This window comes from Vigna umbellata, chromosome 2, assembly GCF_029865625.1.
Source record: "Vigna umbellata cultivar VRB3 chromosome 2, Vumbellata_1.0, whole genome shotgun sequence".
NCBI lineage: Eukaryota > Viridiplantae > Streptophyta > Magnoliopsida > Fabales > Fabaceae > Vigna > Vigna umbellata.
Window position 1 is genome coordinate 24189239 of NC_142166.1, and position 72089 is coordinate 24261327.

General features: G+C 33.2%; 4 protein-coding genes across 10 annotated transcripts in view; all 4 read left to right on the forward strand.

The window, feature by feature from the left end:
• Nucleotides 1-3535, forward strand: part of LOC124847984 (protein MEI2-like 4) — an 8367-nt gene extending 4832 nt beyond the window's left edge. For 4 of the 5 annotated variants that reach the window (XM_088106464.1, XM_047325582.2, XM_088106466.1 and 1 more), the window contains 7 exons: nt 1-59; nt 139-540; nt 995-1625; nt 1953-2037; nt 2134-2202; nt 2307-2486; nt 2842-3535. The exon at nt 1-59 is cut by the window's left edge and continues 24 nt beyond it. In XM_088106464.1, the coding sequence (XP_087962590.1) occupies nt 1-59; nt 139-540; nt 995-1625; nt 1953-2037; nt 2134-2202; nt 2307-2486; nt 2842-3006 (1591 nt within the window). In that variant the 3' untranslated portion in view covers nt 3007-3535. The remainder of the gene's footprint in view (nt 60-138; nt 541-994; nt 1626-1952; nt 2038-2133; nt 2203-2306; nt 2487-2841) is intronic. The other variant, XM_088106465.1, reaches the window with a different exon arrangement.
• A 12674-nt stretch (nt 3536-16209) lies between these two features.
• LOC124847986 (uncharacterized) lies at nt 16210-22217 on the forward strand. Its single transcript, XM_047325587.2, has 7 exons — nt 16210-16462; nt 17204-17615; nt 17709-17865; nt 19321-19365; nt 19756-19924; nt 20022-20389; nt 21552-22217. The coding sequence occupies exons 1-7, from the start codon at nt 16334-16336 to the stop codon at nt 21871-21873; spliced, it is 1602 nt and encodes a 533-aa protein (XP_047181543.2). The 5' UTR covers nt 16210-16333; the 3' UTR covers nt 21874-22217.
• Nucleotides 22218-45447: 23230 nt separating this feature from the next.
• LOC124828289 (uncharacterized) lies at nt 45448-48725 on the forward strand. 2 transcript variants are annotated; one of them, XM_047301548.2, is made up of 5 exons: nt 45448-45547; nt 46255-46531; nt 47069-47188; nt 47326-48176; nt 48438-48725. In XM_047301548.2, the coding sequence occupies exons 2-5, from the start codon at nt 46262-46264 to the stop codon at nt 48496-48498; spliced, it is 1302 nt and encodes a 433-aa protein (XP_047157504.2). In that variant the 5' UTR covers nt 45448-45547; nt 46255-46261; the 3' UTR covers nt 48499-48725. The 2 variants fall into 2 exon arrangements, with proteins under 2 accessions (XP_047157504.2, XP_047157503.2); XM_047301547.2 differs by lacking the exon at nt 45448-45547 and adding an exon at nt 45596-45939.
• Nucleotides 48726-65479: 16754 nt separating this feature from the next.
• The window catches only part of LOC124828288 (protein BONZAI 1-like), an 8574-nt gene continuing 1964 nt past the window's right edge, over nt 65480-72089 (forward strand). Inside the window, exons 1-11 of one of the 2 annotated variants that reach the window (XM_047301545.2) lie at nt 65480-65615; nt 65726-65942; nt 66051-66098; nt 66951-67099; nt 67194-67242; nt 67978-68034; nt 68332-68517; nt 68596-68730; nt 69086-69147; nt 69246-69348; nt 69500-69614. In XM_047301545.2, the coding sequence (XP_047157501.1) occupies nt 65793-65942; nt 66051-66098; nt 66951-67099; nt 67194-67242; nt 67978-68034; nt 68332-68517; nt 68596-68730; nt 69086-69147; nt 69246-69348; nt 69500-69614 (1054 nt within the window). In that variant the 5' untranslated portion in view covers nt 65480-65615; nt 65726-65792. Of the gene's footprint in view, nt 65616-65645; nt 65943-66050; nt 66099-66950; nt 67100-67193; nt 67243-67977; nt 68035-68331; nt 68518-68595; nt 68731-69085; nt 69148-69245; nt 69349-69499; nt 69615-72089 lie in introns of those variants that run through there. The other variant, XM_047301544.2, reaches the window with a different exon arrangement.

The window sequence follows — 72089 nt, forward strand, 5'->3', positions numbered from 1 at the left end:
ACAAGATGATCCTGATCTTGGTCATAGTCTTAGTGACAACATCTCCTTAAGACATAAGGGTATGATTTTGTCTGAATTCACTTGTCTATTTTTCCTCATAACTAATACGGTCTTGGTCTCACTAGACATAACTTACAGCAGGAGTGTCATCTGGATTTATTGCATCTGCTGGCAGCTTGGAAAATGGATATAATCAAGGATTTCATTCTGCAGCACAGTTACCTGCTTTCATTGATAACTCACTATTTAATATGAATTCTAACATTCACAAGACAGCAAGAGGGGCATCTACTGGAAAAGTATCTGGTGTTTTTGAGGCCAGTAACACTATTGATTCTATGAAATTTGCATCTGTTTCGAGGTTCCATCCTCATTCTTTACCTGAATATCGCGATAGTTTAGCTAATGGAAGTCCTTACAACTATTCAAGTACCATTAACATGGCTGCCAATATTGGAAATGGATCAACGGAATCATCTGAGAGCAGGCACATTCAGGGAATAAACTCAACTGGGAACCTTGCAGAGTTTAATGCAGGAGGTAAGTTTATGTGCTAAGAAAACCTCTTATTAATGCTTCCTTTATTTACAACAGTTTTGAAATATTTCTGTGTGTAGAAAATTGTGATAAGGGACCAATGTGTTGCAAAGGTTGAACTTATTGTTCACATTTGATGGCATCCTAGGAATTTACAACCTTATAACAATGAGCTTGACTGTTAATTCTCGGATTTTCAATATTTTCATTGTTTTAATAGACCCAAAAATAAGACCCAGAAATACTCGAGTCAAAATATTGATCCAGGTGAATTTAGACTTGCCTGAGATTTAAGCAGTCCAATTTGATTATTGATCTTGAAGTCAGTTTTTATATCACCTTGTAAGTGGTAGAAGATGCTGGGAAATTGTACACTGAACCAATATCAAATATGAATTCAATAGTTCTATATTTGAATGGTAGTATGTGAAATCTTTGTTTTATTTTGAATATGCAGGAAATGGAAACCGCTCCAATCATGGACTTTATCATATGTGGAATGGCTCCAACTTGCATCAACAACCTCCTTCAAATGCCATTCTTTGGCAGAAAACATCATCCTTTGTTAATGGTGCTGGTTCTCCATGTCTTCCACAGATACCCAGCTTTCCTAGAACACCTCCCCATGTGCTGAGAGCATCACATATAGACCATCAAGTGGGATCAGCACCCGTTGTTACAGCCTCACCATGGGAAAGACAACATTCTTACTTGGGAGAGTCACCGGATGGTTCTGGTTTTAGATTGGGTTCTGTGGGAAGCCCCGGCTTTCATGGTAGCTGGCAGATGCATCCTCCTGCTTCTCACAGCATATTTTCTCATGTTAGTGGGAATGGTACAGAATTGACATCAAATACTGGGCAGGGCTCTCCTAAGCAGTTATCACATGTTTTACCTGGGAGACTTCCCATGAATTTGGTTTCTAAATTTGATTCTAGCAATGAACGCCTGAGAAACCTCTATCCTCGAAGAAATGAACCAAACACTAACAGCAATGCAGATAAGAAACAATATGAACTTGACCTAGGTCGCATATTGCGTGGGGATGACAGCCGAACAACCCTCATGATAAAGAATATTCCCAACAAGTATGCCAATTATCTCCCTACCTTTTTTAAAATTTTGCTGCTTATGCTGTTATCACTTCTTGCTTATCTTACCAAAGAAAATTATTATTAGTTACATTGGCAATTGCTTATTTGGTTTGTCCCCTTTTAATTTTGGTGCATTAGCCATACAAATGCTGTCCCTCCTTTCGCTTGCTTACTCGTCTTTGATTTTTTGCATGTAGCCTTAATATTGATCAATTGGTTTTCCATACAGATTTAACAAGTTTTACAAAGATTGAAGCATGCCTATTCTTTTGCACTGGTCTTTCTGTTTCTCTTTTTATATTTGTTTAAATATTTTGGCAGGTATACTTCAAAGATGCTTCTTGCTGCCATTGATGAACAATGTCGAGGAACATATGATTTTTTGTATTTGCCAATTGATTTCAAGGCAAGTATTTTCCTGGAGTTGCTAGTTGCTTGACTCCTTCCCTAAATGTAGCAAATCATAAATGTGTTTCTAAGTAAATTCTACTAATGGTTGCAGAACAAATGTAATGTTGGCTATGCATTCATCAATATGATTGATCCTGGTCAAATTATTCCATTCCACAAGGTTATTTGGAAATCCTTATGTAATCCTAATTTGATTTAATTATCTGGGATATGAATTCTATGTTTATCTGTTTATATGTTTAATAGATAAGGAATATTGTGCAGGCCTTTAACGGAAAAAAATGGGAGAAGTTCAACAGTGAAAAGGTAGCAGTACTCGCATATGCCCGAATTCAAGGAAAAGGTGCTCTCATTGCTCATTTTCAGAATTCAAGCCTGATGAATGAAGATAAACGTTGCCGCCCTATTCTTTTCCATACAGATGGCCCAAATGCTGGCGATCCGGTAAATCAGCTTGTTCTTTAGATGTAACTATTTTCCTGATGTTTCCATGAATATATTAGTTGCTGATTCAAGTAAACTGGGTGTTAATTAAGGGCTTTCTCACGTCAAAACTTATGGCCTGATATTTAATGTTAACATGCATTGGGTGTGGCAAGAAAGTTTTTTGAAGGAATACTTCACTGATGACTTTAATGGCTAGTAAATGCAATCTATTGTTTCGACTGTTTCGAGTATTAAATTCATTTAACAAACTGGGATAAGGATATATAGAAGGCTTGCTACCTAATTGTACTAATGTGTTTTATGCTGATATGGTATACCCCAGAGGCAATATTAATCTAATCTGTCGCTGCAGGAGCCTTTCCCATTGGGTAACAATATTAGAGTGAGGCCTGGGAAATCTCGCGCAAATGGTAGCGAGGAGAATCGCAGCCAAGGGAATCCTTCATCTTTTGCAAGTGGTGAAGAGTCTGGGAATGGAATGGAATCATCTTCGATCTCTTCAAAAAACTCTGACTGATTTGCCTAATGCACTAACAGTTCAATGTTGCCTGTCATGTCAACTCCAAGACTGTATATTTACATTTTTCTTTTTGTTCGATTGGGCGAGGAGTTGGAGCTGGTCGGAAAGGGAGGGGGCTCACAATTTTTTCCCATAGAGGAGCCTTGCAAAGAGTTTTTGGATGATGAGGTACATAACCAGAATGAAGCCACTGGTTCTAGTGTTTTCGTTATTTTCCTAAAATTTTGCATGGAGTACTTCTACCATCTCACAAGTTTCGAGAATGGCTAAACTGAAGCTTAAAATTTTGGCTGGCTGTGAATGGACAATGTGACATTTTGCAGTTCCCTTGAGATAATAAGCATTATTGCGGGTTTCTTGGGTACTTGCTGGTTTTGTTTTCACTGTTTAATGTTCATATGTAATTTTGTTTCCCTATATTCCCAGGCATTGGTGTCCTTATGGGATTTTCTGTCCATATGATCATATGATGGATTGTTGAGGGAACACATTTAAATGGAACATTCTTCGATGGTAGTCGTTCGGATATTGCTGTTTCGATTCTTATTTCTGCATTCTTTCGTAAGTGCTCACAAAAATGCTTAACTCAGCCTTAGTTACATATACTAGTAGCAAATTCTTTCATATTAAAGATTCCTCAGTCAGAAAAAAGAAAGTTGAGTATACATAAACTGTTTAAATTCGTTTCTTTTTAAATTAAATCAAGATATACGTTTAACTTTTGAAGAAGTTAAATAAAAGAAAATTCTATACAAGTTAAGTGTATTGATTATGCATATTTTTCGAAGTTTGATGATTATAAGGTCTTATCTAAAAGTTTTTTGATGAAGAAAACTATTTTTACAAATTGTATGTTCAGAATGACATATGTTGGCATTTATTTGTACGGAAGTGACTGGTGGTGAGCTTTATGGTCATGACTTGCAGCAGCACGTTGTCTGCAACAAGACTTGATGAAATGATATATGTTCTGTATATAGATATTTGGCTTTTCTTACCATGACAGTGACTGATCCTTCTTCTGCCAAGTTTAGTTTGGATGGTGAGAAAGTAAAAGATTAAAAATTATTTAGATCAATTAAAAATTATAAAAATAAGTAAAAGATAAGATGATTTAATTTATTATTATATTTTAGTTAATTATTTATTATTATTACTATAAAAAAATATTTTAAAGCGTTAGAATTTGTGCATCAATTAAATATACGATGAATTTAGAACCTTTAATTAGGTGTTGATTTTAGAATATTTAGAGTTTATTTTTTAAAATAGTGAGTCCTCCAAATATTTTTAACAATATTTTTATTTATTGAATATATTTAATTATAACGAATCATTATCAAATCATTAATATATAATCTCATTTTACATCTTTATATAGTCATTAATATATTATCTCATATTGGATAAAATTAAAAATCTCAGTCAAGGGAAAATCTCAGTCAAGGGATGTTTTTGTAAAAAAAATTGGCCATAATAAAAAGAAAAATTTGCAGTTTGGGACTTGTTACTCTCTTAGCACATCACTTATTCCAAATGCACAAGATCAAGTCCTTCTACCTTCATTAAATTCGTTTATAAAGAGGTTTCAAGTATGATCATATATTTTTTATTTTTGTTTTGATATTTTTTTAACACAGATAGAAGTCCGTTCCAAAAGTAGTTAACAAGGATGTGTCAGTGCAGTTCGCACAAACTTTACCGAAACTAGGAGTGATTTTATCTTTTGGTTTCAAGAGGACAACACTTTTAACGATGACACCTTTCAATTCATGCACAAAACGTCACGGACAATTTTTTTTTTTCACTGAGATTTTACAAAAAGAATATTTTAATAAGTTGAAATTAATTTACATACAAATTAGAAAGTAAAAATTTAAATAAAATAATTTTAAAAACTATAAATTAACTTATACATAAACAAAATTTATTTTATAAAAATAATATTTTTAATTTTTTTCTTCTAATATTTTCTTTCAAATATTTATGATAAAGTTCATGTCTTTTGGATTATAGTTCATATGTAAAAGATAATATCTGTCATTTAAATAAGTTTAGATATTATTTCGGCTATATAAAAGTAAAGACTGATATTAAAAAAAATTGGTACAGAAAATGTGGATTGCATAATATTTTGGTATAAAAATCTTAATATTATCAATGAATATTTAAGAACTATAGTGATAAAAGTTAATGAAAGTTTTTAAGTAGTTATCCTAATTAAGGAAGTATAAAATATGATGTAAGATTCGGAAATTCTACTTAGTTTATATTTGGATTTAAGAGAGACTGAAAAAGAAAAAAAAGATATAGTGGAAGAGAAGATGAGAAAATTTTATCTTTACTTTCTATTAAGTGAATTTTTAAGAAAATATTTAAATTTTAAATTTATTGGTATAACATCCTTGGATAATTATAACCTTCAATATATGATTGACTTTTAAATTTAGAGTTTCATTATGGTTTTGTTCTTAAAATATATTTATTGAAAATTATGAGAAGAAGTATATTTATATTAACTTTAATCTCTATTCCTAATGTAACATCCCAATATCTCACATTGGATAATTCATATTATTACATTTACGGTAACATCCCGTAATCTCACACTTAAAAATTCACAGTTGATATACATATTTTAAACTCAGATTTCAACTATAAACTCCTAAGTATAACTTGAATCCTTCTAACTTATCTTCGATCTCTTTCTTCATTGGTATTGCTTCAGACGACATTCCTTCATCTGCTCCCGTATAATATCACGCATTATACGATCATCGCATTCACATGCACACACATGTAAGGGTGAGCTAACAATTCAATACAATAAACATACCTCGATATCAAACCATACTATGCTCACTATACCAGATCAAATTACATAAACAAATATGAGTTACACACTAAACCACATTGCATGCATCAATATATATCAAACACCAAATCAGAATGCATACACCAATATGCATCATGCATACACCAATATGCATCATGCATACACCAATATGCATCATGCATACACCAATATGCATCAAACACCAAATCAGAATGCATACACCAATATGCATCACGTCCATCCATCCCAAAAGTCATACAAATTGAGTATATCGCATACATTCACATACTCTCCACATAAATCACATCATTATAATTCACAATCTTATTCAGATGCATAAATTCAAATCTAATAAAGTCCAATTATTTCAGAAATCATACAAACTGAATATATTCCAACAAGATATATTACACAATAATTTAACAGTACATAATCTGTTCAATAGGATTTAAGTTAAAAACTTGTCGAGTAGACTTCCAGGAAAGAGAGGTGCGTCACAATGGACAACTTAAGTACCAAGTCTTTCCTTAGCCAAAGTGTTCCTCAAATAGTTTTTAACAAATTTCTTATTTACAGATTTAAAACAACAGCATATAATATTAACACCGAAATTTAATATAGATATCAAAAAAATAGAAATTTAAGCAATATTGAGATCTCTGAGAAGATACGAAATTAATATCTCTAAATCGGTAACTCCGATTTCAAATCTGAATGGTCACAAAAATTCACTATTTGTTATAAACTACATATTAAAATTTCAGGTTGATCCAACGGTTAACTAGATAGATATTGAGGTTTTTACCGAGGTAACTCAGGTGCAGAATTTTAAGTGGTTTTCGGTTATACTCAAAATGCGGAACTAATTTCCCTAATCACAGACATTTAATTACAAATCTGAACGGTCAAAATGACTTAATATGTCTTATGAATTACATACTAAATTTTGGGCTCAATCTAACGGTAGATGAAATATATATGAAATTTGTACCATGATAGCTTAAGAACAACAATACAGTGTTCATCCGATTGTTTCACACTTTCGAAATTTCTTTCTCTAAACATAGACCTTCAATTACAAATCCGATCGGTCAAATTGTATTAATATGTCCTAAGAATCATATATCAAATTTTGAGGTTGATCTAACGGTTAAATAGGTCAAAATCTATATTTTTACCGAGACAACTTAGTAACAGAACTACAGGGTGACTAATTTACTCAAACTTGCAGTATTTATTTCTCCAAGTACAGACTTCTATTTTCAAATCTGAACGGTCAAAGTTTAGTAATAGGTCTTAGGATTCACATACTAAAATTTTAGCTAAATCCAACGGTGAAAACAATTAATAGAAAATTTTCACAACAGTAACTCGAAAATAAGAAATTATAATAATGAAAACTATATTTATATAAGTGAATAGATAACTACCATTACCAAAATTTTAACATACTCATAACTCATATTCATTATCATAACATGGATAAAAAAAATCATATACAAGAAGGATTAGCTCCCCTACCTCTATTCCAGACTTAATCTCCTGCTCCGAATTTGTTTCCCCGAAACCCTTCAGAACCTCTACTCTTCTTGCAACTAAAAATTTCTCCCTAACTCTTTCTTCTCTATTTCTCAAGCTCTCACTTGATTCCTCTTTTCTTGGTGCAAAATACCCTTCCCTCCCATGGCTATTTATAGTAAAAAAAATTTACTATTCATTAATATTTTAATATTATTTATTATTTTAATATTATTTAAAAATAATATTTCAATCATTTTCTCACCAAATCTGATCCTAATTTCTACCTACTACTTTCTTCCATGCTAAGGAATCTTAATGCTGAAAATTTATTTTTACTATTTACTTTTTACTATTTACTATTTACTTTTTACTATTCCATTAAAAAAATTTTACTAAATAAGTTACCAAAAATTTGAACCTCTCCTTCTAAAATTACTATAATTTTATATCCAAAATTTACAATTTTATATCCATTAAAATTATTATTACTAATAAAATACTAAAATTTACTACTATAAATATATATATATATATATATATATATATATATATATATATATATATATTTTTTTTTTTTTTATGGGTCTTACACCTAACAACATGAAACTATTAAAATATGGAAACAAAATTCCAATTAGGTCATAGGAAAACAAAAGTTAAGTTTTATAATTACTTTTTTATGTTTTGACCTTAAATAAGTGTTAAAATAACACAGTTTATGTCAATTGTCATATTTAAACTATTGTTGGCTTTGAATCTTCGAATTCTATCACGATTTTGTTTTTAAAATATGCATATAAGAATTAAGAAAAAAATATATTTTTAATTATTCTTAACTTCAACTCTTACTTAAGCTATTAAATACTTTTATTGAAACAAAACAAAATTATTAGTAAGAAGATTATAAAACTTCTACTTTTCTCTATATATATTTCTATATATTTGGTCACTTTTAAAGTAAGTTCTTTTTGTTTTTATAAATTTTTTTAGCTTGTATCGTGAGTGCTTTAAGATTCATAGATTTTTAGTGTGTTATGGTGCTTTGGATTATTTTCCTCTATGTTATTTATTAATCTTTAGGTGTGTTTTAACTTGTTTTCTATTAGATTGTTTTTTCTTATAATTTTGAGCTAAGGGGAATTGAATTCTTTTTAGAAGTATTTAAGTTTGACTTTGAAGTTTGAACTTTTGTTGACTAACGAATTATATAGTTACTCTTATAATTGTTTGTGAATTTTTTTTACATATGAAGGTATTTTATTTATGGTTTTGCATGGACATATTTTGTATTAGTTGGTAATTTGTTGCAATTAGATATCATTTTGAATGAATTGGGAGTTACACATTGATAATGTGACTGAGATTCTATTTGATGAAAGAATTATGTTTTATATATAAAATTGAATGGGATAGATAATTTGAGATTATAAATTTATTTTTGGTAAATTTATGCATATTTTTAGTTTTACATCATTTATTGAACAAGAATTCACTTAATTAATCTTGTTTAAAGAAAAGATGACCAATCTCAAACTTAATTTATTTAACTATGAAGAGTTGTCTAATGAATTTCATAAAATTCACATTGTGAATGAGATTTGAACGAAACTCAACCCAAGAGTAACTGAAAATTAAATCAAATAAATTTAGTCAATGAATTTTAATTCAATGTGAAATTGTCTTAAATATAAAATGAGTCAAGATTAATTTAAAATAATGATATATTAATTATTTTATGAAATGAATTGAATTAAAAACATGTTATGATGAAAAAGAAAATGTAAATATGATTAATAAATTCAAAATTACGTATATTATAATGTGACCAGTTACCACAGTTATGTTTACTATGACAAATTCTACATATGAATAATTATTGTACAAATAATATTGAAACAATGATGTGTAGTAAATATTAAATTGGAATACTTTAAATTTTTAATTACGATACTTAATAAAAAAAATTGTAAAATTTATCATAATTTTGATATTAAAGAGTTAAGACTCACACCACACAAAATATTTATATATCATATGAAATATTAAGAGTGCTACATCTTCTATAAAAATGTTTATCCCACTATTGAACTCCGCTACTACCTTACATCATCGCCTGCTCATAGAAAGCGGTCATAGCAAAGCAAATCAAACATGATAAAATAACATTGTAAGCTAGCAATATTTTATCCCATCATATACTATACAATCATAATATTTAAAAAGAAATATCAATTCATACATTATACATATAACATATATTCTCAATTAATTACATCTTATAATTCTAACATACTCTATCTTAAACTTAATTCCAAAATATTTAAGCATTGAGTTAAACACTCATGAAGTCATGTAACCACAAAGTAAAATATCATGACTGACCCAAATTTACTAGGTCTAAATCTCTCATAACAAGATTAATTCACTTATAGCATCGCTAGAAAAAGAGTCCCTTACCTCAAATTCCGTTGTAGAAATCTTCTTAAACTTTCATCACCTAATACTATATGCATAATATTATACTAACCAATATGGAATTCCTCCTTATGAAAGACCATATCCATACAATGAACAGAACATGTCTATACCAATTAGTTCATTGCTTCAATATACTTTCAACCTCTCAAAACAATAATGATTCCATAACATTGGTAACCCTCATTTAAAATTTACAATCATAGACTCGCTTAGCAAATTCACTTACTTGGTAACGAATTACCTCTAAGGTTCTTCTTTTAGTATATACTTTTGAAACAATGTAATTGTAGTTGGTTTATTTTCTTAGTCATTTTAATTATTTTTAGAATAATGTAATTGGACAAGGCTTTTGAAACTATTATGTTTTGAATAAATTATGCATATCGAAAGGTTAAGGTGTTTTGAAAAATACATTTTCGTACTATGATAAAGTTTTGAAATTTACTGATTGTTGTAAATTCGTGACATCGCAGAAGTAATATGTAAAACAGGTTAAATATGTTTTTAGTCCCTCTTTCAAAATAAGGTACATTTTAGTCCTCCTCCTTAAGGAAACCTTAATTTTTGGTCCTCCAAAACTAACAACGTTAAAAAACAGCTGATGTGGCTAACGGTGATGTGTCACGCCATTATTTTTTTCTGATACTGAGTCAACGTCTCCTTCTTTGCATCTTCACGCTCAACTTCTCTCTCTCCCTCCATCTTCCTCATCAAACCCCCTCTCGACGTCGCAGTCGTACACCTCCCCTCCTTGGCCACCACCACACACATCGCAGCTGCATCACCCATTTTGTCTCCACTTCAGCATAGAACACATCCCTAATTGCCATAACATCATGACTTCTTGTTTATTCATTGCTCCTGATTCTGAATTAGGAAATAGGGCAGAGGAAGAGGGCCAAGTGGAGGCTGAAGATGGATTAAGGGTTTGTCAAACTGAAACCCCAGTTGAAGAGGTGCCAAGAATTCTTCCTAGAAGATGTGTTTCTCTAGCAATAATTCCCTTAGCCGAGCCAATCAATTCATACCAACAATTTTAACGAATAAAAGCTACCGACATTCATCCACAATCACCCTTTCTCTTTTCTTAAATATGTTCATCTTCCATACGGTGAGGGAAAAAGGGAGACAACGGGGTGTCCCTTCTCACACCTCTCTATCGTCTCCCAATTAAAGTTTTTTTTTCCATACAATCACCCTTGGTGGGTCTATCATCTCAAATACAGTCCAAAACATCCATTACCATCATCAAACACCATGGCTTCATCCCATCAGCACCCGCTCCACCATTTGTTTTTCACCTAGATCTGCAAAGAAAAGAAACACTGCAAGTCAGAAACCCTTATACTTTGGCATCATAAATCCCTAAATTGCGTCATCTCCTCCACCCATAAAACCCTAAATCAAACATCATGTTCGCTCCACTTTAGATTAGAATCGGAAACCCAAATCACGAGCTATACAGGCTTGTTCATAATTTCCCCTGCAAAAACTTTCATTCAAACCTGCAAAAAGAAATAAAACAGAAAGTTACAGGCGCCAATGCCCACCACTGTGTCACCGACTTGCTCATCTTCAAGTTTCGGTGCAGCGCCATACCAGTAATCACACTATCCCCACTCGTTAAGAGTCCTAGTTTTTGTCACCGCAAGAAGTTAATGGCGCGCAATTCAGATTCCTTCATTCGATCAGAGACGACGGCTGGTGACGGGATAGAGGTTTGCGGTGGTTCTGGTCGACGAGGTTACGGTAGTGGACGGAGACGAAGATGCAAGGAAGGAGACAGAGGGAGAGGAGAGAAGCCGGAGTGATAGGTTGTCGTTGAAGCTATCAAATTAATACTACTTTTCAAGGCAACTTCAGTATTGCCAAGTAGTATCCAAGAAAGTAGATAGGGCTAAAGTAACCCTGAGTCGTCTCCCTACGAACACGGAATTGCTTTCGAATATCTGACTCTTATGAATGTTATGCAATGCTTATGAATAAAAGTAATCGTTGAAGAATGTTTAAAGAATAAATAAGAAACTTAAAAACAATTATGATTAAATAGGCTAATTCCACTGCTTTTCCAAGATAGATTCATCATCGGTTATTCACGGATAATTGTTCAATTGATTATTGTTTTAGTTTCAAATTAATTAAAGTACATTCTTAATTAATTTGAAGGCGATCATGCATTTAACCAAAGTAAATTCTCAATCAAATGCAAAATCTTTCTAGATTATTCACAATAAATTCAACCAAAGTACATTCTCAATCAAATTCTATTGTGTTTAATCATGTTTATTCTTAAATCTCCTAACCAAGTTAAAAGTTAATCAATCAAAGTAAATTCTCAATTGATTATAATTGAAATTATTACTACCAACCAAAGTACATTTTCAATTGATAGTAAAAACCATTTAATCATATGAAAGTTCCTAAATTAAATCAAAGCAAATTCTCAATTAAACCTAGAAATCCTAGAACTCATATAATCAATATGCATGTAGATTCAAACACATTATGATGCCAAAATTTTTACTTTTAACAAGATAGAGAGATGAAAGACATAGAGAGAACAACTTAAATCAATAATCAAAGTAAACAATTGCATTAACTGAACGTAACCTCAGAATCTGTCATGGAATTACAACAGAATAGCCCTAGATGCTTAGCTCTCCATGAATGGAGTTGAAAACAAGATGAAAGAAAAGTGAGAGGGATATGAGAGAATGAATGAATTGAATGAAGTGAAGTCCCCCCTGGGTCTCTTTATATAGGGCTTGATTAGGCTTGGACTCTGAATATTCAGTTCACAAAATCTTCTATCTTATATCTTCCAAATAACTAAAAGATTTAGATAATTATAACATAATTTGGAAGATATTTTCTGTTGATATTCCCAAATTACATTAATTCAACAACTGAATTTTATCTTTTAGCTTTTCTGACTTTCTAAAATTGCACAAATGCCCTGAAATTTCTTCTATCTACACTTTAGCCCCTTTAGAATTCTCCAAATTTGCACCAGAAGCCCCTGTTGACCAGCTTTGACCAGAGAGGTCGCGCCCAATGGGAGCTCGCCACGTGGCTACCCTCTTCCTTCCCCAATTAGGGTTTCAGATTTAGGGAAAGGGCTTCCCCCTTTTGCCGTCTGCGTGCCGTGAGGAAAAGAGGAGAGGCTCAAGATTGTGGAGCTGCCACGGTGGTTACAGTGGCAATTTCTGTTTTGGGTTTTGCTGTGTGGTTTTTCTGAGTGCAGGTGGTGGTCCGTTGATGGTTGCGTCAATGGTGCGTGAGAAGCGTGGATGAGAAGATGAAGATGGTTGTGCGATGGTGGTCGAGAAGCGACTTTGCAGAGGCGCGATAAAAGGGATCGCGAGAAGCGGTGGCGGGATTTGGTTCCGAGAAGGGAGAAGATGAACGGTGGTGATGGTTGATGGTGGCTATCCGGCGAGAAACTCGTGCAAGGATGGTGATGAGCGTGGTGTGCGACGACACCGGTGTGCGTTGAAGGTTGACAGCGGCCTGGGTTTGGTGGCGGCGTAGTATCTGTGCGTGACGATTTCGAAGGAGACGAACGGGACTCCGACGATGGTGGTCGTGGTGGCGCCATTAGAGTTGAGGTGCGAGTGGCATGGAGGCGCCAGATGGAGTGGTTGCGCGATTTGACGAAGGCGGAGAACTCGCGTCTGGTCTCGCGATGGCGGCAGCTTCACGTTGGCATGGTCCGGTGAAGGCGGTGCAGCATGGTTGTGGATGCGCGAGAATGATGGTGGTTGTCCGGTGATGGAGCGGCGTTGGGGCTTGCGACAGCGACACGATAGTGGCGGCTAGGGTTAGGTTAGGATGATGAAATTAGGGTTTCTGTTTGGAGAAGATGATGATGTGTCAAGGGTGGTGACGTGGCAACAACTGATTGGTTAATTTGGTGTGCTGAGGATTAATGACATGGAAACTTCTTGATGGTCAGATGTGTGGGTATTAGATTGCCATGTGGAATGATCCGGTGGAGTCTAGTTTAGGAGGGGTGTGTATAGGAAACTTAGGGAGGTATAGTGGAAATGACTTAGTGTTTGGGCTTGGTCTTTGGCCTGTTTCAGAAATGGGAGTGTATGAAGGGATTTTAGGGGGTGCAAGGGTAAAGTCTACCTGTTTGGCCCATCTGTACATTATTTTCCAAATAAAACCTGATCTTGGGCCTTGAATTGCCAATTGGACCAATAGAACTTATAATTTCAGCTGCACAAATAAACGTAAGAATTTCCAAGAATAATTTATGCAATTAAAATCACTTTTTAAGTCTCTTTTAATTCCAAACACAATATATCAAATCATCACAAATCCTCTTTAAATCGATCATTCAAGCACATGGATTTCATCAAAAATTTAATTTTAAAGCATAAATGTGGGCATAAATATGCACTCATCACGGAGACGAAGGGAGAGGGAGATAAGCCGGGAAAGATTGACTCTGTCGCAAAAAAAATAACGTGGCATACACCTAGGGATGGCAAAAAAATCCACACCTGCGGATATCTGCGGATAACACCCACGATGGATAGTTACTATCCGCGGGTAACGGGTAGCGGGTATTTTAATACTCGCTTCTAAACGGGTCGGATGCGGGTATTATACTATCCAACCCGCGGATACCCGTTACCCAAAAAAAAAATTAATTAATATTTTTAAAATTAAATGTTTTTATTACTCTTAAAAAAGGAAATTTTAATAACAATGACTTAGGATTCCTTTCAATTACCTTTTTTTAAAAAAAGAAAAAAAATGGTTACATTACTTTTGACCTAACCCTAATAGAGATATCATACATATACATAGAATCCCATTAGAAAATTCTCTCTTAAGGGAGGACTCTTTTCTTCTTCTTTTTGGTTCAGCTTGCGTAGGGAGTAGGCTCCATTCCTTCTTCCCCTCTCTCTCTTGGTTCTGATTAGAGTTTTATTCCGATTTGGGATTTAAAATTAGGGTTTTATTTGTTCTCTGATTTTGGGGGTTTCTTTTGTACATTCGCGTTTTGGGAGTTCGTTTCTTGATTTCTTCCCTGTTGATTGGTGACGCGATTTTGGGGTTATGATTCGAATGAGTGTTTTGAGTTTTTTTGGATTTTAGTTCATTGATGCAGATTGGATTTTTGAAGACCCAGGTGGTTATCGTGGTTTGGAGATTTCTTTGATTGTGTTCGTTTTCGGAATTTGGGTTTAGGGTTCTTGTTTGCGTTCTCTTGGAAATTGTTTATCTCTCTATTTCATACATTGATAGGTATTTGTGGGTTAAACCTGTGACTAAATTGAGACTTGAGTGTTTCTTCCTCATATCTTTTTTTTCAAAAGGTGTTCAATATTTGTTTTCTTTTAACTTGTTTAAAAATTACATTGTATCTTTTTAATATGTAGCAAATATATTAAATTGTTCTCTTTAACTTGTAATTTAATTTAAACCTTATTTAAAAATTCACAAAATACATTTCTTAAATATTTGTGGGTTGAAAACGGGTATCCAACAGGTATCCGCGGGTTGAAAAAAGTCCACGAATGTTTTTTTATGCGGATATCCAGCGGGTAGCGGGTTGAGTTGCATGTACGATTTTTTGCATGCGGGTCGGGTTGCGGGTAGGCACTATCCGTGCCCGACCCGACCCGTTGTCATCCCTACATATACCGTTAGCTACATCAGCTTGTTTTTAATGCTGTTAGTTTAGGAGGACTAAAAATAAATGTTTTCTTAAGGAGAAGACTAAAATGTACCTTAATGGGAGTAAAAAAAAATTCGCTTAATAATTTAGGGGCTAAAAATATATTTAACTAAAACTGATTACAAATATAATCCATTTTCAATTCTTTAGCAAAAATATTTATTTTATATTAAAATTGTTAATAATTTGCAAAAATACATTCCAATTCTTGAGCAACAAATTCAAAAGTTTTATTTATAAATCGTGATTAAAAAAATACAATGTTAACCTCCAGTGATAAAAATACAATTGAAGATCATAATAAATCTTTGGGTTAAATATGTTTTTAGTCCCTAAACTATTGGCAGTTGGTTTTCGTCCCTCTTCCAAACTAAGGTACAATTTGGTCCTCTTCTTTAGAAAAACGTTAGTTTTAGTCCTCAAAATTTTGTTTTTAGTCCTCGATTTAGTCCTCAAAACTTTCGTTTTTTCGACTAAAACGAACGTGTTTTAAAGATTGAGGACCAAATTGTACCTTAGTTTAGAAGAGGGACGAAAACCAGAAACGGTGAATAGTTTAGGGACTAAAAACATATTTAACCCTAAATCTTTTTCGAAAATTATTTTATAGTTTAATAATATGTTTAATAATAAATCTTTTGTTATGATGAGAAAATCTAAAAGGTTCCCAAAGTCTGAAAATAAAACTAACCCAGTGGCAGAGGTAGCGAAGAGAGAGAACACCAAACACAAGACAATTTGGTGGTAGTTTTCTCCGATTCTTAACACATCCGAAGGTACGAGGTGATGTCAAAATGGAACCGAACGAGAACGGAGGCAGCACCAGCAGAGAGGAACAAGAAGAGGCATTGGTCGCTTTGATCGAACACCGAACCCGCGAAGTCAAAAACCTCCGGCACCGTTTCGCTTATTACAAAACCCAGGTTTTCCCTTAACCCTCCGATTTCCATTCCCTGTCGTTTTGCCCTTAGTTTTCGTCGTTTTGCCACTCCCTGCTCATGCACATACTTCTCTTTCAATCTTATGCATCCTTCCACATTTAGGTTTATTATGTGTTCTTTAACTACCAACTCTTCTGATCATAAAACAGCGTCTTCGCTCTGTTTTTTCGTTCCACTTTGACTATTTTTGTTCCTTCTGTAACTGCAATTTAAAACCTTTGTGCCCACTGCTAGTATTGTTTATCTCGTGACAGGTGAACCTTTTAAATTTGAGTCCAGTAACTACTTTGGTGTGCCGTCGTTGTAGTCATGTGGTGAATTAATTTCCAAATTTTCATTCACATTTATCATCAAAGGAACTGGCTTTTTCTTTTGGGAGAAGTTCAATTGTGTGTGCAATCTTTGTTGCTTATTAACGTTTCTCAATGTGATGGCATTGCGTATTTCTTTTATCAATTTGTTATGGAGATTGTATTTTGGTTCTATTTTTCCGTGTAATCTGTCCGGAACCCTAGTTATGAACCTTGGGGAATTTCATTATTCATAGAATGGTTCCTCCTAGCTTAATGTGGTGCCTGATTCCTAGTTGTTGGTGTTCCTGTGAGAAACTTTTATGTCTTTGTTTTTGCTGTATTAGTCAAATATGTAACCTGTACCAAACTTTTCGTGAAATCTTCGCATGGATAACTATAAACTGATTTTATGTTTCGGAAACATGTGAAGCTTCATGATGCGGAGAAAAGGTTGCAAGATTCTGAATCCAAATTGGCTCGCCTTCGAGGTCAGACTAATGCAGTGTCATCCCGAAATACCTTCGATGATGGAATTAAAACAGTGAAGATAGAGCGCAGATCAAATAGTCCCATTGATAGAAATGAAGCTTCTATCAAAAACCTACATCAATCTAAACCAGAACTTCTTATTCCTTCAGTGAATCCAAAAATTTCACAACCTGTATTGTTGCCAAAACCTTCTTCAAAAGCTTCAGTAAGTTCCAATTCTGAGGCCACTCCTGGAATTCATAATTCTCCAATCACAGGTGATAGCTCTAGGGGAAAATATGACAAGTCCCATAGACTTTCTTCTGACCAGCAAAAAACTGAAATCAAGGACAAAGGGACAAAAAGGAAATTTGGTTAGTTATTCATTTCTAGGATAGCGTGTAGATTTTCGTTTCTAGATTGCTTTTGCTCTTAATTAAGCTTCATAAGATTTTTCTGCTTTCCAGAACAAAAAGAACACAAGGAATTGATTCCTTTAATACGCAAGAGTTCTTCACCAAGCTTAGTACACTCTCAAACAAGCAACCACGTCTCAAGTCAACACAAGAGGAAATTGCGGAGTATTGCTTTGTGCCCAGTGAATGATCAGCTTTTTGTGACTAGGTACTAGAATCATTTCATTTTATTCAATAAAAGAACTTGTTTTTAGCATTGTTTCACGTATCAGCATCACTTTTCTTTTCTCAGTTTTTGGCCACAGTAGGCATGGGGTCAAATGTTATCAACTTGTACCCTAAATTTTTAAATTGCAATATGATGGATCATTAACTAGACTTTTAATGTTAGGGGTGTCAGCTTAAAATGTGTATAAATCTACTCTACAAGTGAGGATGGGAGATTTTAGTGGTCTTCTAATTTATGAGATTCAAGTTCGTGTCCCTCTGGCCTTTTACATTTATATTAAAAAACGATGGGGCATTTCCATCAGATTGGATTGGTCAACGGACACCTCTACAGGAAAGATTAGTTTATTAATGATTATAATTATAAAAATAAATTATTTTTTAAAATGCAAGGAATAAATAGTTTGCTGTAGTGGTGCAGCAGCATTCATCAAAATCTCTATCTTTATCTACCATATGGTATCAAAGTAGGTTCAATCTTTATCTACCATACGGTATTGAATAATCTTTTTCATTTTTTTAGTCCCAACCGTTGTTTTCATGAATTCAATGTTTTTTGTGTAACATTCTAAAATGCGAGTTTTATCTTGAGGTGAGTGTTGGAAATGGGTCTTGACTAGTATTTAAAGTCTAGGAGGTTACATGGCTGTCCTGATTCATCAGTTCTGTATTTACTGTTGTTGGAAACTGTTTCTATTACTATTTATAGGAGATTAATGTTTAGGTTAACTGGAGAGGCAGATTTATGTATAGCTTATCATTATCTGTGAGGGTTTCTATTAGCTGTTCTTAAATGCTAGTCATTCTGGATGGTTATAAATAGAGAGCTGCTGAGTACTTCAATCTGTAGAAAATCACCAAATTCTCTATCTTCCACTAGCTTTGTTAGGTTCCTAATTCAAGAACCTAAGGTAAACACACACTAAACACTCTAGAAACTACTGTATAACTCTCGTTGTATGCACGAATACAAGTTCTAGATACAGTTAGAGAGCTTAACCTCCCCCTACAGGATTCACGCTTCCTGTACAACTCACAAAACAACAGCCCCCTCCTCTATTCAATTATTCACTCTCTTATACTACACATCCTGCCTTTCCTAACTGTTATTGCAGTTAGGCTAACTAACTTCTACTTACTTCTCTTTCTCCTCTCATATACACGTAACTTCCTAACAAGCTTTATCTTCCACAGTTGTTGTGGCTATCCCACTATAGCAGTTTTGGAACCAGCAATATTTAAAACATTGGTAAAGGCTGTTCTTTTTCTGACATGATATTTAGCTGTTCAAGACAAGAACATATTGTGTAACTTTGAGTCAGTTTTTGTTGACTTCAGCTTGAATTTCTCTTTTATGTAAGATATGTTCCTGGTGATACAACATTGATATATTCCTTCGAGCCTGAGATATGCTACCTTTTGGTTATTAATGCAGTGCTCTGGATGGAATGGTCAACTTCTGGCAAATTCAGGCTAAGGGGTATGCCCTTATTTATCTTTCTAGTGGTACTTTCGAGAGTTTTTATTCTTTTATTTTGTATAGCAGACGTATATTCGAAAGGTGGAGATTTCCTAATACTTATCTGTTTTTTAAACCAAATCAATCTATGATCCCTATGATGTCTCGTTCCATTTACTGCAGTCTATTACTGTATCAAGTATGTAGTAGAAAACTTATGCTTTGAACTTCTAAATATTTCTTAAATTTCATCATTCTCTTCTATTTTACTGTAAACTTGACCATTTAATGGTTCTTTCTTCTACCATTGGCAATCTCTGCCTCAGTTTCTGTTATATAACTTCAAAATGTTTAATAACATAACCATGTTATCTAATTTAAGTTATCTTCTCCCCATCTTTAATTTTGTAGAGCAGGAGCCTCTCGTCTTAGCACCACAGATTGTGCATCCCAAAAGCAGAGGAGGTGGCCTGAAGATTTAGTTTGGCACCCAGAAGGAAACAGCCTATTTGCAGTATACAGTGCTGATGGTGGCGACTCTCAAGTATCGATTACAAATCTGAATAAAGGACAAGAAGGGGTAAGGTTTTTAACACAAATGTCCTGGCATAAAAGTAAGACTGTGTTTGGGTATCTTTTTTATTGGTATTGATATGCCAAACTTATGTAACTGGCAGGGAGAACGCGTAAAGTTCTTAGAGGACAAGCCTCATGTTAAGGGAATTATCAATGGCATTGTTTTTATGCCATGGGAAAATACATGTTTTGTAACTGGTGGAAGTGACCATGCTGTTGTACTTTGGAGTGAGCAGGAGGGTGAAAAGTGGAAACCAAAGGCGTTGCATAGGAATCTTCACTCATCTGCTGTCATGGGAGTTGCCGGTATGCAGCACAAGCAGATGGTGTTATCTGTTGGTGCAGATAAGAGGATATTTGGGTATGATGTTCGAGTAGGAAGAGCAGATTTCAAGCATCAGGTTGATAGCAAATGCATGAGTGTGCTGCCCAATCCCTGTGACTTCAATTTATTCATGGTTCAAACAGGGTAAATTACTGCTTTTTTGAAGTCCGATTTGTTGACTCTTTTCTTTGGTTTCCACCTGAAGCTTATCTGTACTATGCAGTGTTTAAATATCCCTGAAATTTCAATTTTTTGTCTGTCTTGAGTTCTAAGTTTGGTTTTAGGGAAAATTATGTTAATTTGAAAACAGTGATATAAGGATATGCTCTGAAAGTCTGGATCTCAGATGAATTTGCTTGCATTATTACTTTGTTTGCTAAAGTAAAAGAAAACTACTCTCATTGATTATGTTGTGAATGCACTCTTTACAGAAATAAGATCCAGAAGGATTGAGGTTTGGTTCCCCCAACCTGAAACTCCCACACCACAGAATGTGGTGCACAACCACCATTCTATGATATTGTGCCTTTTTACATCTTTAGTCAATGAAATCTTTATTAAAGACAGATATAGTTACATCATAATATGTACTTGGTTTTATTCATTAAACATCCTGGCATAATGAAATCTTTATTCACATGTGTACTTGGTTCTATTCATTAAATATGCTTGAAATATTAGGATGGAGTCTTTTTTGCACCAACTTATAGGCCTGCCTTCTGCTTTGTGAAAAAGGATAACAGATTAGGATGAATTAGCCCATAATTGTCATAAATGGAAAAGTAAAGGGGGCAGATGAGGGAATTCACAAGGGAGCAGAGGAACGTGTTGATGGCATTGAACAGTGGCAGCAGCTGCGAAAAGGAGAGGGAATGAGCGAATCAAAATTAACTAACTCGCGATTTAGAGATTTTGTCTTGAGTAGGCCCTCGTATATATCTTTTTTGTTGAGGAGATATATTATAGGGATGGATGGAATTATTCTCTTCAAAAAATCCTCTCTGCACTTGTACCCTGGGTAGTCTCTGTTTCTTCTTCTGGTTTTTCTCGGTCCAGTAACAATAATACAGTATACACACGTTGCCTTTGCTTTTACTTTTGTGTTTGTAATGCATCTCTCAGGCTTTTTATCTGGGGAATGATAAATCCACTCAAAGGTTGAATTTTGATTGATATTTGTACTTTGAATTCATTGCAAGAATCTCTGCCTGACAAGATGGAAACATGATAAAACTTCATTTTAGACAAATTTTTTTAATTTATTGCTGTTCCATTCTCTGTATTAACTATTTTTAATTTCTATTAGGACCCATGAGAGGCAGCTTCGGTTGTTTGATATTAGATTGAGGAATACAGAACTTCATGCTTTTGGATGGAAGCAAGAAAGCAGTGATTCTCAATCAGCTCTGATAAATCAGTCTTGGTCTCCTGATGGACTATACATAACATCTGGTTCCGCAGATCCTGTGATTCATATATTTGATATAAGGTATACTGCCCACAAGCCTTCCCAATCTATAAGAGCACATCAGAAACGAGTCTTCAGAGCCATGTGGCTTCAGTCCATTCCTCTTGTCATTTCCATATCATCCGATCTTAACATTGGACTGCACAAAGTTTACGCATGAAACCTCCTGCTAATTATTCTGGCATTACCCTGCTGTGCACACTTTTGTTGATGCGACTATGTAGTCATATTTCATTTGGGATTTTTAGGTGATAAAAGTTATTTTTTGTACGTGGAATTTTGTGGCAACATGCAATGGTCAAAGGAAGGAATATAACTTGAAATCACAAAATCAGGAAAATTTTGACTGGAGAAGTCCTGCTCAGATGTTACTTTTTGTTTCTAAGGTGAAATATACATTTTTTCCCCTTTATTTAACACAGCAGAAGAAAGTATGAACAATTTTGTAGTTTATTATTTTTACGAGGATAAATTTATGAGAGAAGTACTATTCGTGTTTTAAAAGTCCATTTTGTCTGGAATGAGGAAAGTTATTCCCCCGCAATAGAAATAGAATAATTAGCTCCCTTAAATTTTAAAGAAATAGTTCAATTTTTAATTCATCCTAATTAATTTTTCAATTTTACCTTTTTCAAAACTAAGTACTCTGCATTTTAATTGTTTCTATTGATATTTTAGTGTTATCTTTTGTTTTGGAGAAGGGGTTGAGGTTATCTATTTTACCAAGTCGGTTTGTTTTTATGCACTATTTGTTCTTTAAACGGTAGAAGTTACTTTAATGTTAAAGTCAGTAAAGCTATGAAAAGTTCAACCGTTAATGTATAATAAATACAATCATTTATCTTTTTATTTTAAATTTGCATTTATAGATTTTGGAATAAATTTTATATTATTAACCGTCAAATTGTGGTCTAATTGTTGTTAATTATGTTTTGTCATAAGTTAACTTTTATCAAGTCTAATTGTTATTCAAAGATGATAATTTGGTTTATAAATATCACTGTTTGATCTCTTGGATGGTTGTTGTGTATTCATGATTACATGGACTATTCGGTCCAATGTTAATCGAATGATCATTAAGTATATTTTTATTGTTAAGAAATTGTAAGAACTTTAATTATGCTTAATTGATTCTTTAAGGAATAGTTTGTCCCGAGAAGTTAGAACTCAATTACTGGTGGAGAATAAATCTTAACTGATATTCACATTGCTCATTGTTTCATTCTATTTGTTGTAATTCACTTTTCCAAACTAGTGTATTGTTAGTTTTTAGAGAATAAAAACAGATGAATATTGACTGGCTGAAGTGTATAATCTTATTAAATGCAACTTAATTTAAATACATTTAAAAATAACTACCTAAAATATTACATCTCGTGATTCTAGCAACCACTACTAATGACTTGACTGAAAAATAGGAAATAACTAATCCACTAACAACCATTGACTAAATAAAAAAAGAGAGAGTATGAAATCTTCCTAAATTCATGCAACTAACAAGGCAGTTCTCAACACTCCTCCTTGCTGCAAACTCCTAGCTTATTCCTTAGGAATTCGAACCTGTTCAGTGAAAAAGATTTGGTAAATATGTCAATAGCTTGGTCTTTCGAGCAATAGTAAACTAAACATGCCTTGTCACTTTCTTGAACTTCTCTTAAGTGAAACAACTTCACATTAAAATGCTTGGTCTTCCCATGAAATACAGGATTATGTGAGATTGAAATTGTTGCTTGATTATCAACAAAAACTTCTGTACATTTATATTGCTTCATACCCAAATCTATTAAAATATTCCTCAACCAAATAACTTGATTAACAGCTGCTACAACTGAAATGAACTCAACATCTGCTGTTGACTGAGCTACAACCTCTTGCTTCTTGGAGCACCAAGAGAAAACACCTGAACCCATACTAAAACAGTACCCTGAACTACTCTTCATATCATCCAAGCTACCAGCCCAATCACTGTCAGAGAAACCAAATAATTTAAAGTTTTGGACCTTATAGTACTTAACTCCATAATTGACAGTTCCTTTGATGTATCTTACAACTCTCTTTGCTGCCTTCAAGTGTAGTTCACTAGCACAATGCATAAATCTTGACAACAAGCTAACTGGGAATAAGATGTCAGGCCTTGTGGATGTAAGATACATTAGACACCCAATCAAACTTCTAAAATAAGCTTCATCAACTTTATCTGTTCCATCCTCCTTAATAAGCTTCTCTTTTTGATTCATTGGAGTATTCATTAGTTTGCATTCACCAAAATGAAATTTCTTTAGAATCTCCTTTGCATATGTTTTCTGGCAGATAAAAATCCCATTATTCTTTTGAGTGATCTCCATGCCCAGAAAATAAGTCATAAGACCAAGATCTGTCATCTCAAATACCTTTTTCATTTCTTGCTTGAATTCTTCAATTAGTGTTAGGTTTCTTCCTGTCATCAAGAGATCATCAACATATAATGAAATAATTAAAGTATCAGCATCATCAGGTTTGACATAAAGTGTAGTTTCAGATACAATATTTTGAAAGCCCAAGTGTAGTAAATGATCATTAATTCTGCTGTACTACACTCTCGGGGCTTGCTTTAAACCATATAAAGCCTTTTTTTAGCAAGTAGACTTTATCTTCTTGTCCTTTGATAACAAAACCATTTGGTTGTTCAACATAAATCTCCCACTGCAGAAAACCATTAAGGAATGCTGACTTCACATCCATATGAAACACTTGCCACCCCTTTTGTGCTATAATGGCATGTAGTAGCCTAATTGTACCATGTCTTGCTACTGGAGCAAAAGTATCTGAATAATCTATCCCAAATATTTGAGAATAACCTTTTACAACAACCTTTGCTTTGTGCTTGTTTACAGAACCATCAGGGTTGAATTTTGTTATAAACACCCATTTCACCCCAATGACATTTTTGTCATAAGGTCTTGGAACTAGCTTCCAGGTTTGATTTTTCTCAATCATGGACAGCTCCTCCTGCATTATAGCTAACCATTTCTCCTCCATAGCAACTTCTTCTAAACTGACAGGTTCACAAAGAGCTATATTGCACAATGATACATTGCTTTTTTGATAGATATCAGAGAGTAACATTGTTCCTCTAATAGGTGGATCATCTACAATTTCTTCAACCTCCAATTCAGTGTTCTGACTTTTCTTTGAATCACTCCAGCACCAGTTTTATGAAATGCACATCTCTGCTTATTAGAATTTTTCCAGCTTGAGGTTGAAAAATCCTATAAGCTTTAGAAATTATGTTGTAGCCAATAAATAATCTCGCGTCAACCCTTTTATCAAGCTTATCACATTTAATCTAAGGTATATGTGAGTAACACAAGCAACCAAATACTTTAAGAAAGTCCAAAGAAGGTTTAAAACCAAACCAAGCTTGAAAAGGAGTTTGATTTTGCAAGGCTCGTGTCGGAAGCCTATTCTGGATGAACACAACTGTATTTGCAGCTTCGCCCGAAAACTTCTTTGGTAATTCCTTTTGATGAAGCATGCACCTGGCCATCTCCATGATTGATCTATTTTTCCTTTCACTCACTCCATTTTGTTGAGGAGTGTAAGGAGCCGTTAATTGATGCTCAATCCCAGCTTCATCACAAAATTGTTGAAATTGATTTGTTATATACTTTTTTCCATTGTCTGACCTAAAGATCTAAATATGGCAATTGCTTTGATTTTCAACAAATGCTTTGAATTTCCAGAACACTACAACTACTTTTGATTTGTATTTAAGAAAGAAAATCTAGCACATTCTTGTTAGGTCATCAATAAAAATAATATAATAAAGACTTCCTTTTATGGATGAAGTTCTTTGTGGTCCAGCAACATCAGTGTGAACTAGCTGCAATTTTTTACTAGCTCTCCAACTACTTTTAGGAAATGGTTTCCTTATTTGCTTCCTGATTAGTGCATATTTATGCCCACATTTATGTTTTAAAATTTAAATTTTTTATGAGATTCTTGTGCTTAAATGATTGATTTAAAATGAATTTGATATGATTGAATTTATTGGATTTGAGAGTTAAAGATGCTTAAAAGGTGATTCTTAGTAGCATAAATTATTTTGGATGTTCTAATATTTATTTGTGCAGCTGAAGTTAGAATTTTATTCATTTAAAGCAAGATATTGAATGGTCAAAGCTGGTCCAATATGGTCAACTCAAGGCTCCTATGCAATTTTGAAAAGAAAGAAATGGTTAAAGTGCAATTAGAGGAAAATTCTGAACTTTTTGTGTAGTTTTAAATAAAATAAAAAGGGTTGGAATGTAATTTTTGGGAAAGTTTAAATCTGTTAGGTATTTTAAAAGATAATTTGGAGAAAATATATCTTAAGATATTTTATTTGATATTATTAAATAATTACCTTATTTAAATATATTAATAAATATTAAAAGATAATATTTGCCAAATCTTTTTGAATCTTGGAAAGATATTATCAAATATTCTCAAAAGTTGATTAAATCTGTTGAATATTTGGAAGATATTAGATATAAGATAAAATATCTTATTAACAGAATATTCAAAGTTCAAGCCTAATCAAGCCCTATATAAAGAGACTTAGGAGAGGCTGAAATCATAACTCATTCATTCTCAGTCTCCTCCACTGGAAGCAAGCATCCACCACTCCTCTCACTTTTATTTTATCATGTGTTTCACTCCATTCATGAAGGGCTAAGCTTCTAGGGCTATTCCACTGTAATTTCATTATGGATTTTGAGGTTAAGTTGAATTAATGTAATTGTTTCTTTTGATTATTGATTTGAGTTGCTTTCTTTCTATGTCTTGAGTCTCTCAATCATATTAAAAGCAATTATTTTTGCATCATAACGTGTTTAAATCTACATGCATATTAATCATATGAGTCCAAGGGTTTCTAGGTTGAGAATCTACTTTGATTGAGAATCTACTTTGATTAAATTTAGAAACTTTCATATGATTAAACAAGTTTTTGCTATCAATTGAGAATATACTTTGATTGGTAGTAATAATTTCAACTATAATTAATTGAGAATTTACTTTGATTAATTAACTTTTAATTTGGTTAGGAGATTTAAGAATAGACATGATTAAACACAATAGAATTTGATTGAGAATGTACTTTGGTTGAATTCATTGTGAATAATCTAGAAAGATCTTGCATTTGATTGGGAATCTACTTTGGTTAACTGCATGATCGCCCTCAAATTAATTAAGAATATACTTTAGTTAATTTGAAACTTGAACAATAATCAATTGAACAATTATCTGTGGATAACCGATGATGAACCTATCTTGGAAAAGCAGTGGAATTAGCCTATTTCATCATAATTGTTTCTAAGTTTCCTCTTTCTTCTTCAAACATTCTTCAAACATTAATTCCATTAGCATAGTTTCTCACTTTCATTCTTGAGCATTGCATAACATTCATAAGATCCAAATATTGAAAAGCAATTCCGTATTCGTTGGGACGACACAGAGTTACTTTAACCCTATCTACTTTCTTGACAATACTGAAGTTGCCTTGAAAATTAGTATTAATTTGATAGCTTCAACGACAACGTATCACTTTCAAAATCTACAAGCCTCACATTCAGCTGGTTTCTCTGTCAAAGAAGGAACTCCACAAACTAATTAATTTTTCAGCATGTAGTTCATTCCCAAATGATGGAAATGACCCATCCTTTTGTGCCAAAGATTGACTAAGCTTGTTGTTACTGGAAATGCAATATGCTCCTCCTTCATTGGATTAAATGAGAAACTCTTGCTCCTCATCTTGACTTTAAACATTTCAAGGCCTGTTGGATCTTTAATTATGCAGACTTTATCTTCAAAGATAACTTTGAACCCTTTCTCTAGTAACTGTCCAACACTAAGCAAGTTTTGATTAATTTTAGGTACATATAAGACATCAGGGAGAGTTTTTGTACCTGTGTAAGTTGTTATAGCTATTGAACCCTTGCCTTTTACTGGAATTTGTTCACCGTTTCCAATTCTGACCCATTTGACTTCGATCATGTCCAAACACTTGAACAATTCTTTGTCATAGGTCATGTGGTTTGTGCAGCCGCAATCCATCAACCAAGATTCATTTGAACTGCTATTGGAGAAGCAGGTAGCAACAAAGAGTTGGTCTTCATTTTTTTGTGCATTTTTTGCATCACCTTCAGCTTGTTGGAAATTTGCTTTGCAAATTACAGCTTCATGACCGATCCTATTGCACTTAGTACACTTTGCATAAGGTATTTTGCAGCAGCGAAATCATGGATGACCCATTTTTCCACAATGTTGACAAGGTGGATAATTATTCTTTTTACCCTTACCTTGTTTTTGATTAAATACACCATTTTCACTACTTGCTGCTTGAAACCTTTTGAAAATTTTCTTTTTATTGGTTCCAACATCATGATGCTTGACAGGGAATGCACCTTCAACCGAAGTAATCTTGGATAGATTCTTTGTATTTTCCAATGAGGCATAGACGCTTCGTACCTTTCTAGCACTGTCACAAGGATTTTCTCGACAATTCTAGAGTCCGCAAAGTCGTTGCCCAACAACTTTATTTTGTTGGCAAACCCAATAAAATGTTTGAGTACTCATTGATTGTCTTTGACTCTTTCATCCTTTGCAGCTCAAGTCCTTAGGTTCAAGACTTGCATGCTTCTTATTCTGTCATCTCCTTCATATTCTTCCTTCAAAAAATCCCAATTTTTTTTTGGTGATTTAGGAGTCATAATTCTGGTGAAGATTAATGTTGTAACACCAGAAAACAAGGATGACTTTGCCTTTTCCTTCTTTGTTTATTGTTCCTTGTGATTTTTGATTTGGGCCATGGTAGGATTCTCCAACAGCGGTTGAACAGAGTAATCCTCTTTCACAACTTCCCATAAATTTAGTCCTTCTAGATAGGACTGCATTTTTACAACCCACATATCATAGTCTTCCCCCTTAAAGATGGGAAGTGCTACTGGAAAGGAAGTTGACTCTCCTTCCATTCTACAGGTCCCTTAAGAAAAAAGAGCTCTGATACAAATTGTTGGTTTTTAGAGAATAAAAACAGATTAATATTGGTTGGTTGAAGTGTATAATCTTATTAAATGCAACTTAATTTAAATACATTTAGAAAAATAAGACAAGTTAATTTAAATGCATTTAGAATAAAAACAGATTAATATTGGCTGGTTGAAGTGCATAATCTTATTAAATGCAACCATTGCTAATGACTTGGTTGAAAAATAAGAAATAACTAACCCACTAACAAACATTTACTAATTTAAAAAAAAATTTGAAATCTTTCTAAATTCATGCAACTAACAAGGCAACTCTCAACAAATATCTTTGGAGGACTTTACATGTTTTTTTTACAAGGCACGTGTGTGTAAAATTTTATTCTAATAAATTAAAATCAGTATGTTTTAAAATATACTAAATATGCATTATTTGAAATATTTTTAATAGTTGCTTAATTTTGCTTAAATTTCATATTAATATTTGTTATAACAAAATTTCAATATAATAGTTAGAGTGAGAATGTTTTATTCATATTTAGTACATTAGTATAATTTAATATTTTGCATTTTGGAATATCAGTCCTTTTAAGTAAAAGAAAAAAAGTCAATTACTCATATATTTTTCATTTCTACCTTTACATATATATATATATATATATATATATATATATATATATATATATATATATATTGTTTTCCTTTTTCATTTGAAAATATTCATTTAGATGATCGTTGAGAGACATAAAATCACCCACAATTAGATTAGAACATTAAGAGAATGAGAATGTGTTAGACCTTCTATATGATAAATTGGAAATAATGTTTTCTAGTAAATAGGATAGTTATTATAGTAATTGTTACCCTTTTTTAATCATTTTAGTAGTTTAATGTTTAATTAAAGTATAACATAGTTGTCTTTAGGAAGTTACAAGTAGGAAAGAGGAGGAAGAACAAAATGGACGATTAGAAAGGAGAGAAATCTAGGAAAGGAATATATTAAACTCTCAATAACTTGGAATGTGGAGTGTTTATGGTTGTATTAGTGTTTTATGTAATTTGGTATTTTTATACTAGCTTTTTATAAAAATAATTCAGCACTTACTTTTATACGAGTTGATATCAAAGTAACCATTTCTAGGGACCATTGATGTTGATGGCATAGAACATATAAGTGAAGGTAGATGTGTTGTAGAAGGAGTTAGAAGGCTTGATAGGAATGTGGGACACCATATTCTTATTATGGAACATTTCGATGACTTGTTGATAAAGACTCATTTTAGTGTTTAGCTTTATATGATGTTTTGGTGATTAAGAAAACTTCATGAAGATTCTCACTAGATATTAAGATAACAATGTGGAGGTGTGCTTCAAGGAGCTTTAGAGAAGAAGAGAAGTTCAATTACCATAAGAACATAAAATAAGAACAAAGAGTAAGTAATGCCAAATTAAAAGTGCATCAAAATAGAAAAGAAGATGAACAAAAGATGGAAGACATGAAAGGCGAGGGGAAGCTCAAAGTTGCACACAACTTAGGGGAGCACTAAGGCTCACCAACTCAAGATAAGTGGGGATGTCGCCGCATGAGTGATGATCTTAAGATAAGACTTGAGGAAGAAGACACTCACAAAGGATAACTTTCTCATAAATGGTCAAATATAGTAATTTTAAAAATATTCAACCAAAAGAGTCAATTATGGTCAACAAATCAACCAAAGTCAAGTCAACTTAAGAAAGTCAACATGAAAAAAATGGAAAATAAAGACAAAGAAGTACGGTTAGAGGCATCCCTTCTAGTCATGTTTCTAGTCATTCTCCTTGGAAGGTCCTCCATAGCTTCATTGTGAGTCATGGACTCCTCATTCTCTCCTTCTTGAGGAGAATTTGACCACGAATTCTTAAACCCTACATCCAAAGGAAAAGTATTACCCACATTAAAAGTGTAATTCATGTAATAGCTAGTGGGTAAATCTAACCTATAAGCATTATTGTTTATTTTCCTAACTACTTGAAAATGGTCATCCCTTCTGATGTGATCATAAATGTGTTAAGACATAAGGAAAATATGAAGAAATAAAAAGAGTAGAATATGTTTGATGACTTGTATTTTGGCTTTTAGTAGCATAGGTTTTCATAGGCTTGTATTTTGCCTTTCTATTTTCTTTCTCTTAGTTTGGTCGTAGAGAAGCTTATATATATCCTTCTTCTTTTTTAAGTGCAAACAATATGGGACTTTACATAGTTTGGATTAAAAGAAAGAAGAATAAATAAGTCTTCCTTCTTTAGATAGCTTCTAACACAAGACAACTCTTGTATAACTTTAGTTTTGATCTTTAGGCAAGTTAGGTAGCTTATATACCTTTAGGGTGATGTAGAATTAAGAGATGTGGGACATAAACCCTGTCTTGAACGTTACTTTTCATATTTAAGGTCTCTAAGTCCCACTTCCCTTAGTTTACTGAACCTACTTCCTCTCCTAGTCCTATATAAACAACATGTGGTCTCCTTTGTAACATACACCTTTCATTAAATGAAAATAAGAGTGATTTTCATTAAATTGAATTTCTTCTTTAAGATAGCATCTATCTCTTAGTTTGAATTTTGGGTCTTATCTTGTGGAAAGCAAGTTGTGATCCTCCTTGCACTTATCTTGGATCCTTTCAAGTGGCATGTCTTCAATCCCTAAGTTTCCTCTCCTTTTCTCCCTTTCGTTTTTAGTCTTTAATTTCTATTTCTATTTGTTCTTGTTTAGTCCTTAGTTTCTTTTTTATCTAGGCATGTTATTCCATATTACCCTTTAGGGTGGAGCTTCGACTTCCTTTGAGTAAGGAGCCTCTCTTTTCTAAAGTGGAGCTAAACCCAATTACCTTCTTTAAAGTCACCTATTTCCTACCTTTATTGGTAAACATTTGGTATTTCCCTACTTCCTTTCTATTTTATCGTTGACTTGAGCATGCAACTCTCGGATAATCTTAGTGCGCTTTTCTCGATCTTAGCAAGTCCATGCCTCATGAGTGGGAAAGGGAAGGAGATTTACAGGTGTTAAAGGATTGAACCCATAGAAAAATTCAAAGGGAGAATGAGAAGTAGTGGAGAGCACCACCGTATTCTTCTTGCACTTCACGTCATTCAGGGTTATTATGTTTGGCTCGATGATGAGTGCATATTTAATGCCTCCTTTAGCCTTTAATCTTAGATTCTTAATTGGTTTTTGTATTTTAAAAGAATATTTTAATTAGTATTTGTTATAATTGGCTTTATTGAGCATGAGATACAAAACATGATAAAAATTAACATTTTAGTTGCATAAATATTCTTTGGATATTTTGATGTGTGTTAGAGCAACTACAACTAAGTATTGAGGTATGGAAATAAATTTGTTAAAGTTTCATGACATTTTAAAGATAAAACCAAGAATAAAAAATAATCAAGACCACAAGGAGTTAAGCCAAACATTGTATTAGGAAGGTAATAAAAGCATGAAAAAGTGAAGAAATTTAGCTAAGCTAAGAAGAGGGAACATCCAGCAAAAATTGGATCTTGTGGTTTTCTTTATTTTTTCTACAGAAAAATGGCTTTGATAATTGATAAATGTTTACGATAAAACATAATTTGGAAAAAATATATCTTAAGATATTTTATTTGATATTGTTAAATAATTATCTTATTTAACTATATTAATAAATATCAAAAGATAATATTTGTCAGATCTTTTTGAATCTAGCAAAGATCTTTTAAAATATTTTTCGATCTCCACAAGGTGTTTCTACTCATGCACTACATGATCCTCTGCTTTCCAAGAAAGCTTGATGTGCCATGTTCTTTCTTTTGGTGCCTTATCTTCTAGTTCCTCTTGCACCCTCTGGATCATACCCCTAAAAATTAATCCATTGGTTGGACCCAAGTCACCAAAAACCTGCCCCAAAACCTATAAATACAAGTTTGAAGTAAGAAGGTGGGTGAAGTACCTGAAAAATACTAGAAAAGGGGGGACGCGGGGGGGTGGGGGGGGGGGGGGGGGGAGTTGAATAGTGTTGATGGAAAAATCGCAACCCTTCTATATAACATGTTTGTTGAGTTTTAGATTTGTTAAATGAATGCTTAAACACACGACTTGTAAATGATAATAAAGAAATAGTTGCTTTCAACGTGCTATTTAGAATGTACAATGCGGTGTTTGTAAGAACTTCCTCTGTTGAAGAGTCTTCGTTTAATGCAGAAGATTTTCGTATTTAGAGATAAAAAAGCAACAACAAGTTTTATAAGAGAAGCACTTAGATAAGAAATAAATAAAAATTTCACAAATATTTTATACTGGTTCACTCCAACTAAGCTACGTCCAGTCTCCTTTGTAGATGGTCCCACTATAATCTTCAACAAGATTACAACTGAATATTCGCACCACTCCTGGTCTTCTTAGTCAACGAATAACCTCCTGTTACCCTAGACTGAATTATTATTCTCACTGCTCTTGGTCTCCTCAGTCAGCAAATAACCTCTTATTACCCTAGACTAGATGAGTATTCACACCACTCTTGGTACTAAGCAACCTTGTCTAGATTTCCTCAACTTAACTAAGTTCAACAAGTATTTTAATTCTCTTCAGAATTACAATCAATGATTGCTTACCAGTTATTCAGATTATTACTCTCGCATAAAGGATGCAATTACAACACAGTGCATTCTAAACACTCGCAAGTGTTTTTCTTTTTTCTTTTTCTATCTTTCTTACAATCAATAAGCAAATATTACAATGAAGCTCAAGAGTATTGCTTTTCTTCTTTTCTCTTCTTCTCTTTTTCTGCTCAGATACTTTTTCTTGAGCTCTTTATGTGCTTTTCTTTTGAATGCTTCTTAAAGGATGAATATTTTCATTTATGTTATCTTCTTTATTTTTCATTTGAATGATCTTCTATTTAAAGGCTCTTGGATAATTGTTCATTAGACTAAGCTTTTGGTCTTGATTCTTGTGTCTTCTCTTTCTCTGTGTACAACATCCGTTGGTTAAAGTCAACTTGTCAGAGCATACTTGCTTTTTCAATACTTTGCTTAAAGTAGGTTTTACTTTCTTTTAGACACAGTTTCAAGTGAAGAACATTTTGTAAATATCTCTTTTGTCTCTTACGTTCACTTATGATATTTTAATTGAGGCTTGTGGATGCATGTAAAGTAGGTTATATGCAAAGAACGGAGTAGATTGTGCATGCAACAAATATGTCGTATCTCTTATCACTTTTGTTGTTTTTGAACTTTGAGCATTTAATGTCATTTAATGCTTGCTTAGAACAACAAAGTGTTTTTCATTTCCTAACATTGAGGTAGCATTTAACAATTAAGTTCTTCTTCTAAAGATATCAAGCGTTGAATATGAACTTCATCGTTGGACGAAGTAACAACTTAGGTCATGATTTAGACTGATACAAACGCTTTTTGTGATTTTGCCTTTTTAGAGCAATGACGTTTAACATGTTATGTTTTCCTTGATGTTTTAGGTTTAGGCTTTTAAGATGTTTTTGTCAAACACATTGTCTTGACACTTTTTTATTTTCCCGAGAGTTCACATGAATACCCTTTTGGGTATAGTAAGCTTATGTGTTTAGCTTAAACTCTCTTATAGGCTTTTAACTTAACAGTCGTTTAGCTTTACGCCACACTTGTTTTGATTTAGATGTTTTTATGATTTCTACAATCCTAAAGATTTTCCTAAGGTTTTTCTATGTTGGGGATCCTTGAGACTAAGTCTTGTGTTTCATACTAATGTATTTTCAGATTCTTATTTTGTTTAATGTTATTTGGTTAAACTTCAAAACATGAAAGCGTATAGACGATTTTGTCTTAACAGTATGTTACGTGCATTTATTACTGCATTAATTATCAACTGTCAAACATTGAACTAACTTTGGTATCAAAGTTTCTACATGTACCCTTCGAACAATTTGGACAAAGAGTTCGATCTAATATTTTAATTTTTAAACACCATTTGAAATTCAAACCACACAACACAATTTAAATTATTAACCTTATTTTTTTTTATCAAAAATAGAAGCCTCGTTTCGTACCGAAAATAGAAGTCATTGAAAATGTACCCATCTTTTAAAATATAAATGTGTTGGTTTATTTTTTATTCAAAACAAAATCATACTATATTGAAACGACTTTAATAATTTTGATTTTATTTTTAAAGTATTCTTATTTAGAATAAATTTTGTGCAAAATGAAAATGAAATGAAGTTGTATCAAGTGACTTCGTTACTTTTTTATATGAAAATTGTTAAATATTATAGCTAATATTTAATTATTTAATTTTTATTCAAAATTTATTAGTATTATATTGAATTTATAGTTGCATTTATAGTAATTTTCAATATCAGTGGCGCCAAATGGTCACCCCCCATTCAACTCTTCCCTCTATGCCCCCTCATCGCCCATCATTTTCCGCCACTCCCTCCTCCATGTGCGTGCCTTCTGGATCTACTGCGTCCCCTTGAAGCCCTCCTTCTATTGCCACAAAACACGCACGATCAATCCTCTTTTTGCAGCAGAGGTGATGGTAGAATAGGAAGCTCGTGGCGTGAAAATACCTTCGGATATGGTGATGCCATATGAATGTTTCACCCATCCACCAGTGTTGATTCACAACAACAGTGCAGGAATATTTCCATTGTGTAGATATATCAAAGTTGTTAGTGTTCTTAATTACTTTTGTGTTGCGCTTTGAAGTCGACCCAAACTCTAAAGTTTTCATAATTAAATCAAATTTCAAGTCCTTCTAATATTGCACGACTTTGATTTCGATAAAAAAATTAGTCTAACATTTGCTTAATTAAAGTAACGTGAATCTTGAAAGACTTTTAACATAAAATTTGATTGAAGTTGTATTTGTAGAACACGACTTTTTCGTATAAATCGTACTACGTTGGTAATAATCTTTTCAGATCTTAGACTAGTTTGATAATTTTAATGTTAAATTATACTACATTAGTAAAAAAACACTGAAAAATCTTTGTCTATAATTGAATAAATAATAATCTTATATCCTTTGATGATAATTTATTAAGATAAAACTTAGATACAAATATTAATATATATATATATATATATATATATATATATATATATATATATATATATATATATATAAATGAAAATTAATTACTTTTTGCACATCATTTTTTATAGAAACTTCTCAAATTTCAATACAATGGGAGAACAACACAAACTATTTATAAGTTTTGTTTATCATTTTAGTACGAAAAAACGGATAAGAAAAACAATACAATGTTAATAATAGAGTTTAGAGTAGAAGTTTTGTCTATGTACATATCTCACTTTTCTTTCTTTTTAGTTATTTATTATTTTGTTTGTTCTATGCAATTTGCAGTTTTTCACTTTTAGTCTTTGCAATTTTTTTTCTTTCTTCTAGTAATAGTAAATATGTCCCATTTTTGCGTTCTTGATTAACAGGTTGTAAGAACTAGAAAAATTATTTTATAGAGGGACAAATGTTTTATGTAAAGACTCAGAGCAGTCAATTTTGGAAGTGAACAAGTGGCACCAGATAATGAGACCAAACATTTAATAATAAAATAATGTTGATATAAACACTGAATTCAAAGTTGGTTTCATTATCTGAAAAACCATTGATAACACTCTAGATTTACATATTTTTCTCTGTTAAAAATCATTTCTTAGATTTCTTTAGTTTTTAATTTCTTAGAATTAGGCTAGTTTTATGTTTTTCTCTTAATTCTTTAGTTTTGTAAAATTTTAGTTAAAAATAGGTTTTTAGATGTAATTTTTAATCTTTGATAACAATTAGGAAATTAGTATGTTTTTGAAATTCTTTTAATAAAAATGTTTGGTTTTAAATAGGTTTTAATCTCATAATATTTTTTTTCTAACTCTTTTATTATTTTAGGATCTGGTTTGGGCTTGAACAGCCAGCAGAAACACTGGGCTCTGATCCATTTTTGGGCTATTTTGTGGCTGAATCTATTGAACATCAGGGAGCAACAATTGGGCCAATTCTCCTTTAATGAAACGTTGCGTTTCAGAGGCTGTCATTGGGGGTCTCAGGTTTGCAAATCATTTTGGCAAAATGAAGAAGTCTTCGTGCATTTGAGTAAAAGAAAAGAACCTTCGAGCTAAGCTAGGGCTCCCATGAGTGAAGAGAGTTGAAGAGAGGAGCACATTACCTGCCCGGAGAAGATGACTGGAGCTGACCAGCGAGCAAATGGAGTTGACCGGAGATGCCACGCGGAGAGCTCGAAGCGCCACAGCAAGGTTCTCCATCTCCCATTTTTCTTTTTCCCCTTTCCTTTTCCCTCTTTCGTTTTCTTTTGTTTTTCTGACCCTATAAAAAGGGCTTTCACCTTGTAAAAAGAATACTTTACACACTTTGAGATACACTCTCTGTTCATAGTTCTAAGCTCTTTAGGTTAGGGTTCCTTTCCGCTTTCGTAGAAGTAGAGTTCTCGACTTTTGGATTTTCTTGAGACGATCGCGAGGGTGACAGGCCGCGAGAGTCTTGGTGATTTCCGGTAGTTTGTAAAATTTTCTTTTCATGTTAATAAAGTTGATTTTGTGTTCTTGTTCTGTTCTTGTTTATGTTTCGATTTTGTTCTTTGTTTTTGATTTCTGTACTTGTTATGTGTTGAGAAAATGATTTGGATTCTGTAACTCTGCACTTCTATGGTTCCGTTTGGAATTAAATGTCTCCGTAGTGAGCATTCTTCATCGAGATGTCTTCTCGAGACAGAGAACAGTCCAATGCATAAAAATTGATTCAAATATGTGTTTCTTGAATTTGTTTGTGCATTTTAGATTGATGAATAGGTTAATGAACATTGATTGGAAAAATTAGTGGAAAGAGTCAATTTAAAGTTCTGAAATATGACTTAGAATATCCTGTATTGGAATTCATATTATCAGGATGTCTTCCTGAGAGCTCTAAGCACTCTTTTATTCAGTTCAATGTGCAATTCACCTATGACTTCAATTCTGTTTTTTTTATTGTGATACTGCTTTTAGAATTTAGGTACTGTTTTTGATTTGTTTCAATTCTAAATTCTGTTATTGATTGATTTCTGGTGATATATAGATTAGGATAGAGTGATCTGTATTGCATTTTAATTTTACTTTGATTTTTGTTTTCCTATGAATAGACTAAGTTTAGTAGATTAGATGTTGAACTGTCTACTCTTAGAATCTTGTTCAGTTTTAGTTTTAGTTTCATTTTGCTGTATTAGGTTAGTTTTAATTGCACTCAGTTCTCATTTTAGTTAGGTTCTGTTTTGTTATGCAGTTATTTTACAAGTTAGATTAGGTTCCAGTTTTGTTTTTATTTCTTTGCATTTTATTTCTTGATTTTTTTCTTTCATACATATTTGATTCCTTTATTCTTTTCTCTTTAATTTCATTGTTTCATATTTCATTTCCCCACCTTGCTTTAGTAGTTATTAGATAGTAAATAAATACAAGATTTAACTCTACACTTTAGACTTAATTTTAGCCGAGTCTTTGGATTGATACCTAGGTTGTCCCTATACTTCATTAGTGGGGAAACTTAGTTTGTTCTGTTTTTGTGCGACGAAAAACAGTTTAACAACCATTATCACTCTTCAAAGCTCTGTTCTCTTTTTTCCTCATTCTCTCTACAAATTCTCTCTAAAAATCTTTCATCTCACCTCATCTAATCTACAATCAGATTGTGCGTAAGCTATCCTAGTGTCAAGGACTTCCATTCTCACCGATCAAACTTGTGTTTTGAACGGGTAAGTTTCATTTCTTGAGTTTTGTTAAAATTTGGAAATATCTGTCACATGCAAGGTAGTCCGACTGCTTGCATGTGTTCTTCAACCTTCTTTTCCCCTTTCTAACTCCATTTTGGTTCATTAGGTGGTCTTTTCTCACCAATCGGTGAACTGTAGGTGTTCATAGGAATTTCTGGTGGTAATCGAGTCTGCAGTTGTTGAGCTCTCGGTTCGGTCATAGAGGTAAGAGAAGCTAGTTAATTTAATTATGATTTATTATGTATGAATATGTTGTTGATGATTATGCATGTGTGTAAAAGTGAATGAATTGGTATTCGACATTGTTGGACGTGTGCATGTGTGGATAATTTGATGTTGGCTTGATTTCTGTGTATTGCCGAGACCTGTGAACTGGTTGAGAAGTTCTGCAAAGTTATGTAGAAAGTCGAGCGCTCGTTGTTGAACGCTCAGTCATGTCAGTTAATTGGGCTTAGCAGTATTCTGTTTCGTAGTGATATTCGGTCTTAGTGTTGTTCCGTTTAATATTGACGTTCAGTTTAAATGTACTCGTTTTTTACCTCGACAGTCTTCGGGTTGGTATTATCATTCGTTCTTAGTCGTACTACATTTAGCATTCGTTATTAGTAGTATTATGTATTAGCGTTCGGTTTTGGTAGTATTCGATGGATTATAGCGTTCGGTCATATACTAGTATTCGGTAGTCATAGCGATCGGGCCGCTCGGTCATATACTGATTGGCCGCTCGGCCATGTTCAAGTACTCAGTCATTAACTGTGTTTGGTCTCTTTAGTCTTACCCGTTCATGACCGTTCGGCCTTAGGTGTGTGGATGGTTTCTTGTTAAGCGCTCGGTCTTATACTGACAGTAATGCTAGTGTTAGCGCTCGGTCTCGTACTAGCGCTTGTTCTTGGTAGTACTCGGTCTCTTACTAGCGCTCGTTCTTGGTAGTGCTCAGTCTCGTACTAGCGCTCGTTCTTGTTAGTGCTCGGTCTCGTACTAGCACTCGTTCTTGGTAGTGCTCGGTCTCGTACTAGCGCTCATTCTTGGTAGTGCTCGGTCTCGTACTAGCGCTCGTTCTTGTTAGTTCTCGGTCTCATACTAGCGATCGTTCTTAGTAGTGCTCGGTATTATACTAGCACTTATGATAGAGTTAGCGTTCGGCCTAAGCTATATGTGTTCGGTATAAGTTCAAGTGTTCGACTCCTGCTTGAGTCTTACTCTCTAAATGACCATTCGATCATGTTCGCATGTAGGGAGAGTTTCTCCCGTTCGGCCTTGTCTATAGGTTGTGTTGATCTTTTCTATTCGGTCGTGCTCAAGGGTGGGGGTTGTTTTACTGTTTTGTGTGATTTTTATTTAAGGATGTTATGGATGAGGAAGTATGATAATTCTAATGTAATGTGAAGGTATGATGAGATATTTATAATATGGATATGAAAGAGAATTCCAAGGAGGAATATCTCATGGATGGTTATGGAATTGTAAAGTATGAATGTGGTTATTGCTTAGCTGGCGTTTATCCTGATATTCTGTGATTACTCATTCTCACGTAGAGAGGAGTAACTCATGTGTGAGAATGACAGAAGGTCCTAGTCCATAAGGGTAACTTGGACGAGGTATAACAGACTAATCCCGAGTGACAACTGTTGAGGGCATCCCAGCTACTACACTATCCGGGTGCACAAACGTCGTAGCTACACAATTTATACTAGTCCGGATAGTCAGAGTAAAGTGGTCGGTTATAACATGCTTGTATGATTTCTGTATATGTATGATTGTATTATATGTTTGTCTGAATTGTATATTAACGTAGTTAATTAAATTACACTAGCTTACCCTTATTTTCCTGTCTTGTCATGTTGTCCGTTCGGTCGTCTGTGTCATTGCAATGATCACCTTGTGGGTGTGAGCAGAGTGCGAAGAGGATTCTTTGGAGCAAGTGCTAAGCGAGGAGTCTTCAACCCCTTATGATAGGACCGTTCAATTGATACACCTCTTGTATGACCGATCAGGCTGTTCTTATGATTTGTATCAGTGTAGGATTTTTGTAAATTTTAAATTTGGGATTATTTTAAGATAACTATAAGTTAGCTTTATTTCCTGTAACTGTTCTATTTTATTGTAAATGTAAGTACTCTTAAGTATAGTTTATAGCTATATTTTTGGAATGATAAAGTAAATGTTAACGTAATCACTATTAACATTCTTGTAACAAATATAGGCAATAAAAAAATAATTCAATTTTAAATATTGAAGACTAAGATCTAAAAAATTTAGTATAAAAAAGCATATTTAATTTCATATATACATTTTTATCTACTGTAAGAGTTATTTTAAAAATTACTATTTAGCTTAAATCTTTTTTTTTTATAATTTTAGTCAATTGGGATTAGAATAACAAAGTAAAGAGTTAGGATGCAACCCCCAATGATTTATATTAGGTTTATATCATTTCAATATTAATCAATATAGAACATTCATTCATAGATAGAGACTATAAATCCGAAAATTAGGTGAATGTACAAGGTGAAAGAGAAATGTTTGTGACATTTACTTGTCTCTTTCAGGTTTTGTAATTGTAAAATTATCATCTTGTTTTGAAGTTGGGTTTCATTTTCAAATATTTATGAAAAAGAAAAAATTATTTCAAGCATTTCCTATACAAATATTTCAAAACAAACTAAAAAATAGGAAATAAGAACGTAAGTAAGACCAACCTAATAATTCACTAACACACCTTAAGCAAGATATCTTATGGTCAACTTTGTAATGAGAATTACTTATTTTATCTGAATAAATAAATTTTTAAAATTTGTATATAGACAAATTTTTTTAATTAAAATCAATTACCCACCCCACTCATCTAGGATCAATTTAGTTTTTATTCATAAGATATTATTTAACAATTTTTATTCCATTTCAATAATAAAATATATAATAATTTTTTTCCATTTAATCTATACTTTATAACGTTAATATTGGTGTTGTCCATTTTTTTAATGTTTAGTTATGTATACAAATTTTTATTTATTTTAATTTTTAAAATTTCATTAACTATCCACAATATTATAAAATCACTTAATGAAAAATACTTAAAATTAAATTATAAATTTATTTATATTTATAAATACTTTTTATGAAAATTTTATAATTTAACAGTATTTTTTATTTTAATAATTAATTTATTATTATAAAAAATATTATTTTCATTTTAATATATTCAAAATATTTATATATATTCTTTTAGTAAATAATTCTTCCGGAATAATAAAAATTGACATATTTTATTTTTATTACAATAAAAAATTATAATTTAATTAAATGTTATAATTTTTTAATTTTGTTAAAACTTTATAAATGGATTCAACACATACTTAATTTTTAATAATTCTTTTATTAAATTTCACATATATTTATTAAATAAAAGTATTAACATTATTATTATAATATTCTTTTATCTTTGTTACTTTATGTAAATTTAAAATTATTATTAATTTTTCAAAATTCACTACAAGTTAATGTTAATTTTTCTTTCTAAAACCTAGAAAATAGAGACTTAAGAGTTATAAAATATTTTCAATAATGAGAACATGTTATTTTAATATTAAAAAAATAAAAAATATAAATAGAAATTTTGTTTAAGTCTCATTACTTAAAAACACCTTTCATTTCTCTAGAACTCATTATTTAAATAATCTCTTTCTTCTCTCTTCAAGTTCTAACCGCTGAGTTATCTCTTTGAAGATTAGTAAGTGGCTATGTGATCAAAGCAACAAGATTTTCCTTTCCATTCAATCAGTTTTCTCAAAAGAATAAGTTAGTTTTTACTCTTTTCTTGAGTTGTAAGTTTCTTCCATGCATGTAGAACTTTTCTGTCACTCTCAATAACTTCCAATCTCAAAAAAAGAAGGATGGTTATGTCGTGGGGAGTAGAAGGAGGTCCTTAGTCTAATGTCATTTATTGGCCATAGATGTTTGACAGATTAACCTCGAGTATGGTAGTCGGTGTGCATGAGTTGTTGTTACACCACCTCAAGGTGTAGGACCCATATAGTTCGATATCAATACATGTATCCAGAGTGTGTGTTTGTTTGATTTAAAGTTGATATGAAGTGGTTTTTGAGTACGAAATTGTATATGATAATACTTTAAGGATTTCAAGGACAAATCCTTTAGATGGTTGTGTATAGTGTATGTATTAATATAGGATGATAGTGATTTGGAGTTATTCTAACACTCTCAATAATTTCTAATCTTAAGAAGAGAAGGATAGTTATGTCCTAGGGAGTAGTAGGAGGTCATTAGTCAGATGGTCATTTCTTGACCATAGATGTTTGACGGATTAACCTCGAAGTGTCGTAGTTGGTGTGGATGAGTGGTTGTTGCACCACCTTCGGGTGTAAGGCCTTTATAACTCGATATCAATACATGTATCCGAATGGTCAGTCTAGAATAAATAGTTGAATGTTTATAAAATTGTTAGTTATTAATGATTTCATTATAATTTGATTTTTGTAAATGATTATGTGTATTCGTTGATAATATTAACTTATCATTTTCTCTATGTTTTGTGTTTTCTTGTTCTCTTGTTGTAATAATCATCTTTATAGTGTAAGCAAATGAAAAGCTCTCTTTGGATCAACTTTTAGAAGATAGAGATGGAGCATAGGTTTAGATTAGGATTCTACTTTAGCTGGTTTTGTATATATGTTTATATGAAAATATATGTATATACTTTTTTGAAAAATTTTTGGTTGCACTCTAGTTCTTAAGTTTAAAAAAATTTGTTGGACTTCCCTTTCTTGTGTATAATTTTATTATTATAGTTATATTTGGATAATTGTAATAATTTTATATATGCTTTTTGTTTAAGGGTTTTAGTTTATTAAATATGTGATGAATGTTATAATAGTGTTACTATTATTGAAAATTTGGGACGTTACAATGATGATAATTATTAAAGATCAATGTATATACCTTTATTATATTAATCACTAATAAGATTTAAAACAATTTTTATATTAATATAGTAACTTTTTATTATACTCGAAATTAATATAAGTTATTGGGTAAAAGAAAAAGGTTGGGGTTGGTGAGGGTCCGTGCAACTTCTTCCCTTTTTTGAGCAAAGTGGTTTTGGGTAGATATAAATGACTTCTTCCTAAGGTTGTTCTTCTTGTTCCAATACATGGTCAGAAAGAATTTCGCATTCCTCACATGATGGTGGTTGAAGGGGAGGTGGGATAATCCCTTGTTGCAAATGTGGTGATTTTGTTGTAAGCAAAGTGGCAAAAACTCCATAGAATGATGAAAGACAATTTTGGGGATGTCGTCATTACAAGGTTTTATGAATACCCTTCTCCCTTAACTTGGAATTTATTTGTTCATAGATTGTTGAGTTAGAACCAATTTTGGTGGCTTATTTGGTGAAGTATCATGGTGGATCTTCAAGAAGGATGTAATGTAACTTTTTCAAGTGGTGTAATGAAGAAAAGATTGACGAAAGAGATGGTGAAATTGTCAAAGAAAGGATAAAATTGTTAGTTGGAGCCGTGTGTGTTGTTATTGCGATGAACATTGTGACATTGTGGGTCTGTTTAGGTTGATGTTCGTAGGTGGGTCAATGTTTACATTAAGGTCTAGGTTAATGTTTATGTTCATGTAATGTGAAGGTGAAACTCAATGTTTACGTTCAAGTGTAGGTGTTCATGTAATGTGAATGTGAAGCTTAATGTTTACGTTCAGGTGTTTATATGTAATGTTAAATTTAGTTTCCCCTTTGGTCAAAAAATGTGAAATGTGGTTCCCTTTTCAATTTAAAACTGTGTACTTTGGTCCCAAATGGATATCAACGAAAAACACTTGAAAGATATCTAGCAATGTTTCCACCATTAGTTTTCACCTTTAGTCCACCATCTCTATCCACCTCCACTCCACCATCCACCTCCTCTCCACCATTAGTTTCCACCTCCACTCCACCATCTCTGTCCACCTCCCTCCACCTCCTCTCCACCATTACTTTCCACCTCCACTCCACCCTCTATAATTCCATCTCAAACCCTAACCCCCAAATCCAATAATAATAACATCAAGTAAGTAGGCTAGGGTTAGCAACACTTTCCTCACGTATGTACGGTATTCAAATTTCACCTTCAAGGAATCACCACACCATAGTGATTGCAAGACCAGTTTCACCAGATTGTTAAACCCAGAAATCACGATAGGATTCTTAGATAAGGGTAATTTGATTTAACCCATTTCGTTAAACCTAGCTGACATTATTATATTTTTTTTAAAATTTACACATTCAAATATATCATATGTGCTATGTATTGCAAAAGCTTTACACGTTATTCAATTTTGGCCATGGAGGCATCTGCACCATTATGTTTTTAACGTAGTAAGCCAAAAGTACCATTTTGAACATTTTTAACAAAATATGAAACCTAACTAAACTTTTTTAAAATGTAGAACGACTTCGAAAAAAAAAAACCTCAAAACTAGAGACTAAATGATGTATTAAATATATATATATATATATATATATATATATATATATATATATATATATATTATTTATTGTACTGTACCAACTCTCCTTTTTAATAATATTTTTAAATTATAATATAAAATTTAAAAAATTTCCCTTTTAAAAAAGTATAATTAAATTATAATGGTTTAAAACGTTTCTCTTGACCTAATTAATTTTTATTACAATATAACTTGAATATAATATACAGTAAATAATATATAAAATCATATAAAATAATATATATATCGTAAAAATACTAACATAGGAGTGTAATATAAAATGTTTCCACCCACACAATGTTAATTTTCCCTTAAAATGTTATATAATTTTTTTAATTTTAACATTTAATAGTAAATGGTATTGTTATTTTAAATTTTAAAAAATGAAAATTCTGATTCAGTACCGCTCGCTTGTTGCAGTAATTATTTTTATACCAGAATGAGTGAAAGCAGAGTTTTAGAAACATGGGTTACCAGTGAGGTAAAGCGTAAGAAGTTCACTCTCAGTTCCTGATTCACCTTTTAGGTTAGTAAACACTGAAAAATGCTACCTTTTATAATTTCTGTGAAAGATGTTAAATTCTATAATTTTTCTGAAAGAAAAGCCCTTTTCATTTTCTCTCCCAAGTTTTCTGTTTGTTTGATATTAACTGTTCTTGCATTATTCTTGATCAAACCCTAACCTTTAAGTTTCCTGCATTTTATTTATTTTATGAATTATAGTTTCAGAGATTCACATCAGGGTTTGTCATATACCTAATTTGTTCTCTCTTTTTTTTTCACCTTTCTGCTTTAAGACACAGAAAACCAGAATTACTCCTTGTTTGGCTGAAACAACTTTGGATAGCTCTGGTTTGATGTAAACTTTATCTTGGTTTTCTAGGAAAACAGTTTTAAGAATCAACATATGCAAACCTAGTGAGTATCTAGATGCAATTTATCAATGCGTCTTTTTACAGTTTCCTAGTCAAATAAATCTTAAGGTTAACTTTTATGTCTATGATCATTAGAGGATATTGATGTCGGACACATTACCTGTTTGGGTTTGTGTTCAAGATAGTTGTGCTACCTTTATTGTGTGATGGAGGAAAAGAAAAGAAGAAAAACTTTGAAGAAAAATGTTCATACAAGGAAGACATTTTTTGAGGCTTGATTTTTCACATTTCTAAGTTTTGGTGTATTCAGGGTGTGCTTAGATCACTTGAAATAACAACTTGATAACTTATGATGCAGTGACTCAATGGAAGCCCAAGAGGATGGTGTTGACGTTCAGGACAAGCTTTCTGGCTTTATTTTCATGTGTAATGGAATTACAAAACCAGAGTGCTACCAATACCGAGTTTTTGGACTTCCTGCTAGGAGAAAGGCTGATGTAGAGAAGATCAATCCTGGTACATATCTTTTTCTGTTTGACACTGATGTGAAGCTTCTCTACGGTATTTATATGGCAACCTCAACCGGGAAACTAGAAATAGAGCCATTAGCTTTTGGGCACAAATTCCCTGCTCAGGTGAGTCTTTACAATCTAAGTAGACTTCTCTTGCTCCCACACATAGACTGACCAATTAGTGAAAATAGCATCCTGTGTCATGATTGGCAGTTTGTGGAAATATTGGTAGCAGTTTGTAGCACCAATCTTGTTGCCTAAGCATTATAATTGTCATTTTGGTTTCTGTTTCTTAATTTGCCTTTGGAGTTGAATACATATGGAGGAATATAATTGGTTGTTGGTGGTTCTTCAGGGGCATTTGGATAATTTATTTGTAACCTTTGACATTTTTGTAGCTTTTGGAATAGACTCATGAACCTTAATCTCTATAATTTTTTGAAGTGGACAAGTATAGTCAAAGTTTTTATGTTGACTTCCTAATTTTTCCTTTTCTTAGTCAAATTTCACGTATTAACTTCAAATCATATAGTATGAGACCAGTAAGTGCTTCTGATTGCTAACTGTACTCGAAACTTTGTTGTTATGTCAAATGCACTATATCTATCGCTTTATTTTTCATTTCCCGTTGTCCTGCTTTCATATTTTTATTTTATCCAGGTGAAATTCAAAATTTACAAAGACTGTTTACCCTTGCCAGAGAGTAGCTTTAAACTTGTCATTCGAGATAATTACCAGAAAGGTTCCAACAAATTTAATCCCGAACTCAATATTAGACAAGTATGTTTCATTTTTATCTCTCGCAAATTGATTTTAAGAGCAATTATTTCATTCTACTTTTCTTTTCTTCTCTGCATCTTTTTGTGTTAAGAAGTGAAAACTACGTTTCTTATTTGGAATATATTGCTATGTTACAGGTAAGAAGTCTAATAGAATTGTTTCGCCCACTACATGAATTGCCAACTTCACCTACACTTCCTTTTTTGAAGAAACCAATGAATAATGTTTATCATCATATATCAGGGCCACCACCACTTTCCAGAATGCTACCCAATCAAGCTCCAATGTTGTTGAACTATCCTGTTCATAATATTATGCCTTATTCACATGCAACACAGTCTGTGCCATCCCAAGCTTCAAGGAATCAGTTTTACTCTCCTGCTAGTACACTTACACCGGAGGGTACTTATGCAACTGGGATCTGCAGCAGTCATAATCAGACTATCCTCAGGGGCTGTGATCATACTCAGACATTGCAATACTCTCACCACGCATATCATAACATCATACATACACAACCTGAATTTCATTCTTCATTGATGCCTGTGGGTAGCAGTCTTACTCAACCTCTGCAAAACTCTCCATATCCATATCAGAGTATCTTAAACCCTCAATCACTGCAAGATCCTCAACATCCATATCAGAGTGTCCCAAACCCTCAATTGCTGCAAGATCCTCAATATCAATATCAGAGTATCTTAAACTCTCAATTGCTGCAAGATCCTCAATATCCATATGAGAGTATAACAAAATCGTCGCATGATTTTCATCCCACAGTCACAAATGCAGGCAGCAGCTGTCTCCAGTTGTCATGGCTTCCAGTCAAACTTACAACAAAACACTTATTCCACCACGCTAAACGTGGGCCACAGTTACAATCAATGCCAGATTATCAATATACACATCAGAAAAATGCCCAAATTCCTCAACAGATTAATCATCCATACTTTCCTCAAGAATTTCCATCTTCTGCATATTCATCTCAAGGGTATTTTATTTCAACTTCATTCTAAACCTTTAATTTAATTCAATAAACTTTGTCCGGCAAAGGGATTTTTATTATATTTAGTAAGTACAACAAGGGGATAATCCATTGACTGAAGCTATGATGCAGATTCTAGAGGAGAAAGCATTGCCCCATTATAAATTTTAAGATTTATAACTGTTTGCTACACAAGCATTTTTAGCCATGGGCTTAATGTATATTTGAAATGAATTTTGACAATATCTAATTGTTATTATGGACCAGGGCTGCAGCCATGCAAGGGGTGATATCAAGTGGTCAACAAACTGGAATGGGAAGCGAGTAGCACGAGCTATCTATGCAGACACAGGAATACCTCTACTCTAGAGAATGTTGCCGAACCACCTGTACTCAAAATATTCAATTTCTAAGTGCTTAATCACATTTCTACTTAAATATTCCATTATGCTGAATTTTTTGTATGTAAAGCCGCGTATATAATTTTAAAACACTGACGCTTACTTGTTGCTTTTTGTGCCAAAGGAATGATATATCAAGAAGGATTGCAACTCAGTCACACAAACCCCTTGAAATAAATTAGGTAGGCGATAAAAGAGAAGAAAAATAGATAATCTTACACTTCACAAATATAATTAGACTAGATAACGAAATCTCGAAACAATTTGGAGCGATCAAAAATTAATATGAAGAGTTATGTCAAGCAAATAATATTAGACAACGATAACGCAAGGAAAAAATTTAAAGCAGATACCATGAAATATTAGCATTATGTCTTTAATAGTGGGCATACAGCAGAAAAGAAAAATACTAACAATATGCCTATCATTGCTTTCCACTCAGCTACTGCTATGCTCCCAGGCCTAAGCTAAATTATTGGAAAGTAGTGCTATGCTCCCAGGCCTAAGCTAAATTATTGGAAAGTAGTGGCTAAGAATATTTAACCAGGCTTTAGAAAACAATTTTAAAATGAAATCTTTAGATGTGTGCTAACAATCCACTACAAAAAAACATTAAATTATCGATGGATAAATACGACGAATCTATATCCATCGATAATGTAGAATTATCAACAAAATTTTTGATGGATTTTTGAAATCCGTTGGTAAAGGCTATGACTCAATATTGATGGTCAGATATGTCAGTAAACACTTGGTAGAACATTTTTAGGGACTTTGGAAATCACTTTTCCCTTACTTGCATATTTTGTATTCTCCTCTATGATTCCTTCATCATTCGTCCTCATTTGTAAAATAACTTTTGTCTTCGTTCAATTCCTCCATCATCGAGATTGATTTCTTCCATTTTGAAATTTTGTCATTCACAAAGCCTCGATCATTGATTCACGGTGTCCGTCATTGGCTTATTCGCAAAGGTACCTTGAGCACGCAAAGGGCTTTTGTGTCATTCACGGAGGTAGAGGCTTGGGTTCTCTCATTTGCGAAGGCAGAGGCGAGTTCACTCATTCACAAAAGGTTTATCTGTCATTTGTACATAGGCATTGACAAGTTGTTCGAGGATTTCTGGTGTAGTGGGTTTGGGTCGTGTTGGTGGATGATTCGTCTTGCATTGACGCTAAGTTTGGGAGGCCGGTGCTGTGACGTGAGGGTTATTGTTGGAGGGTTCGTGGTGCATTAGGTTTGAGCAATCTTCGTCGAGGGTTCTTCCTGCGTTTAGGGGAGCTTGGTTGAGGGATCTTGGGCAAGTTTTTTTGCTCTATTTTTTTCACTACAGTGGTGTAGGGAGGCTACCATCGAGGTAATTTTTTTGGTTGCGGATAAATATGTGGTTGTGAAATCTGAAAAAGTGTAGCCCCTTTTCTTAGTAAAAATTTTATTTTTGATGAATGAGTAAAATTCAGAAAGTAGTTCTTTGAACAACAATGGGAGATGGAATTTGCGTTGACTCAATAATTGAAGTATATAATTTTAGGATGTGTTTTGTAGAAGAAAATTGTGGCCTAATTTTCTTTTATACCTTTCAAAATCGTAATTACTCTTTGAAGTTTGTCACACATACATAGATAAACATATGTCATGAGAGTGAACTGTATAATTTTTGCATTTTTATATGCATTATGGATTGACACACTTGACATTCTTGAGAGAAGAAATGATCCAAGTTTTGTTCAATGCAATGACTGATAGAAAATGGTTGTAAAGACACCTCAAGTCCCCAAGTTAGAGTACTATTCTCCTATCTAACGAATGTTTGAATGTTATATTAAACCCCTTCGCTCATGTAAACCCAACATGCTTTCGATTAACTTAATACCAATTGGTTCATTACATTCTTATTATTTTTATACATGTCATGTTAAATTAATTTTGTGCAATGATACCTATCAATATTTGGTTGTGAATTTTGATTTGGATGTTAAAAATGAGGTGTTAAATCTGATTTTGGTGTTAAAATTTGAGTCCTATTTGATTCTTTTAGCAATTTTGTGGACATCAATTGCCCCTTACTTTTGTTATTTACCCAAACTTGTATCATGTTGAATTGTTGATTTGATTCATTTAACATGTTTGTATTTGTAAATTGTGTTTTATAGTTTAACCAATAAATTCTTTGTCTTTCACATTGATGTTTATTAATAGAGTCTTCGATTTCAAATTTAAAGAAGCTATGGAGTGATATTTGGACGTATGATGTTTCAAGGAAGCAAAACTTCCTTATGAGGGCAACTTTGATGTTGACTATTAATGACTTCTTCACATATTTATCTGGTTGGAGCACACATGGTCGATTAACTTGTCCGCATTGCATGAAGCACACAAAGTTCTTGGTTTGACTATCATCGAAGGTTCTTGCCTACTGATCACTCATTTAGGAGAAACAAAAAGACATTTCACAAAGGGCAAGTTGAAACAAATATGCCTCCACCTAGGCTTACTCTGTCACAAGTTTGGAGAAAAGTCGAACATTTTTCAAAAGTGACTGCAAGTGGTCTGAATAGGATAAAAAAGTATGGGGACTAACATAACTGGAGTAAAAGAGACATTTTTTTGGAATCTTCTCAATTGGAAAGACAACTTGGTAAGACATAACTTCGATATGATGCACATAGAAAAGAATTTCTTTGACAATATATCTTTAACATGGTCATGAATGTCAATGGCAAGACAAAAGATAATGAAAACGCAGGAAAAGATTTACCTTTATATTATGGTCGAAGAAACTTAGAGTTGAAGAAACTTAGAGTTGAAGGCACAAGATGACGAGAAGTTGTTGAAGCCAAAAGCAAATTACACCTTGTCAAAAGACGAGGCTAAAATAGATTGTCGATGGATCAAGGAGCTTAGAATGCCAGATGGTTATTCTTCTAACTTTTCCATATGTGCTAATATTTAAAAAGGTAGTATTGAAGGTTTAAAGAGTCATAATTGTCATGTATTCATGGAGATTTTAATCCCTGTTGCGTTCAATTGTTTACCAATGAACGTGTTAAGTCCACTCACAGAAATCAATAACTTCTTCAAAGATTTGTGCTCCACGACGTTGTAGGAAAATTTGCTAAAAAGGTTAGAAGAAAATATTCCAATTATTCTTTGCAAATTCGAAAGAATATTCCCTCCTACATTCTTTGATTCGATGGAGCATCTTCAGATTCATCTTGCATATGAAACTTGGCTTGATAGACTAGTGTAATATAGGTGGATGTATCCCTTTGAAAGGTTTATGGGAGAATCAAAACGTTATTTGAAAAATAAAGCCAGAGTAGAAGGATCAATTTGTACAGCCTACTTGCGTTGAGAGACAACATACTTTTGTTCACATTATTTCAAGAACTTCATGTTGTCACCCAATAATGTTAGGAATGAAATGCAATAGTAAACTAAAACATGTTATTTAACTTTATCAGTTTTTCGACAAGTTGATCGTCATGCAGGCAAGGAGTACACTCATTGGTTAACTGATGTTGAATTTAACTCTTCTCATGTCCATGTGTTAATCAATTGCAGTGAAATTAAATCGTACCTTAAGTATGTTATCATCTCATTCTTAACTTTCCAATCCTGAAATTGATATACTCACTAATTGTGTTCATATGTAACAACTCATTTCTTGTGGTTGAGTAAGTCACAGAAGGAAGTGCTTCTGCTCGAATAAACTCAGAGTTTTCTAACTAGTTCAGATATCAAGTATGTATGTCTTTGCTATAATTTGAGCAAGGTTTCTAATTATTCTTCCTGTAAAAAATTTTTTGGCATCTTTGTAGGATTTTAACCAACCATTAAGTCCCAAATTCAAAACTTAAAAGATTTGACAAATTGGTCAGTGAGATGTGTGAAAGAGTGTGAAAGAATGACGCACTTACTTCATTAATGGGTATAAACTCCATACTCATGAATGATCCAAAGGAAAGAAAACAACTAATTGTGGTGTGTACGTGAAGGGTCTTACAAAAGGTGTTTATGATGATTTCTACGACATCATTCATAAAATATATGAGCTAGAGTACAACATTAGTACTTCTCCAAAGAGAGTAGTACTTGTTTATTGTGAATGATTTGATCATTCTAGAACTGGTATAAGAAAAAGGCCCATCACATCTTGATAAAGAGAAAGGGATAGCAAAGCCTAAGAAGAAGCAACGACAAACACACTATATACTAAGGGTGCTACTACACTATCTACCATTGTTGCCCCTAGTCCATTGGACATTGGGCCATCAAATGCAACACACCCTCTTTTGTTATCCACACCAAACATTCCTCCTTCCCTCGCAACAAACCCTTCTTCTCCCCTCGCAACAAACCTAACTTCTTCCCCCATAGCAGATCCTACTTCTATATTGTTCTCATCTTCTATACTGCCTTCAGCTATTGTCACACCATCTGGTGATCTTGATTAAGTTGGTGATGGTGTTGACCCCCCTCTCCATGATCAACCAGTGATTGAACCTTATGGTCGAGGGAAATACCTAATAACCTTTGTAACTAATTTTGATGTTTTAAGTTTGCCTTAATTCAAATCACTTTCATTTCTTTATATAAAGGTTTCTTCCATCCAAGATTGCTTCTCAGGCAATCACAAGGTCAATTAAGCAACAATTTCTGAACTCATGTCCTACATAAGGAGTAATACCTGTAGAGGACAGAGAATCATTCTGGCAGCATTTTAAGGTGAAAGTTAATCAAATTAATTATAATTTTTTATTGATGTATGCTAATTCAAGATCAAAAACATAATAAATCAATTCCAATGTTTGTATGATTTATTGTTATAGATGAAGGTGTAGTGGAAACTTGAACATGAAAGTCAAATTCAAAGAAATTTCCACACTAAAGCATCTCATAGGCTGTCAGAGATGTTTAGAGATGCACACAATGTAGGAAAGTGCCCTTACTAGCTTGACAAGCACATATGGAACTGCTTACTGAGTTATTGGAATTCGGTAGAGTTTCGTAATAAATGTTCTATTGCTCAGAGGAATAGAGCTTCAAAAAAGGGTGGGACCCTACATATAGGCGAATCCATTAACGTTCATGAACATGCCATTCGCATGGTAAGCCTTTATTACTTTTTTATCTGTTTCATATAACTTGTGTATTTTATATTTTATGTACATATATAACTTCATATTCTATTACAAGCATAAGAGTTAGGACATGTTATCCATGTTGATGAGGTTTTTACACAAACTCATCTTCGGAAGGGAACTTGTCAGTTCGTTGATGAAAAGTCTTGGAGGACTCATGTAAGCAAACACTGTTAATATTAATTGCTTTAAACTTTAAACTTATTCTACTATATCATTTACTAAAATTATGCATAATGTTTGAACAAGAAGAATTTTCAAGTAGACTCTCATAAGTCAGATCCGACCATGGGTCATGTCCTAATGCATCAAACGAGAATAATGATGACGATGACATCCATAAGACACAATGTTGAGTCGATGTTATTAGTGGGAAGAAGAAGGGAAGAGTCTACGGGACATGACAATTTGCTGCAAATTACACGGTGGGAAAAGGTGCTCTCAAGCACCAACCATCTTCTTCCACCAATGTTGACGAGGTCATTGTCCACCTCACGCAGCGACAAAAACAACGTGACCAAGAATACAACGAATTGAGAGACGAGTTTACCAGTTTCAAACAACTGGTCATGAGATTGTTGCCTAAGACTTCATAGCTTCAGTCCACCGTCCTTCCGACCCAACTCCGACCCTCTCCATCACCTGCCGTCCCAAAGCACCCCACATCAGTCCAACCTACACCAGTCCAATCCAAATTAGTCCAACCCACACCAATCCACCCACCTTCACAACAATAGGATGATGAATAACAACAAGACCATTCTGATAATGACTATATAAATTATTAGTTATTTATTAATGAACATACTTCTTCTATAACTATGATGGTGCTTTTACATAATTCTCATGTTTTACAAACATATAATTTCTTTGTGATAATCAACATGTTTGATTGAAAATGCAAATTGTTAAACTTGAACATCAACATATACTATGTTATTGGATATTGTTTATTACATCACTGATTGGATAATTTGCAATTTGCATATTTATCACAATTTTGATTGTGTCATTGTAGTTTGAATATAAATATTGTGTAGGTTTGACTGTGTAGTTGGATAATTAATCAATACAATTTACACTTGAATCTGTCACGTCATTATTGATGGACTAACCGATGACTTATTCCTTCGATAATTACCGATGGTCTATTTCGTCGATAATTACTGATGATCTGTTTCGTTAGGAATTACCAAAGGAATAGACCATCGATAATTATCAAAGGAATAAGTCATCGGTAGTTACCGAAGGAATAAGTCATCAACAATTACCGAAGGAATAGGTCGTCGATAATTATCAAAGATCAATATTCGTTGGTAATGTTTACCAACAACAAAATTATTGACAAATTAATGTCTGTCGATAATCTATCAAAATAATGTATTATTTATTAATATTGGTAGTTTCCGATGGATAATGTCCGTCAGTAAAACATGTTTTTTTAGTGATCCAAATAATCCTTTCCCATAAATAACAATATGGTGAGAACTAATATGTAAGTTTCCTTTTATATCTGAAATACATCAACAGTCCAAATAAGAAATTTTACACATTGAGTAGTTCTTTTTTTCTTTTTTATTTTGAATATATTTAGATAGAAGAAAAAAATATGGAGTGTAGGGGAGGAGTAAAGTACGACAGAATAGGATAACATATAATAGAGTGAAACTTTCTTTCCTTTGTTTATCCTGTGATAGGATGATATTTTATTGTTCATAAAAGGCTTAATACCAACTTTTGTTAGCTTTATTCGAAATGGTCCTAATTTTTTTTACGTTCAATGTAGTTCTAAAGATCACATTGTGTTCAATTTAGTCCTTTTTGCAAACGTTGTTTAAATAGTTAACGACAAGATGTCCAACTCTGCAATCAGTTAATGACATGTCATTTAACTGCTGGAGTGGACAGTTTAAAGCGTAGTGAGGTGGATGTGGCCAATGAGGCCTTCCCACTTGTCAGCCCCTTACCCACCCAAAATTAGGGTTTTAGATTGGGGAAAGGGATATCATGCGTCTCTTTTCTCTTCTCCCTTACAGTGCAAATTAGGGATGGATTTGCAGGTATGTGAAGAAGCTTGGCGGTGTTGTGGTTGGCGAGATGGTGGAGAGGTTGATGACGGTGATCCTTGCGGTTGCACATGGTGTCGTGACATGGTAGCGATTGAACGGAGAAGACGAAAATGTTTTGATGCGCGATGATTGGAGGCGCGATATTGATGCTTCTCGCGTGGTCGTAATTTTGTGTACATGTTTTGAATTGGTTTTGCGAAGGAGATTGTGACTCTACAATTTTAGGGTTCCCATGGAGGTGGCAGCACTAAGTTCTTGCGGTGTTGATGGCGGTGGTGACTTGAGACATTGGTGGCAAGGTAGGCGCTGCTTGTGGTGCGAAAAAGAATTGGCTTATCGCTGTTGTTGTTGGGTCGCATTTCTGGGTTCCTCTCTGCAGGTGCGTGTTGATGGTGGTGAGGTAGTGTCGCGGCTGCGCTCCGCAATGAAGGAAGAGTGGTGGGGTATTTAGGCTTCACGGCGACGGGTCGAGTGGGGTTTGATGGTGGTGAGGTATTGTCCATGTGAACAGTTAAATGACATGTCATTAACTGATTGCAAAGTTGGACATCTTGTCGTTAACTATTTAAACAACGTTTGCAAAAAGGATTAAATTGAACACAAATTACGATCTTTAGGACTACATTTTGAATGTAAAAAAAAATTTATGACCATTTCGAATAAAGCTGATAAAAAATGGGACCAACAGTGACATTAAGCCTTCATAAAATAATTATTAAAGTAGTAAATGAAGAAACACAAATAATTAGTTTTATTCTAATATTATTGTAATTTTATTTTAAAACATTACTATCAGTTTTAATTTTGTTAATATCTTTCCATAGCTTATAATGTTCTTTGCTGTGTTCTTCTTACATGATTACTAAAAATATGTTTATGTTTTAAATGCTAAAAAATCTTTAATATAGTTTTTCTAAATTTGTGCAGGCTAATTTGTGGAAGCTCTCTTACATATTTGTAAACCTATATAATTTCTCTAATTTCTTTTTATCTTATACAAAAGTTAATTTTAATTAATGGAAAAATTTATCTCATTTTTTCTTTTTCTAAAATTCTTACAGAAAAATTCATCCAAACATAAAATTAAAAAAATTGTTTGCATAACTAACATAGGTTTACATAAAATAAACTGTTACAGCAAAGTGACTAAAATATGTTTTTGTTAGAAATATGTTGATTGAATTTAAGAATATTGAACTTATAAAGATTTTCATAAATAAATAAATTATTTTCTTTCAAGATAACATTTATAAAAATCATATTTCAACGGTAAGAGATCTCAATATCAATGTTCTTTAAAGGATAAGAAAAGGTACAAAATAATATCAAGATTTATAATAAATCATTTTACCGAAAGCTAGGTTCAATTGTCTAATCACTTACGTAAAATACACTCAAGTTTAACAAAAACTCTCAAATAAAATACAACCCACATGACAAAATAAAATCTTTAACACCGTAAGATTTTCTATCTGTACACTCATGAAATACCAGCACAATTTAATGAATAGGCCACGGTTATTTTCAGTCATGAACATCGGTTCTCAAACCGAGGCGTACGTAGGCGGGATAAAAAGTATTCGCCTTGGTTCTCTTTATTCAAAACGGTATCTAGGATTCAACTCGGTTAAATGAACCGAGGCAGTATCAGTATCAGTTCTTTCAATGGTCAGATGGTATCCTCATCGTTCCGCTCAGTTAGGACTCTCTTTCGGGGGAGACTCATTGATCTTGCAAGAAGCAGAAATGGTTGGAGACATGAAATTCTTTGAGTCCTTTAAACAAACAGTTGGTGATCGAACCTTCATAGGTTTCAAAATTTGATCTTTCCCATTTTTTTTGTCATCCAAGGAGTCTAGAAAAATCTGCAGAACACCAACAAAGTCTCTTCCAGAAAAATCTGTAGAATAAGTAGAGATTGGAAACGGGAAGACCATGGCGACGGGATGTGAGCCTCCATGTGCGAACAGTGAACAGGAAGCTCTACATCAAAATCGCGCCTCCACCTGCAACCACAATCAGACCTGCAGAAACCAGATTTAACACCATATAACCATCACGCAGGGATCCAATTCAGAAATCGCGCCTCCGGAAGCAACGCGAACTGCATCAACCCTAATCGCACACGGTGGCGGCATGCTTTAGGGATTCTGGTGACAGTGGCGCGATTAAGGGTTTCTGTCGCAGAGTTACAGGTCCGGTGATGGTGATGGAAGAAGGTTGAAACGCGGTGGCTGGCGCGACGGTGGAGAAGAGGGGTTTTTGTTTCTAGATCTGTTTGAGTTTCCCTCTTTGCAGGTGATGGTTGCGCTCGACTTGGAATGGTTGCGCGTTCTCCGGTTGACGGCCATGGATGTGCTCATGGCGGAGAAGATGAAGATGGTGGTCGTGGCGTCCATGGAGTTTGGACGAGAACGAAGGCGCTGTGGTGGCGGCTTGCGGGTTTGCGCGTGGTGGCCAACGACATGGTTGAACGGGGGTGCTTGCGGCGACCCTAATGGCTGGTGGTGGTGGCGGCCTGATGCTGGAGTTTGGAGGAGAGGAGAAATCGTGAGGCGGAGGGTGAGAATCGCGAGAGTGCGAGAGTGCGAGGTGCGAGAGGCGGAGTTTGGTTTTTAACCTAAGGGTACTACCTCGCGGTTATATTTAAAACCAGTGCGTAAACCCTTTAAGTGCATCAGTTATACAGCAAACCGGGGTCTAAACCATTTAAAATTCATATTATATGTCTCGGTTGGCCTTCTACTCGAGGCAGTAACATCTATAGGCATCGGTTCATATACAACCGAGACATATAACCACTCAATAATTACTGAAATGCCACCGCACTTTTATACGCTTCGGTTTCAGTAAAACCGAGGCATATATAGCGCGTTAAAAAAGCCTTTTTTTACTAGTGAAACATTTATTTTTAACAATATCCTTAACAATCCTAATCGAAATCAAGCCTACAACCCTTATGAAACCCTATGATAGACAACACCTTGACCACTTTCTTCAAAAATAAATATATTATAAAAATTAGAGAAAGACACAAAATCACCTAAACATAAATCAAGTCTAAATATTGTAAATAAAGTGTTTGAACAATTTAAAAAATATTTCAATCGAATTCATAAATCTTTGAATGAAATAGATTGCTTATATATTTGTTGGTCTGGATTAAAACAAAAGTATGTGTCAAGTCACATCATGTAATATGTTAAACTTACTTTTAATAGGTTAATATCATCAAAAAAGTAATATATTTAAAATTATTAAGATTAAAACAATTACTTTATACACAATTCTTGATTAAACTATTTTGGCAATGGTCCTAATTGTTGTTAACTTTATTCGAAATGATTTTAATTTTTTTAAACTATTCAATGTAGTCCTAAAGATTGTAATTTGTGTTCAATTTAGTCTTTTTTGCAAATGTCGTTTAAATCGTTAACGGCCAACTGTCCAGCTGTATAATAAGTGACATGCCATTTAATGGCTGACGTGGACACTTTAAGGCATAGTGATGTGGATTTTTGTTTTCTGAAAGTGATTTTCTAATATTAGGGTTTTTATTGAATTGATGGCAATCCCTACCTCGGATCCAAACAGGATCATCGCAGGTCTCTCTAGCTGGCCAAGAGTGTCGTCGAGACGTTGCCAATGTCGGAAGTGTTGTCGCCCTTCGATGACTGCCACTCCTCGTTGTCGGCATTCACTCCTCATCTACTTTTGTTTCTCTGCTTTTTTATTTCATCACAGGCCATGGAAAGGCGATAGAAAGACGTTGATGTATCTCTCTGAGCTTCGTTGAAACCGCTACACCTGCCGCCAAAATTGGTTTGAACTTTTAATTAGGATTTTAATTGTTGCAATAAGGGATAGAGTTTTGTTGAAGACGATGGTGATGGGTGGATATGGGTTGTTGGTGTAGACAAAGAATGGAAGGATAGGAAGAGGGGTGAACCTATTTTGGCTTTCAAAATTCAACAAACAACACCCTGGCCTAGAATTCATGCATACAATTTTTACAGTAGAAATGAAACTTATGTGTACTCATTACTGCTCCAAGAATGAAGCAATACTAAAACTTTGATATTAGAAACTTTAATATTTTAAAGGGAAAGAACTAGATTTTCAGATGAAATTTGATTTCCATAGAAATAAGTAGGAACTTATGACTGATAAAGCTACACAATGGCAAGTTAAAAATTCTACTTCTTGCCAAGAGCTGAACGAAAGATGATATTTAACACCCTTATGCTTCCAAACTATATACATTTATATTTCAAAACAACTGCCGGAGTGAAGAATCAATTTTAGAATGCATCATAGTCAGGATTAAGTTTTACTAATATAATAGCATACAATAACCAGATTCATAAGTTATAGTTTAAACATAATCATATTGAAGTTCAAACATTACAAACCAAACCTTTGGATGGATGTCATCAAGTGAAGCTTTTATAACCAAGCATGCTCCTGCCATATCAAATGGACCCTTAAGAAGCTTAGATATCTCATACTGATCTAGAATATCACTGACACCCAATGATGCTTCATAGGCTTGTTTATAAAGCCCATAATCAATAGCATTCATCTCAGCCAACTGATTGATCAGCTTTGCTTCCTCTACCTCGAGGACAAACAACAAGGAATCATATTTTTTTCAAATAAGAAAAAATAAAATAAACTAGCATGGCCTATTTTATTTGTTTTAGTGGTGTTAGCAAAGGTATATTTTGAGTCGTATGACAAGGAAAGCCACAATTTTCACCTATTAGCAAATTCTGGCCAACCTTCGCAAAATAGTGATTTCCCAAGTTATATATATATATATATATATATATATATATATATATATATATATATATATATATATATATATATATATATATATATATGGTATATCATTCACCACTTTTAAGCAGTATGGTGGATCCAAGGCAGAAAGAGGATTAACTATATAACAGAAGTTTACAGTAGCTAGAGCCTCGAGGTAATATAATTCTGGTTTAATGAAAGATGCCACGCACAAACACAGGGCAATATTTGAACTTTACGAAGGAGATCCAAGAATGCACCACTAATATAATCAATGCATACATTCACCTTACAATTATATAAATTATTATTTTATTATGTTACAATATTTTACCAAGAAAAATAGTTGTAAAACAGATGTTTTTGAAAAATATTAGTCAAGATATATATATTTTCCCATAATCAATGTGTGAATCCCTTTACAAGAAGACATGCAACCAGCTGCATGCATGCATGAAATGATATTTTTCTGCATAAGTACCAAAGGTGCTCTGATTTGACAAATCCAAGTTGAAGGTTTCTAGCTAGTAGAATTTGCGTTTGGAGGCAAAGGGTCTACATCAAGGAAAAAACATTATACTTAAACATGTAAAACAGGTAAGTTTGTGCAGAATCTTCTAAAGAGAGGTTTCCCTATATTAGTAAGTAACATGAGAGGAATAAACAAGTTATAATTATCTGCTTTTACATGCTGTTTCATTTTCTGTACTTGCATATAACTACTGCAAAGGAGAATCAGAAAAACCTTTTCAATCAGTAAAACTAACAAGTAAAAGAGAGATAAAATTTTTTGGTGAAACATCATTTTTTGAACAGGACATAAAGAGCGGATATCAAAAGGGCATGTGACTTGAGTTTTTGGTATTAATATTGGTCCTTCATCCGGTAGACACGGAAGCATGACAAGTCCTCGTGATTTCTGATTGGCATGCAAGAGGCTTTTGGTTGCACACCAAAACAATATTTTTTTATAGGTAATTGTAATTATTAGAAAATAAAACTAAACCTAATTAATAGTATAATAAAATTGACCATTGTATTATAATTTTATTTTATTTTATTTTATTTTTATTCTATATAGGGATAAGAAAAATATTAGATAATTGAGAGGTAAAGAAAATAACCGAGTACTTTTGAAAATTAAAATGATTGAGGCATATATGGATGGTAGATAGATGGACCAAAGAATTAAGCTAAGTTTTAGAGATGTCACATCAATAATAATAGACTAATAGAACACTATCTTTTTAATCACGAAGAATTTAGAAAAAATTAATATAATTCAAAAAGTATAACAAGATCAATAACTAACCACTTGAAAAAACGTATATTTTATTGATGTTTTATCAAGGTGAAATTTTAAAGAAAACGAGATCATTGACTTGAAATATATTTGAAGAATATTTTTAGGAAATTACAAATTTTATAATTTTTTTAATTTGTTTTGCGTTTAAAAATTATGTTTTTAGTTTTTATTTTATGTTTTGGGATTTTAGCTTTTTTAGGGTTCTCCAATATCTTTTGTAGTTCAGTGAATCTCTTATAGATACATGTAATCTCTTATAGATACATTTACTTCTTTCTTTTTCTAGAGGGTTCATCTTTTGCTATAAAAGGAGAGTTCCTTTCTTGTAAATGATCTTAGAATTTAATGTTTGTGAAAATTTTCCAAACTGCAATCTTGTTTTCTCTAAGATCACTTAAGTTATCTTTTTCTAAAACTCTTCCTAACTCCTCTCTTGTAAGGTTGGTCGAACCTCATTAGTAAACAAACAATTTTTTAACTTGTACATTACATTTCGGTTTCAAAAAATCCGAATCATATCAAAACATGATGGAAATTTCGTAGTTTTTACGAAACTATATGCCTCAGTTCAGTTGGATTTGATGCCTAAGGGGTATATTGCCCTGGTTCAGTGAGCAATCGAGGAATAAAACCCTACAAATCAAACTTTTCACCTGATAGTTTTTTCGAAATAATCCTCAGTTCTCTGAGAAAAAAAAACTTTGTTTCCCCTCTACAAATAAAACTTTTCACCTGACATCCTTTTCGAAATAGGCCTACTACCTCGGTTATCTGACCAACTGAGGCAAAATGTCTTGCCAAAAGCTAACAACCTCTATATCTAAACGTTCCAAATCTATTTTGTCAACCTCTATTGTCTCGGTTCCATTTGCACCAATGCCATATGGCCTTTATGCATCGGTTTAACCGCTTTAACCGCGAACCGATGGCCATAGTTAGAAATATTTTCAAATTTGCCATTTAGAATTTTATTTTAAATTTTTCTGAAAGGTTAACAAAATGATTGTCTTTAAAACGAAAATAATAGCCTCTTTTATAGTTAAAATTCAAAAGCGTAAAACAATAACCACTCTTCGATAGTTAGAAAAGTAAGAAAGTTGGAGGAAGAATAAAGTGAGAGAATTGAAGAATGAGATGACAAATGCTGCAAGGCACAAGATTGGCTTTCCAAGCTCTTTTAGGAGCCCGCCTTGCTCGAGAGGGGCGACGTCCGACTCATAGTGGTCGCGTAGGACGGCCTGAGGGTGTCGATGGAGGTCCGAAAAGCATTCTGGCCGAAAAGAGCCAGTTATTCGCGGAGAAGCTTCGCTGCGACAGTGCGTTGTCGCATTCGGTGGAGATCAATGACTAAGACGACGTGGAAGCTGTGATTTTGATGTATTGTGAGGATCTCAAGGACAAGTTGCATTCCATGGGCGATTGGGTTCCTAAAGTTTTGAGCTTGCTGAAGGTTCCTAAAGTTTTGAGTTTGTTAAGGTTGATGTTCGTTGTGTTGTACATTCTTTTTGTTCTTGTTTCTTGACATCAACTATTGATGCTTCATGAAGATGCGAGTTTAAAAAACATGATGATCACGACTTGAAACACACTTAAAGAATTAGTTTTAGGAAAATATAAGTTTTATAATTTTCTTTATTTTTTTTTTAATTTTCTTTAATTTGTTTTGCGTGTGAAAATTATGTTTTTAGTTTTTATTTTATGTTTTGAGCTTTCTTTTAGGGTTTTCTAAACTTGTGTGGTTTTTTTATAATCTAGAGATCAAAACCTACTCAAATACTTTTAATCATATATTGAATTTGATTTTTATCAAAAGAGTGGATTCTCTTGATTCTTATTTTAGAAAATTGGTTCTTATGAGACATTAACATCTTTGTAACAAATCTTTTTTGACTTATCAATGCTAAATTGTGGGGTCATTCCATTCCTGTATAATTCTGCATTCTTTATTTGTTTTTCTTGTGCATATTTTAGAAGGAATTTAAAGTAAAAAATGATAGTAATATTTTCCGAATAGGATCCTATTAGAGATAAGACAATTTTACTGTAGTATATAAGTGAGGTGCAAATTACACCTTACAAAGTCAGTTTGTAAGGTTAAGTTAGACTTAAAAGTTCACTTCATAAGATAGTATCAAAGTCATCAAAGTTTATCATAGCAAAATTTGTTGTTTTTGGGTCTAGTGTGCCATTTGTTATGGAGAAATTTGTTACTTATTTGGTCTATCGTGTCATTTGCTATCGGACTACTATAAGATTATCTATTAATGTTTGAGATATATATGTCTCAACACAAGAAACGTGTATTGAAAATCCTGCATCGATTAAAAGTAAAGTAGTTTCACAATATATTATTAATATAAACTTTATTTTACAAGTTAATTTTCTAAAATTAAGTTAAACTTAAAGTTTATTTTTTAAAATAGTGAAGGAAAATACTAACCAACTAATTTAGAGAAGTGTTTGTGAGATAATATTTTAGAAAAAGTTAACTTTGAAGTAATGTATATAAAAAGCTATATATAGATGTTACAAGGAGTTAAATATATATAGCTTAATAAAAGTTAAATTTTAGCTAGAGAAGTTGAAATGTTTGGCTGGAATTCTCTTAAATATTTTTTAGTGGTACGTGTATTTTTTTCTTTGTTCTTATTTTATGAGCATTAGTTAGTTCAGGGTTTGCTTGATGATTTTTCAAAAAGATTTTTTTTATATAAAAATAATAACTTCCTTTAATTTTAAACAACAAATTACACTAAGCAAAGGTGGAGTACGGTAAAAGGTTGACGAAGAGGAAAAAGAAAAGAAACAATAAAGGAAGTGGTGTTGTACTTTATAGTTAAAAGAAGGTGAAGGGAGCATTATTTGAGCGTAAAGCATGGTCCAAAGAGGAGTCATGCATGGAAGGACGTCCCTTTGATTAGTTAAAGTTGATCAGACAATGCAACTCATCTCTGGTTAGCCACTTTTTGCGGTAATGCCACCATTTCCAACCAAGATTAATTATCAAACCAAACCCAACTTTACTATCTTCATAATTTTTCTTTCCACAAACTTTATGAAATATTTCGTCATACCATACTAAAACTACATGTTTTCTTAAGGTTGCTGATAAAAAATGTTTCTTAATGTTTTTCCACCTCAGCAATCATTTATATTGATGGTTTTCTTTAAAGATGCTTCATTCGAAACTTATCTGATTAAGACCTGCCACTTCCCACACGAACACCAAAGAAATACTCCTACAAAGTATCTCTAATCAACTCAACAAATTCTAGTGAAACGATCCTGTTATATTAGAAGTTCCTAGTTAAATAAAGATAAACAATTTAGAATATATAAATAAATACAAACTTCAACTCTTAAACTCATGTGAGATTAATTAAACTTAAAATCCATTTCTTAAAACATCCATTTTATATTTTAATAATATCCATAATTATTTATAATTCATAAATTCATATACATACGTTTACATAATTGTATGAAAATACATGTAATTTTTTAAATTAAATTTATATAGAAAATATCATTTGTAATCTTAAACTTTTTTATATTGTTTCTCCTGCAGAGTCACTCTTATAACTGATAAGAGGCATGCATATTAGTTTGAACATTTCAGTGATTTGAAAGAAAATATAAAATTAAACACAAAACGCGTTTCTTTGGGAGAAAGAAAGAAAAAGCAATGAAATGAGCAAACACTGTATGAACTAGGAAAAGTAAGATGAAAATTTCGGAAATTGCAAATTAGATTATATAATTGTATATAATTAGTTTGTGTGTGCGTATGGTTTTGTTCGTTTCATTTTTCTGTTTATTTCATTCCCAGTCACTGCTGAGTTTGACGGAAAGACTGAGGTCAAGCAACAAACACTACACTGCGCGCGCACTTTTCGATGGGAAACTGCTTCTCCGAAGTCACCGCAGGCCGCGCCGCCATCGGCGGAACCGCCGGCGATTTCCGTAGTCTTGCTGGCGCTCCAAACGACGCCGTCGAGAACTTCCTCAGGTCTCGCGGCCACCACGGTCTCTTTTCTCAGATCGAGGTTTGCTTCTTATTGAGTTTGTCAGCGTGTTCTGTTCACGTTCTCTTCTCACTCGCTTTCAGCTGTGGAAGAGCTTTTACAGTACAATTACCTCTTGTTGTGCTGCAGTTGTCGTTTTCCGCTTCTGGCTTGGGTGATCGTGATGTGCTTTTCAAGGTTCGTTTCCGTCGGTTAAGCGTTTGGTGAATCTGAACCGCTTGCATCCTATCTTACCTATTTAATTTGGTTATTTATAGATACTTGTTTCGGTTCCGTTTTGTCAGAATTGGAATTGAACTTGTACACTACTCGATTGTTTCTGTCTTTGCTTTTGCTTAATTAGCTGATGAGTAATTAATCTCCGCCTTATGCCAGCACAATCATCTCTCTTTAGCAAGTTATTCACACAGACATTTAGGAAAGAAAGAAACAAATAATAGGAAAAATTATGACCATTCCAATTAGAACTAGTTGAATTTTAGTTAATAATTTAAGAGCGTAGCTTGGGGTCATGAACTGCAATCTCTGTCAAGTTATGAAAATACAGGAAGAAAAGATAACACGCTAATCCCGGCCAAGTGTAAACTGAGTCTCCTTAGTAAAAACAGAAGAAAGTGTAACAATTTTTTTTCCAAATGATTGATATTAAATTTAAAAATACTAACAAATGATATTTTTCATACAAACAATATGCTCTTGTGTGAAAAGAAAAAATGAAAGAGATAATGTTGAACTCCTCAAAATCTAATAGCTTAGCTGCCTTCGGGTTTCAGACTAGACTCTACTCTATCCTTACGTTCACACAAGAGATCAAGGAATATCTAAATAAACCTCGTTAACGTAGTTGTGCGAATAAACCACATGGACCAATGGGCCGCTGTCAAGTGTTCATCTGTTTATACGATTACCATACCATTTTTTATAAAAATAAAGAATATTCTTTCAATAGCTAATGTTCTTATCTTTCAATTAGGTGAATCTTGCTTCCATCTCAGAGTTAGGATATTTAATATATTTATTTTTATGTAGAATAATCCGATGATGGTTCTTTATGCAAAAGGCAAAACTGGGGCACTTGAGGAAATTTGCCGTACAGAAGTTGTTCTGAATTCATCAAGTCCAACATGGATTACTAAACACACCCTCATTTATCATTTTGAGGTTGTGCAGGTTTTAGTGTAAGTTTGAATGTGATATTTTATACTTCTAACAAGATAGATGAACATTTTTTATTTTTACCAGATGTTTTCTGTAAAAATTCTTTCATCACAGGTTTCGTGTGTATGATGTTGATACTCAGTTTCACAATTTAGATATAAAGGTATAGTTTTTATGATGGCTTGTACACTTGGTTCGTTTTTTAGTAAGATGTGGCTCCAATATAAAATGTTCTCGTCACATTAGATTCTAGTCTATCATTTCCAATTTCTTAGAATTTTATAAATGTTAACAAGTCTATTCATACAGTGGTTATAAGTTTGTATCTGAATGAATGACATTTTTTTCTGTCGACGCTTTTATATTAGTAATGCTATCATTGATTATCCATACTTCTGTACATATGTTTTTTTCTCCTTCAAAGTGCAAATTTATAACAAATCAGAAAGCTTGAATACTTTTTTCCCAATTTTCTTGATTTTACTGAGAAATGTGTGCAAATGATTCTGGCTTCTGAGAATCTTGTAATGTATTAAGATATGAGGGGAGGGAAAATGCATAGGTATCATCTACCTTGAGATAGGGTGTGATAAATTAATGGTCTGTTATCTTGTGTAGCAGTGTAGGCTTACTTACATAAATGGTTTCCTAATAGCTCGCATGTGAACCACTAGATAACTACTTAAACCAGCTTTTTTTCTTTCAAATAGCTTAGGTTCTGCTCAACTCCTATAACTTAGCTTAAAGGCTGGGCAATAATCATCCCCAATTCCATGAAAAGATATTTGTTTCGCATGTTGGCCTTTTTGTTTTCTTGTTCATTAGATGATATAACATGTTTGTAGAGAATATCAATGTAAAAGTGTCCAGATTTTAACTATTTGGTTTACTTTTGCAGATGCTTGAGCTAGATGAGCAGCAATTTCTTGGTGAGGCTACATGTGTACTGTCTCAGGTAACATGGAGAATGTTAAAGTTTCTGTTGACACAGCTCTGACAATGAAAAGGAATTCATTGCACTACAAATGAAGTTGGATCTTTATGATCCACAATTTAATTATAGATCCAAATTTATGATCTTGAAAATGTGTAACCTTTCTGTTTTTAGGTCATTGATCATTTGTTAACTACCTAGCTTATTACATGTTTTTTAAACCAAGAAAGAAATGCTCATTATTCGTCCCTTTGCACTATTTCAGCCAAATTTACAGCCCAAGAATTGTGCACAATAATAACTAATTGGCTTCTGCAGATAATCACACAGCGTGATCAATCATTGACTATAGATCTACACACAGAAGATTCTTTGAGATCTACATTGCCCAAAAACTGTGGGAAGCTCCTGGTGCATGCTGAGGAGTGTGTTAGCTCAAAGACTGCAATAGAGATGGCGTTCAGGTGTTCAGATTTGGAATGCAAGGATCTCTTCTCAAGAAATGTATGCACTTGTGTTCTTTTTCTTTTTCGCATTATGAGGAGTGCCACTCTGCTATAATACGTTTTTTTTATGTTGTAGGACCCCTTTTTATTGATATCAAAAGTTGCAGAAGGTGGTGTCCACATTCCAATTTGCAAAACAGAAGTTATAAAGAATGATCTTAATCCAATATGGAAATCTGTGTTTGTGAATATCCAACAAGTAGGAAGCAAGGTATATAACTTAAATACAGTTATGTCATTTGGTGTGGCCAATAACGGTAATGTTGAACTTGGCCATCACACTTTTGGATTGCCATTTTTAGTTTTCTTTGCCTGTTAAAAGTATCTTATCCTTTTTGTTTCAAAGGTTCCTTCAAATAGTAGGCAGCGGGGTCAAGTTACTTTATGTTCAAAATGTGCGTCCTGTTCATGAAAACAAACTATAATTTAGAAATGTTATTCTTCCATAATTTCTTCATTTCATCATTACATAATACTGTGTTAATATTGACCATGTATATTTTGGCATGATGTTCTATATATAGTTGAATTGAAGCTATCTAATTTTTCATTTTTATAATTTACAGGAGAGTATTTTGATAATAGAGTGCTATAACTATAATAGCAATGGAAGACATGATTTAATTGGGTAAAGCTCAGTTCCTTCTTAATTATCTGTCCATGTTTCCGTTATGTCTCTGTCTATGCTGAAATGCATATTAGGGTTGTTTATTCTTGATTTATCAGTAAAGTGCAGAGATCTCTGGCTGAGTTGGAGAACATTCATAATAATGGCCAAGGAGAAAATTTATTTTTGCCATCTTCTGGTGGACAAAACCATGACAATAAGGTCTTATATTACTATTAAATTAATTTCTATCATGAATTCCTGTCTTTTCCTTAAATTAATTTCTATCATGAATTCCTGTCTTTTCCTTAAACTAATTTCTATCATGAATTCCTCTCTTTTCCTTAAAGCTTACATGACTATAATACTACAGGTGTTAAAGAGCCAACTATTTGTGGACAGATTTATTGAAAGTGTCCAATATACTTTCTTGGATTACTTGGCGGGGGGATTTGAATTGAACTTCATGGTGGCTGTTGACTTTACAGGTGCAGAACAATATCCTCAAACTCGTTGTACTAATCTTTGGGTTAAATATAATGATCGAGTGATGGAGAATGACACAATAATATTATGATTATTGTATTTGTAATTTTTAAACTTTCTTACTTGTTTTAAGTCTTATGTCATTAATTGCTTAAAATTGAATATCTTATTCCAAGATGTGATAGAACACCAATTCATAAACCAATAAAATAGAATACTGAACATAAAACAATACATAATATAGCAATCTTCATACTGTCCCAAAGACAAAAAGTCTTAATCATAGATGTTGGAGATCCTACGCCAACTAATGGTATAGTCAAAATAGTGTATGAATAGAGAAAATCCTTACCTTAAAAGCTAATTTTGAGGTTGAAACCCAAATTCTAAGAATTCCTAATACAAACAATCTGCTTACCCAATTATTTGAAGAATGATCATGAATATGAATCCTCCTTCCAATCATACTAAACCATTCATAAAGTATTTCAATGCTTGTTCTCAAGAATTTTCAGAAACTGCCAATAACATCTCAATTTTTTTAACATTATAAACTTCAACAACAATGACCTTATCCCATCAGGTTAACTTGGCTGCATGAATCACATGTCATTGGGCTCGATTGGAAGCCAAATTCTTATGGATATTATTGGAAAGTCTCTTTAACTGCAATCATTCCTATTCCGCTGTAGTTGCCACTTTTTTTGGGACTGCTTTGATTGGGAAGGATCCATATTGACTCTCTTACCAGACCTGAGTTGTATACACTTTGAATTTGAAATGCACTGGTCCCACTAGGCATGCCAAAATTTAGGAACAATCTTTGGTAGGTATGCTAGAAAAAGTTTGTCAAATTTGAAAAAACTAGCTAATTGGATGCTAAAATTTATGTACAATCTTGGGTAGGTATGCTAGACAAGTTGGTCACATCTTGAAAAAGAAAAATAGTTCATTGCAAATACAATGATTCCATTTTCTATTTGACAGTTAGCTAAGAAAGGGACTATGTCTATTAGCAATGGGCTCCTAAGCTGCATTCAGATATGCAATTTGGCCGAAATTGTAGAGAAATACGGATGAATGTAAATGATAAAGACATAAAACTGCACGCTAGGCAATATAATGAAAGAGGGTACATGAGAATAATGTTTTTGTTTCCGTTTGGTCTGTGTTGGGTTGGGTATCTTAAAGAGATTACAAATTGTTGTACGCATAAGAAGCATTTGTTTCAAGTTATAATATTGTATTTCTTGGAACACATTCCCAGAAATTATACCTAAGAATGTTATTCCCAATAAACATGTTTTGGTTGCAATTTAGTAAGTGTAGAAAAAATATTTAATTAAAAATTGAAAAGTGAAAGTGGAAGAAATGTGGAATAACAGGGTGGATAGTAGCGGTAGGTAGTTATTGTAGAAAAAGTTCCCATGGAAATATAAGATACGTTTCACTATGAGAATAAGAAGCAACATTAGAGAAGAATAAACCTTTTATATTCCTATGAATCAACAACTTATGGGAATATTTATTCCAAACTTATATGGAATATGGGAATGTGATACTTTTTCATTCCGAACCTCTATTTAGGTGACCAGCTGGTTCTGCAGATGCATGATACATCATTTGCACCAATTTGTGGCTGCTGTGTCTAAGTACTCCCATTTTTGTCTCCGGTGTCACCTCTGGGCAATGTGGCATTTATCTGTTTTGGATAGGTACTTCTTCACCTTCTTGGATCATCTGAAGGTAGGTCAATATGTAAAGACAGTACTGGGCCCTCTTGGGTTCTTTCAGCTGTGGATCTACTGAAACTTCCTCCAGCATCCTCCTTCCGCCGTTGGCATGGCTATTATTCAGATCATAGTTACAAGTCTAGCCTCTAATTCAACAATGGATATTTCCTAACCCCTATTTAAGAGTTATTATACGTTATGGGATTTCTACTCTTGCGATAGTATTAATCATATTATGTTTTTCTATTAATTTGCCCATACTACTTGGCACAGTTATTACTTTGTTCTCATTTTTTTATAACAGTTTTCCTGTTTTAAATCAGAAAGATACCCAAACTTATATTATAGCTAATTTGTTATGTTTGCTATTTCTGAGATAACTAACATGAAAAATAATTTTCTTTCTGAAATATTTTGCTGATACATTAATTTTTACCCTTGCTAAGCACTGTTTTAACACAGAGGTTTACAGCAATGGTAGAATTTCAATACAAATTCACTATTGCTTAGATAATGTTACCTTTGGTTTTCATAGTTCAAACTACCACCCAACCGCTAAGTAGTAAACAGTAATCCTCCTCACTCAATAATGGTTTGTTTTCAATTTCGATTTGTGCGCTTGTCTAGGTGGAGTTTGGATGTGCTCAGTTTACCTTGAGAAACCATTTGTGGGTTCCCCAAAATTCTAACCCTCCGAGTCCCTTGTTGTCAGACGCAACAGCTGGTTTGAGGTTGCCCTCCCCA

Excerpts from the sequence above, each read along its gene's own strand:
- LOC124847986 (XM_047325587.2), top strand. The coding sequence starts at position 16,334 with ATGGAACCGAACGAGAACGGAGGCAGCACCAGCAGAGAGGAACAAGAA. Across the intron at positions 17,616-17,708 it reads AGGGACAAAAAGGAAATTTG|AACAAAAAGAACACAAGGAA; the intron begins GTTAGTTATTCA and ends TCTGCTTTCCAG. Across the intron at positions 17,866-19,320 it reads GATCAGCTTTTTGTGACTAG|TGCTCTGGATGGAATGGTCA; the intron begins GTACTAGAATCA and ends TTATTAATGCAG.
- LOC124828289 (XM_047301547.2), top strand. Across the intron at positions 47,189-47,325 it reads CCGAACTCAATATTAGACAA|GTAAGAAGTCTAATAGAATT; the intron begins GTATGTTTCATT and ends GCTATGTTACAG. Across the intron at positions 48,177-48,437 it reads TCTGCATATTCATCTCAAGG|GGCTGCAGCCATGCAAGGGG; the intron begins GTATTTTATTTC and ends ATTATGGACCAG.